Here is a 72,089-nt window from a genome sequence, read left to right as displayed (position 1 = left end):
AGCAAAAGCTGTCCAAATGCACTCTGTACACGGGGAGTCTGTGTCATCTTTAGTGCTATGCTTAAAACATAGTTTAAGGGTGTATACAGTGGAATAAAAGCCTAAGGGTGGCTCAGCTCCCGGGTGGGCTTCCCTCTTCTGAGCCAGGGCCTGAATACAGTCTCAGGCATCATATGAGAACAAATCAGCTGAGAGGGCCCAAGGTGCCATAGATAGAAAAACCGCCCAAGTTGTGGCAACAGTAGCATCTGAAATCTCTAAGCCCTGACTTTTTAACAAATACTTTAGAACCTTAAGGGCTTGCTCACTAGGTTTCTCTTGAAAATTCCCCATGGCCAAAAACTAAAAAGGAGAAGACAGAGAAAGAAATGAAAGTAAAAGGAAAGATACGACCTTGAGGATATTGGTACACACCCCAATAGCAGATTTCTCTTGAATGCGGTCCTTCTTTCTGAATCTTTGCACTGTAGTTCAGGGCCTCTTCATCATCTACCTTTCAGGATTGTGTCGTGTTCTTGGCCATTTCCATGGAAAGGAAAATGTGAAAGTGGTATGAGGCGCCATCCTCACATGGGGCACCAGCTATTGAGCATCTCCGGCAGCCGCATGGGACCCCAACAGGTTTTTCCTTTCCCTAGAGGGTTGAGGCCAAAGGGATTGCCCTTTTCTCCCCCCCCCCAGGACGTGGGGCGAAAAGAGATTCCAAGAGATGGGTGAGCATGCTGCTCTCCCAGATAGGAAACAAACACATACACACACAGCAGGGGTTCTGTCAGGCAGTTCCATTTATTGTAACACAAAAGATCATATTTATATGCTTAGCAGGTGGGGTTTTCCAAGCTTAGGCCAATCCTTGAAAAGGTCAAATGTGAATGTGCCTTGTCTCTCTTTGCTTAGCCCTCCCCCTTAACTTCCCTTGGGTACCACCTTTTATCTGTTTAGGCCATCTGTTCTTTTTGCTTAGAAAAAGGGCGCAGTCCCATAACCAACTGTAGTCATATTTGGGTCTATCTCTTTCCTAGGTCTAATAGTGTTTGCTTTATATATTTTGTGCTCCAATGTTGGGTGCATATATATTTATGATTATTTTGTCTTCTTGATGGATAGACCCCTCTATCCTTATATAGTGGCCTTCCTTGTCTCTTTCATGGTTTTGGTTTAAACCATATTTTATCTGATATAAATATAGCCACTCCTCATTTTTTATTCCATTTGCATGGTAGATCTTTTTTATCCCTTCACTGTTGACCTGTATGTGTTTTTACAGGTGAGGTGAGCCTCTTGTAGACAGCATATAGTTAGATGTAGCTTTTTAATCCAATCAGCCAGTCTGTCTTTTGAGTGGGAAATTTAGTCGATATATATTTAGAGTTGTTCTTTTAAGGTATTGTCTAACTTCTGGCTTTTTTCAATATTCATTTTGGTGTTTTAAATATCTTTTGTTTCTTTCTTTCCCTTTTATTGTTTGTTTTCAGTGTTTGTTGGTTTTTAGAGGTGGTAAGATACAGTTTCTTTCTCTTTCTCATTTGCATTTTTGTTCTACCAGTGGGTTTTGGTCTTTCTTGTGAATTCGTGGTAGTGATTATTAGTTTTGGATTCTAGATGCAGGACTCCCTTGAGGATTTCTTGTAGGGCTTGTTATGTGCCAGGTAACTCTTGTCGTTTTTGTTTGTCTGGGAAATACACTATTTTCCTTCATCACTGAATGATACTTTTACTGGATATAGTATTCTTGGATGGCAGTTTTTTTCTTTTAGTATTTTGAATATATCCTCCCATTCCCTACCCTCTTGTAGAGTTTCTGTTGAGAAGCCTGCTTATACATGCTACAACATGGCTTTAACTTGAGGGCATTATGCAAAGGGAAATGAGTCAGTCACAAAAGAACAAACAGTGTATGATTCCACTTTTATGAGGTACCTAGAAGAGTTAAATTTACAAATTTAATTTATGTGGGTGGTTGTCAGGGACAGAAGGAAGTTAAGAACAGGGAGTTACTGATAAATGATGCAAAATTCAGTTTTACAAAATGAAGATAGTTCTGGAAACAGTGGCAGTGATTGGATAATAATGGGAATGTACTTCATGCCACTGAACAAACAACAGTTAAAACAAAGATTAAAATAATAAATTTGACAAGATGTAAATCTTACCACAATTAAGATACTATTCACATTCCAAAATTTTACTGTTTATAGTATCTGGGCAGTGGAATAGAATAAGGATAACTTCAATGGTGTTTATTTAATAAAGGTATCCTGAAAACTATAATATGGTCAAGATGCAAAAAAGCACAAGTGAAACCACTCATGGGGCATATGTTGGCTGAAAAGCTGTGCACTCAGAGACTTCACTGTGCATAGTTTCTTTTCACAGGTATCCCCTTCAGAATCCACCTGATTGAGTGACTCTGCAGTGACTTCCAGGAATTGTTTTCTTCTGAGTAATTTCTCCACCATAAAACAGTGCTATCCTTAGGAAAGTGAGAGTGATCAAGCTCCTCCCACATGACCAGAAGGATTAGCTTCCCCAGTGCATCATTGAGTTAGATGAAAGGGACCCACTTCTTCTCCAGCCACACAGCTCCTACCACAGAGTGAACCGCTGGTAGCAAGCTGGTTTATCCTAATTGCAAATCCCTGACCTCGGTATGCCTGCAAGTCCTCCAGACAGTGAACAGTGAGGAGCCCAGCAGGACCATACCTGGAAGTGAGGTTCCTCACAAACATCCTGTATTCTCAGGGCCTATCCTTGGGACCCTGGGCGTTCCAGAGATTAGTTCTAAAAAGAACAGGGACTCAGATTTGGGACTTGGGGAAAGGAGGAAGCTCCCTATTTCTGATTTTAAGCCCAGCACTTTTGGACCCAAGGGAAGCTTCAAGTTTGGGAAGAAAGTTGGGGGACAGCCTTGCAGTCAAGGAGAGGTTCTGAGGGGAGGAATGAGGTATCCTCCTGTCTCTGGGGAATCAGTACTCTGTGCCCAGAAATCAGAGAGCAAGTGATCCCTGTGAAATGCTCCACTGGGTTCATCTACTGCCTGAGGATTCATATCTGGAAGCTTGTATTTAATCACCATTGGTCAATTCTTTATCTCATGTCTGTAACTTCCTGTGGCACATGATAGGGTTTGTTCAGCCTCCCAAGCTCTCAACCAGTTATCATGTTTTTGGATCTAAGAACAGAATCTGCCTCTGAGAAGAAATGGCTCTTATCAGCATTTTTTCTAGATATTTAATTCCCATTTTGTAGGTCTCCAACTCTTCATTTTTACAATACATGGGGTCATGTGCTTCAGACCTTCCCATCTTTTGCTTCACGTCATGTTTGCCTTGACAGGAAATAACCTAAGAAAGTCCATTTCTTTCTGTTATTAAAATTCAGTTTCTCATTTCCTCTCTCTTCAAGATGTATATTATACCAACAATACATGTATATTTTAACTTTATTCTCTGAGAAGGTCAGGGTCCTGTGACACCCTTCCAGCAAAGAACGCACTTAATATGCCGATCGTGACTCTAAACCACACTTACAAATAAAAAGAGCCAGGTTCCTTAGAGAGATGGCTGCTTGAAGAACAGGGACAGAGAAAGTTTAAAATGAAGCTGGAATATGTTGTTTTGCCAAAAAATAAGGAACTGCTTAAGGACATAAAATCTAGCCATTAGGAGACAATTTGAGCACCAATATAATTAATAGTAGTAATGAATTATATCCCATTGAAAACAATTGAATCCATGATTCTTTACTGATTTTTTAAATAAATAAGTAACTTGAAGGCTTGATGAGGAATGATAGTTTTAGGACTTCAAATAATCTACCTATAAAACACTTAAATTTCAAATATGAGGAGAATAACTTTACAGTGGCAGCGACTGTCAGACAATCTCTGAATCTAGTAATCAAATGAACATTATCTCTAAAGGAACAGATTGACATTGTCACTCAAAAATGAGAGGAAAAACTGTCATTCTGTGATATTTCTGCTAGAAATGTTTACACTGAATTTACTCATTAGGAAGCATAAGACAAGCTGAAATTGAGAGACATTTTAAGAATATTTGTCCTTTACTCTTAGGGTGTCAATGTCATGAAACTCAAGTAAAGACCATAGAACTGTTCCAGATTAAAGTTGACTAAAGAGCTATGACAACTAGTTGCAACATGTGGTTCTGAAATTGGTACTGAGTTTTGAGTGAGACATAAATCACATCTTTGGAACTTACTGGTGGAATAGTGTAGTGGGTTAGAAATCTTGATTCTCCTTTGATCTTAGAATAGGATTTTTAGGTAATTTTTAGATAATGAATAAATGAGCCAAAAGGTTCTTAAATAGGGGACAAAAGTCCACAGATAAGGTTGGCAAGAGCCATCTCAACAGTTCTAATCACTGTTTAGGGATGGAATTGTGTATTTTGACTGTTTTGGGTTGCTGGTTTGATTCCTGCTTGAATGACTATTGACTAGTTAACCTACTGATTCTTCTTGAGATATGTTAAGGAAACTGCTTGAATGCTGTTTAAATATGCTAAGGAAATTGCTGTAGGAAGTATGTGAAAAAGAAAATGTTTACTAAAGACAAGATTTTGTTGGTGAATTAACCTAGCTTTTTACAAATTGCATTCTGGAATGTCACGTTGTTAATTAACTGCTGTTCCTAATTTTACACTGCCTGTCCTTATGTCCTTCTTTGATGATTGAATCAACTGATTTTTCTTGTGAAACTTTCTTGCCTTGTCAATAAAAAGAAAGGCTGATTTTGGATCAGGGCTGCTCCCCTGATGAGTGGCAGTCCCGCAAGTCCTCACTGATTGTATTTTGAGCAAATTCTTTCTTTCTCATTCTCTGTCTCAGTTACACAGATGAAAGTGTAACAGAATAGCAATGGGAAAGAAGATTAGGAAGTCTGAATGCATCAATATTAATTTCCTGATTTTGATGGTTTTACAATAATCACATAAGAGAATCATCTTGCTTTAAGGAAATATCAACTAAACCATTTCAGATCTCTGGGATCAAGTCAGCATTTACTTTCAAAGGGTTAGAAGAAAAATAATTCTTTGTACATACTAGCAACTATTTCATATACCAGTGATTGTTTTTTAAAACATAAAGCCAACTGTGGGCTTGTATATACAAAATAAACCAGTTTTTCACAAATGAAAAATCAATATTCTCAATGGACATCTGAAAAAGTGCTCAGCAACATTAGGTTTTATGAAAATACAAATTCAATGATATATTATTATACAATCCACCAGAAAGTTTAAAATAAATAAAAACACAGATTACATTATGTATGAACCAGAAAGTGAAGCAACTGGCCCTCTCACAGTAAAATTATAAATTGGTTCAACCATTTGGACATTCTTTGGTAGAATTTACTTAAAGTGAACACATACATATTCAGCAATTTTACTCATAGATATGTACTAAACAAAAATACAGTACAATAGTATATCTAAAAGACAGGTATAAGGAGGTACATAACAGCACAATCAAAATTGCACCACACTGAAAGCGATCCAAAGATTCATAACAATACAATGGGAAAGTAAATTTTGGAATAGTTATAAAGGAAACACTACAAGCAAAGCATAACTTATCTACTGATATTTGCAACAGCATCTATGAATATAACAAACATAATATTAAATAAAGAAAACTATGCAGTAAATAAATACAAAATGGATGATTCCATTTATATAAAGTTTGCAAACAAACAAAACTACTTTGTGGCATGATACCAGATACCTGGGGGAGGATGTGGTGGTTGTGAGAAGGAGGCATAAAGAGGTTCCTGAGGTCCTAGCAAAATTCTTTTTCATAAGAATTTGGGTTTAGGTTGAACAGGTATGTTGCCTCAATGTTAAGGCATTGAGCTGTCCATTTAGAACATGTGATTCTTTTTCTACATATATTATCCTTCAATGAAAAAGTGTATTTTTTTCTTTTAATTCTTTTTTTTATTTCTTATTTTTATTTTTTTATTTTTTATATTGTCGATATACAATGTGGTTGATTATTGTGGCCCATTACCGAAACCTCCCTCCCTCCTCCCTCTCCCCCCTCCTACTCAACAATGTCCTTTGTGTTTGCTTGTCCTATCAACTTCAAGGAATTGTAGTTGTTATGTCTTCCTCCCCCCCACCACCAGTTTGTGTGTGTGTGTGTGTGTGTGTGTGTGTGTGTGTGTGTGTGTGTGTGAATTTATTTATTTATTTTTAGCTCCCACCAATAAGTGAGAACATGTGGTATTTCTCTTTCTGTGCCTGACTTGTTTCACTTAATATAATTCTCTCTAGGTCCTTCCATGTTGTTGCAAATGGCAGTATTTCATTCGTTTTTATAGCTGAGTAGTATTCCAGTGTGTAGATGTACCACATTTTCCGTATCCACTCATCTGATGATGGACATTTGGGCTGGTTCCAACTCTTGGCTATTGTAAGGAGTGCTGCTATGAACATTGGGGAACAGGTATACCTTCAACTTGATGATTTCCATTCCTCTGGGTATATTCCCAACAGTGGGATAGCTGGGTCATATGGCAGATCTATCTGCAATTGTTTGAGGAAAATACATACCATTTTCCATAGAGGCTGCACCATTTTGCAGTCCCACCAACAATGTATGAGAATTCCTTTTTCTCCACAACCTCACCAGCATTAATTGTTCAGAGTCTTTTGGAATTTAGCCATCCTAACTAGGGTGAGATGGTATCTCAGTGAGGTTTTGATTTGCATTTCCCGGATGCTGAGTGATGTTGAGCATTTTTTCATATGTCTATTGGCCATTTGTATATCTTCCTTAGAGAAATGCCTACTTAGCTCTTTTGACCATTTTTTAATTGGGTTGCTTGTTTTTTTCTTGTAAAGTTGTTTGAGACCTTGTATATTCTGGATATTAATCCTTTATCAGATGTATATTTTGCAAGTATTTTCTCCCATTCTGTTGGTTGTCTTTTAACTGTTAATTGTTTCTTTTGCTGTGCAGAAGCGCTTTAGTTTGATATAATCCCATTTGTTTATTTTTCCTTTGGTTGCCCGTGCTTTTGAGGTCGTATTCATGAAGTCTTTGTCCAGTCCTATTACCTGAAGTGTCTCTCCTATGTGTTCTTTAAGAAATTTTGTTGTTTCAGGGTGTATGTTTAATTCTTTAATCCATTTTGAGTTGACTTTAGTATACGGTGAGAGGTACGGATCTAGTTTCATTCTCCTGCATATTGATATCCAGTTCTCGCAGCAACTTTTGCTAAAGAGGCAGTCCCTTCCCCAATGTATAGGCTTGGTGCCTTTGTCAAAGATCAGATGGCTGTAGGTGTGTGGGTTGATTTCTGGATTCTCTGTTCCATTCCATTCATCAGTGTGTCTGTTTTTATGCCAGTATCATACTGTTTTGGTTATTATAGCTTTGTAGTATAGTTTAAAGTCAGGTAGTGTTATGCTTCCAGCTTTATTTTTTTTTGCTCTGCATTACTTTGGCTATGCGTAGTGTTTTGTTATTCCATGTAAATGTCTGGATAGTTCTTTCCATTTCTGAGAAAAATGTCTTTGGAATTTTGATGGGAATTGCATTGAATTTGTATATCAATTTGGGTAGTATGGACATTTTCACAGTGTTGATTCTTCCAATCCAAGAGCATTTGTTATCTTTCCATCTTCTTGTATCCTCTCTAATTTCTCTCAGCAGTGGTCTGTAGTTCTCATTATAGAGATTTTTCACCTCCTTGGTTAACTCAATTCCAAAGTTTTTTTTTTTTTTTTTTTTTTTTGGTGGCTATTGTAAATGGGCAGGCTTTCTTGATTTCTCGTTCTGCATGTTCACTATTGGAGAATAGAAATGCTACTGATTTTTGTGTGTTGACTTTGTATCCTGCTACTGTGCTGAAATCATTTATCACCTCCAAGAGTTATTTTGTAGAGGCTTTAGGCTGTTTGATATATAGAATCATGTCATCTGCAAACAGGGACAGTTTGACTTCATCTTTTCCAATCTGAATGCCCTTTATTTCCTTCTCTTCTCTGATTGCTCTGGCTAGTACTTCCAACACTATGTTGAATAGGAGTGGTGAGAGTGGGCATCCTTGTCTAGTTCCTGTTCTTAAAGGAAAAGCTTTCAGCTTTTCCCTATTCAGGATGATATTGGCAGTGGGTTTATCTTATATGGTTTTCCTTATGTTGAGATACTTTCCATCTATACCGACCTTATAGAGGGTCTTATAACAGTAAAGGGGATTGAAGCAGTTATCAGAAAGCTCCCAACAAAGAAAAGCCCGGGACCAGATGGATTCACAGCAGAATTTTACCAAACATTCAAAGAGGAATTGACATCGATTCTTTACCAACTATTCCAAAAGATTGAAACAGACGCAAATCTCCCAAACTCCTTCTATGAAGAAAACATCACCCTGATACCAAAACCAAGTAAAGATATAACCAAAAAAGAAAACTACAGGCTGATATCCTTGATGAATATAGATGCAAAAATCCTCAATAAAATACTAGCAAACAGAATACAGCAACACATACGTCAAATTATTCACCACGAACAAGTGGGATTCATCCCAGGGATATAAGGTTGGTTCAACATACAGCAATCAATAAATGTGATACACCATATTAATAAACTCAAACACAAGGACCATATGATCATCTCTATAGATGCTGAAAAAGCATTTGATAAAATTCAACACTCATTCATGAAAAAGTTTATTTAAAAACAAACAGCTCCGCAGAACAAACATTTGAAGCCATAATGACTGAGAAATTCCCAAATTAATGTTACATAAAAATTCACAAATTCAGAAGCCTCAGAAAACATTAAGTAAGTTAAATATCAAAAAGTCTACATCTGCATATTTTATATTCAAATGGAGAAAATCAAGACAATGGAAAAACCTTGAAAGAAGTCAAGGGAAGAGAACACCAGACCTATAGAGAAACAAGATATGAAACACATCGGACTTTTCTTCAGAATTCATGCAACAAGAAAAACATGGGGTATAATATTTAGTGTTGAGATAAAACAAACTGCTTTGATTTTCATAACAAGTATAATTATCCCTTGGAAATGAAGGACAAATAAGGACTCATGCACAAACAATATAGAGAAAAATTGTCTTTCGTTCCTCCCTTGCAAGAAATGTTAAACGAAGTTCTTCAGGAAGAAGAAATAATATAGATCAATCACGAACATATATAAGGAAAGGAAGAGAATCAGAGTACGAATAATTGAAGTTAACATAAAAATTTCATCTTATTTGAACTAACATATAATAATTTGTTCAGAATAATAAAAGTGACAATATATTTGTTGATAACTTATGGACAAGTGAAATGAAAGACAGTAATGATATAAGGAATTGGAGGAAGGAATTAAGAATACTTTGTTACAGGTAGATGCACCACCAGTGAAACAGTATAATGCTATCTGAAAGTTGACTTCAATTAATTGTAAATATATTTGCAACAACATGGATGAACCTGGAGAAACTTATGTTTAGTGAAACAAGCAAAGCACAGAAGGATAAATACCACATGTGCTCACTCATATGTGGAGCTAAGACAAAAAGGAAGGCAGGAAAGAAAGACCACAGTAGTGCCATGATCGAACAGAGGGAGGGAACATTCCTAGGGCTACATATTGGAGTTGAGGGGAGAAGGGTAAGGGGAGGGAAGTTGGGGGATAATTGGAAGGGGACGGGGGTGCAAGGGTAATTCCTGGTAATGGGTATGCCCCCAGTATGAATCTGGCACTCACATCATGAGCAGGAGGGGCAACAATCAGCTTTGTATTTCATGAATGTTTGAAATAAATAAATAAATAAATATTTTTTTTTTTAAAAAAGAATTGTAACTAAAACCTAATCTGATTTAAATTTAATTAGGATTCCTTTGACCATTTTAATATTTTTTAGCATTATGATTATGAAAATAGATGAAACATGTTAATTATACTATTAAGTATTTGAATGAAGAATGGTGAAAATGCTTAAATTTTTTTTTTAATATCAAGAAATTTGGAGAACTGGTTTAGTATAATGCATACATAAATACGTTGGGTGTTTTTTTTTAAAGGAGAGAATGGAATCATATAGCATGCTCAATTAAAACTGTAGAAGGCAGAAAAAAGAGTTGAAGACAATAACAAAATAAAGAATAAGAACAGCAAATAGAAAACAGAAACAAATATGTGGTAGATACTAATTCAATGACATCAAAATAACTTTAAACATCACTAAATACACCAAATAAAAGACAGAGACTGTTAGAGTAGATCAACAAACAAGACCCATGTATTTGTATGTTGTCTACATGGTAGCCACCTGAAATATAAAAAAGCATATAGATTTAAATTAAAGAAATGGGGAAAGATATACCATAATAATGTTAACTGAATTAAAGCTGGAGTGGCTATATTAGTTTCAGACAAAGCCATCTTCAGAGCAAAGAAAATTATTAGATATTAAGGGGAGTATTACAGAGTAACAAAGTGATCATTTCTCAGAGAAGACATAACAATCCTTAAAGTGTATACACCTAATAATAGAATATCCAGATGTGTGAGGCAAACTCAGATGGAAATGCAGGAGAAGTAGATAAATCCATTATTATGGCTAAATAATTCAACACCCTTCCATCAGAAATGAACAGATCCAGGAGACAGAAATTTAGGAAGGATATAGGTGAGCTGAACAGCATAATCAAGTGGAATTAATTGACATTTATAAAGTACTTGACCCAATGAAAGCAGAATGCACATTGTTCTCAAGCTCACATGGAACATTAACCAACATAGAGCACATTCTGGGTCATAAAATACACCCTAACAAACTTAAAAGTATATGAGTCATTCAGTGTGCCTACTATCAGACCACAATGGAATTAAACTAGAAATCAATAGCAGATAGAGAGCTGCAATATCCCAAAATACTTAAAGTTTAAACAACACACTTCTGAATAATACATGACATACCCCTAGGACACGGTGTCCTGCAATGCCTTAGCCTGGTAACTCAAGCAACCCTCATGTATAAAACTCAGGGTGGAGTGCCTTTGGGGTCCCTTGGCTGTGGTTTGACACTGGGCAGATGCAAACAAGACTCTGTTCATCCTGGGCAGCTTTCCTGAGCCTTGTGGGAATGGCTCACCATGAATCACAGGCTTCTACTGTCCCTTGATGCCTATCTGTGAGTAACAGAGTTGCTTTGCAAAAAAATAAAAATAAAATAATATATGGGCCAAAGAATAAATCTCAAGAGAAATTTTAAAATATTTTGAACTAAATTAGATGTACATAGAACTTTTCAAAATTTGTGGGATGCAGTAAATGCAGTGCTTAGACGGAAACTCATAGCACTGAATGCATCTGTTAGCAAAGAAGAAAGACATAAAAACAGTATTCTAAACACTATCTTAGGAAACTAGAGAAAGAAGAATAAGTTATATCCAAAGAAAGCAGAAGAAAAGAAACAATAAAAAGTCAGAGCAAAAATCAATGAAATTGAAAACAGGAAAACAAAAGAGAAAAATCGATGAAACCAAAAGCTGGTTATATTTATTTTTATTTTTTTACCTTTTGGGGAGGTCAGCTACATTTTTTTTTTTTTTTTTTGGCTGCTGGCCAGTTTGGGGATCTGAACCCTTGACATTGGTGTTACAAAGCTGCACTCACCAACTGAGCTAACTGGCCAACCCATAAGCTGATTCTTTGAAAATAAAATTAACATGCTTCTAGCCAGTCTAACCAAGATTAAAAGAGACAAGATACATTTTGCTAATGTCAGAATTAAAAGAGAGAGGCCATACAATGGACACTAAAAAGATAATTAAGGAATATTATGAACAACACTACGTTCACTAATTTGATAACTTAGATGACGTGGGTCAATTTCTTTCTTTCTTTAATTTTTATTTTAACCTTTACTTGTGAGTATTTGTGGGGTAAAGTGTGTTGTTTCAATACATGCATGTACTACACAATGATTCACTTAAGGTAGATAACAGTTTTATACCCAACAGTCCACCACCTCCCCACCCCACCCCATGGTGGATCAATTTCTTAAAGACACAATCTTCCAAAACTCACAGAAAGGAGATAATCTGAATAGCCCTTTATTTATTAACATAATTGAATCAATAATTAATAACCTCTAAAATTGAAAGTGCCAGGCCCAGATGGGTCACTGATGAATTCTACCAAACAATTTTCATAAAGGAAATGTAATTATATTAATACTATTTTTTACATTCCAGGATATTGCCAAGGAGCAGTTGGGAGGGCAGGGGAGAAGGGAAAGGGGAAGGAAATAGTATGGAAGAAGGCAGGAGGAGGAGGGGTGGAATTGAGGCTTCTGGCACCCCCCTCTTTCGCACAAGGGAGACGGGGCTTCCAGCAGTGGCTTGGTAATTGCTGGGCTGGGTGTAGATGTCAGGGGGGTATGGCACAAGCCCTTGCCCCCCATCATCGCAGCTCAGGAACCTGGGACCCTTCTTGCTGCAGCTTGGTTGTCATCTCTGGGCTGTATGCATGTGCTGAAGGGGCATGACCGAGGCTTGAGGCTGTCCACTGCCCCAGCTCAGGAGAGCCTGTGGTGCTTCCCGTGGCAGCTTGGTAGTCTCCACTGGGCTGGCTGCAGGTGTCGGGGAACATGGCTGAGGACCAAGGCATTGCACCACCAAAGCTTGGGAGGCCCAAGGCACTTCATGTGGTAGCTCAGTAATCTCCACTGGGCTGGCTGTGGGTGTCAGTTGGTCGTGGCTGAGGCCCAAGTCACCCCACCACCCCAGCTCAGGAGAGCCTGGGGTGCTTCCTGCATCTACTGGGTGGTCTCCTATGTCTACCCAGCATTTTAAGGAAGAGATGATACCAGTTTTCTACAATGTCTTCTAGAAGGAAGCAGCAGAGGAAATTCTTCCTAAATTTATCTATGAACACAGCATTATCCTAACTCTAAAACCAGACAAAGACGTTATAAGAAAGGAAAACTACAAACCAATATATCTAATAAAAATAGTTACAAAGTCCTCAACAAAATATTTGCAAATTTCATCCATCGCTGTATAAAAATTATACATCAGGACAACGTAGGTTTTTTTTCCAGGTTTGCAAGATTGTTTCAACATTTGAAAATCAACAATGTACTCCATCACATAAGCATTCTAAAGAAGAGAAGTCACATGATATCAATAGCTGCAGAAAAAGCATTATAAAAAATCCAACATACATTCATGAAAGAAACTCTCAGGAAACTAAGAAGAAAGGGAGAATTTTCTTGATTTCATGACAAACATCTGCAACAATCCACAGCTAACATCATCAATGCTGAGAAATTTGAAGCTTTCTGGTTAAGATCAAGAACAAGACAATATGACCCCTCTTACTACTCCTGTTCGACATCATACTAGAAATCCGAATAAAATAACAAAAAAGGAAGTTGAAGCTATGCTGATTAGGACGGAAGAAATCAAACTCATCGTTTGCAAATCACATGATTATTTATGTAGAAAATCCCAAAGAATTAAAAAAGATCCCCCAAACCCAAAGAACAACAATAAAAACCTCCTGGAACTAATAAGTAATTACAGTGTGGCTGCAGGATACAAGGTTGATATATAGCAGTTGGTTGCCTTCCCATATATGAACAATGAACAACTGGGATTTGAAATTTTCAGTCCCAGTCAAAATCTAGGCAAGTTCTTTTTTAGATATTGACAATTTGATAGTAAAGCTTACATGGAGAGGCCAAAAACCCAGAATAGCCAATACTGAAAAACAACATTAGAGGACTGACCATACCTGAGACTTATGTAAAGCTCCAGTTACCAAGACAGTATGGCATTAAAAAGAGAATAGATGAATAGATAATGGGACAGAATAGAGAGAGCCCAAAATAGATTCACACAAATATAGTGAACTGATTTTTTTTTCTGACAAAGAATAAAGGCAATTCAATAAAGAAAGGAAAGTCTTTTCAACAAATTTTGCTGGAACAAGTGGATATTTACATGCAAAAAAAAAAAAGAACCTGTATACCTTTCACAAAAGTTAACTTAAAATAGATCATTGGCCTAAGTTCAAAATGCAAAACCATAAAATTCTGAGAAAACAACACAGGAGAAAACATAGATGACCTTGATTTGGCATTGGTTTTTTTAAATACAACAAAGGCACAATCCATGAAAGAAAGAATCAATCAGCTGCACTTCATCAAAATCAAATGCTTCTACTCTGCAAAGACACTGTTAAGAGAATGAGAAGACAAGCCACAGACTGGGAGAAATATTTGCAAAAGACATATCTGATAAAGGACTTTTATCAAAAGTATACAAAAACACTTAAAATTCGACAACAAGAAATCAACAGCCTGCTTCAAAAAATGGGCAAAAGATATGAACAGACACTTCACTCAAGAAGATACATAGTTGGCAAATAAATATGTGAAAAGTGTTCAACATCACACTTCAGTAGGGACTTGCAAACTAAAACGAAAAGGAATTATCAGTACACCCCCTAACAATGGCTAAAATTCCAAACACTGATAAAACCAGATATTGGCAAGGATGTGGAACAATAGAAACTGCTAGTCATTGCTGGTGGGAATGCAAAATGGTACAGCCACTTGGGAAGACAGTGTGGCAGTTTCTTCCAATTCTAAAATATGCCTACCGTATAATCCAGCAAATTGTGCTCCTTGTTGTTTACCCAAATGAGTTTAAAACTTATGTCCAGACAGAAACCTGCACATATCCATTTTTAGCAGTTTTATTCATCACTGCCCCAAATTGGAAGCAACCAAAATGTCCTTCTGTAGCTGAATGGATAAACTAACTGTGGTACATCCATATAATGGAGTATTATTTAGTGTTTAAAAGAAATGAACCATCAAATCATGAAAAGATATGGAGGAACAACATGCATATTAGTGAATGAAAGATACCAATCTGGAAAGGCTACATGCTGTACGATTCCAACTTACTTCATTCTGAAGAAGCCAAAACTGTGGTGACACTAAGAAAATCATTTGTTGCCAAGGGATTGGGGTGGGAAGATGAAGAACTAAATAGGCAGAGCATAGAGGATTTTTAGGGCAGTGAAACTATTCTGTATATTACAATGGTGGATACATGCAAGTATACATTAGTTAAAACCCATAGAATGTGCAGTGGACCCTGCGTATCTTCACATTCCTCATCCGTGGATTCACTCAACTACAGATTGAAAAGAAAAAATAATACCCCCCCTAAAAAAAACAAAGAAAAATACAGTTTAACATCTCCTTACATTCCATTAGGTATTATAAGTTATCTAGAGATGATTAAAAGTATATGGGAGGATGTGTATAGGTTATATGTAAATATTACACCATTTTGTATAAGAGACTTGAACATCTACAGATATTGGTATTTGTCAGGGATTGGGACAGGGGCTGGAAGCAATCCCTTGTGAATACAGAGGGAAGACTGTGCAACACAAAGGATGAACCCTATGTAAACTATGAACTCTGGTTGATGGTGATGCATCAATGTTGATACATCAGTTGTAACTACTGTATCACACTGGTGAGGGTTGTTCATTGTGGGAGAGGGTATGGGTTGGTGTGAGGAGGGATTATGTGGGAACACATACTTTTGCTGTGAACCTAAAACTGAAAAATAAATTCTATTGATTAATAAAAACTCACTGTAATCCATGACTCAAGCCAAGATGAGATTTGCTTCACTCTGTGACTCTGGAGGGCTTAATGCTCATACCCTCCTAATCATTTGGGATGAGATAGACATTCTGTCAGATGTGTTGTGAGATATCACTGAACTGGGAGTAGAAAACTGGGATTTTAAGACAAATTCTTGTATGGATACCTTGGTGACACTCTATCTCACTGAGTCCCCAATTGCTCATTCCTGAAAAACAAAGCAAGTTTTATTCTAGTTGTTCTCAGATATCTCTTCTGTCCTTAAATTATTTATGATTCTTTCATTCTATAAAAAGAAAGGTCCAGGGAGGAGCCTTGGCTCAACAGAATGGACAAGAAGCAGAGCAAGGACACCTCTCTCTCAAGGAATAAAATGACTGCTCTAGAGAATATAACTGAGCTTATTTTATCCAAAATAAAGTGATGTGGTTCCTTCAGAGTTTAGAGCTATGTGAGCCAGTCAGCAATTACTGTTTCTTTTTGCCCTGGATAAAAGTTCACCAAGACCTGGACTCACTCAAACCTTATAAAACCAAACTCTTCTGACCCCCCATTTTAGTCAACTGGTGCTGTAATTATTAACTAATTTAATGTTTACTTTGTAAGTCACTGATTAGGCTCAATCACAAAATACTGAATCATAGCACGCAATCAATGAATCTTGGTGAACCTGGTTGAACTGAATGTCTCGCTTGGAGGGAGTGTGCAAGAGGCAGGGTATTTGGACTCCAGCCTCAGCTTTATCACCTGCAGTCTGTGTGCCCTTGGCCAAGGCACTGAATCTCTGAGGCCCAGCTTTCCCATCCCTAAAATGGGAATAATTTTACCTTAGTCAAAGATAATTAAGATACTCAAAAGTTATATCATGGGTGTGAAAATTCTCTGTAAATTGTGAGAATCCCTGTAACCATGAGCAAGAATACATTGAATAACTAGGTATTAACGTACCTTATTATTATTATTATTTTACTAAAAGTGCTTAGAAGTAATTACACTAATTTAGAATAAATATGATGATGTCTTTACAGAACACGTCTTTGCACAATCAATGGCATTAGTGATCTGGTAATGTATATCATTCCAGTTGTATTTAGATCCTCTTGACCACTAGATGTCATCTGTTCAGGTCTGCACATTTTTGTGGTTCTGTGCTATGGGTTCATTTAATGATTTCCATACCTCTCATCCTCTGTTGTCCACATCTGTTGTTCTGTCTGTAATTTCTCTTTCTTGCTATGCATTATTACATTCTATTACTTCTGACAATAACAGACTAAACACAACAGCAATAGCCTCATCTGGAGGGGATGGGGAGGGCTGCCATAGTTTCTCAAGCCCTCCCCACTAAAATTCTCTGACATTTGCTCTTCCCTCTGTTGCACTGAGCAAGTTTCACCTCTGCCATGATGGAGAAGGGAGAATGATATCTTTTGTTTTTTCTCATAAACACCACTGGTCCTGTAATCCCGGTAGTCAAATAAGGCACTTCTATTTATTGTGTAGCCCATTGCTTTATGAACAGTCGGTGAAGTCTACATTAAGAGTAACTAATATTTGGGGTTTTTTAATGCTAAAGTAATTCTCAAGGCAGCTATGACATAGGCCGTAGTGCTCACAATGGACAGCAGAAGATCTCAGTTTAAATCCCTCTTCTGCCACATGTGACATGGACAGGTACCCTGTTCTCTAAGAGTCTCCCTTCCCCCATTTGAAAAATAAAAAATAATAATTTCTGTCTTCCAGCATTTTCACTTAGGACTTAATGGTGAAAGGTCTAGAAATTCATTAGCTAATAACTTGATATGCCTTTGGTCATTCAAAATGCATCAGTTATATTAGTAATTTTATATTTAGACAGCTGTAATATTAGTAGATATATTAATTATTTGAAAGGATTTTCATTATCAAGGACAAAGTCTCTTAGTTTTTGATTTAGCATTACAACATACATTTTTTAAATATACAAATCACAGAGTACACTGATTTCCCTCAGAGTCATAACTCCCAACTGGTCATTCATCAGAGAATCCAGAATTTTGAGTAATTTTCTTGCCTCAAGTAATTTACCTTAGTTCTTCTCAATCATGTCTGCAATTGGTCCCACCTGTTTTGTTTGTTTGGTTTGGTTTGGTTTGCTTTTTCATTACCAACACTTGGGCTCCATCCGAGTGTAATTAAACCAGAATGTCCAGGGTGGGCACTGGAAAGAAGGAAAGCAAGACTAAAAAACATTTTATTTTTACCTCTGTCAGTGGGACAAAGTCTACTCAGAAGGGCATGTAAGTGGATTTAGCTTATTCATTACTTTGTATATCAAAGAGGCACATTCTGAATTAGCAGGGAGTGTTATAAAAGCTTTGGATTGCAAACCAAACTTGTCTTAGTAAGAAGAGAAGGTTCAATGGATCCATTTGTGGTGCTGGTGCTCTGTCTCTCCTGTTTGCTTCTCCTTTCACTCTGGAGACAGAGCTCTGCGAGAGGGAAGCTCCCACCAGGCCCCACTCCTCTCCCAATTATTGGAAATATCCTACAGGTAGATGTTAAGGACATCAGCAAATCCTTAAGCAATGTAAGTATATTTTATGCTCCTTCAGTGGCTTGCAAAAGGTAAGTAAATTGAAACCTATTTTTAAGTAAAATATGTTCTTGGAGGCACAATATTATAATAGATCATCATAAAGTGAAATACTTTGATGTTTCTTCTTGCCTTTTCTTGTCTGTCATTGTTAGAAACAGTGGAAGGAAGTAATGTGTTTTCTGAGTAGAGAAACATTTAGACTCTTGTAGGTTAGAATTAGAATAATAAAGCAGCAAATGTTGGGAGTGCTGCTTTCCTTATTTGTTTTATAGCCATTTCTAATGATTTTTTTTTCTGAATGTAAATGACAAAGGAAATGTGTGTTTGTGATTAGAGATTTTATTCAAAAGTTATCTACTATATTCGCCTTATGTTTTATTCAGAATTAACATGAAAATTGAATTTCTTTGAAGAATGGATTTATTCCTGATGTCAAGGAAATAGCTCTGGGTTCAGGACCAGTATAAGTGAATGAATTGGTGGTGTCAGAATTCTTTTGGATTCTGCAAAAAGCTGCTGCTTTTGGCTAAGAATGCTGAAGGATGTTACAAATTGTTCTTCTGAGAGAAGTGGCTTTTCCTGGCACTGCCCATGTGGTGCTCACTCTTTCTGTGCTAGTAATACCAGCAGGTCCCAAACTGGGCTGAAAATTAGAATCACCTGGAGTGACTTTATAACTATAGATTTCTAATATTTATCACAGGGCTACTGAGTCAGGATCCACATGGGAAGAATTTTAGAGTGGATCCTGAAGCCATCAGCTGGGTATTGGTCTCAAGGAGGGCATGGGGATCTGATAAATTAGGTTTTCTTTGTAGTAGCTGTGAGGTTCTGAAAATAAATTTGGATTTCTCTGACCTCAGTTTCTTTGTAAAACAGGGCAAATAAACCTGGTGAATGTGTTGGTATGGGGATTAATAGTAATCTGTGCACCAATTGTCTTGGCATTGCATGGCACATAATAGGCCATCCATAAATGACAGCTTTAACAATCACAATCATATTTATAAATAAAATTCAGAAATATTTGAAGCTTCATGTAACAGAATAAAAGCATAGGAAACACAATGATAATGTCAGTCTTCATCAGGCAAAATGTATGAATAAAATAGCAATTCCTTTTGCTATTATTTTTGCTTCTTCCCCAGTTCTCAAAAGTCTATGGCCCTGTGTTCACTGTGTATTTTGGCCAGAAGCCTGTTGTGGTGTTGCATGGATATGAGGCAGTGAAGGAAGCCCTGATTGATATGGGAGAGGAGTTTTCTGGAAGAGGCATTTTAGCAGTGGCTGAAAGAGCTAATAAAGGACATGGTAGGTGTGTATGTTCCTATGTCAGCATTGGTAATGGGGGTGAAAGGATGAAAACAGAGACTTGAAGAGCTGCTCAGGCAGAGCTTGGCCCATCTGTCTAGCTGCCCAGTGTCAGCTCCCTATTCCATGTCTGGAATCACCGTTCTAGTTTTTTGCTCTTCTTGTGGTAGGAATCGTTTCCAGCAATGGAAAGACATGGAAAGATATCCGACGCTTCTCACTCATGACCCTGCGAAATTTTGGGATGGGGAAGAGGAGCATTGAGGACCGTGTTCAAGAGGAAGCCCGCTGCCTTGTGGAGGAGCTGAGAAAAACCAAGTGTGGGTGCTTCTTTACTCTGTAGCACTGACCTTAACAGACCACTCTCTCCTGTGATCATGTCCTTCGAAACAATACAGGGACAGTCAGATATTTCATCATAAGCAGTGGTTGTCAGGCCTCATATGGAGCAGGCATGTTTTGTAGCAGAGAGCCGAGGAAATTTTGTGTGTCCATGTTTTGTGTGTACAGGTATGATTGTGCATGCAGTGTGGGTATGAAAGGTCATTTAATTCTACATTCTTTTAAACTATGCTTTTCTTTGTTTTCAAATCAGGAATCATGAATATAGGATTCGACTTCAATTTATGAAGGGGTTAAAAAGTTACATTTTCCCCATAGCATAAATGTGGAGTGCCTATTTCAGAACATTTAATAGAGAATACCTGGCAAATGGACATGGTGGGAATGAACCCACCTCACCCTTATGGAGCATGAACCAAGTGACATATACTTTCACTTAATTGGGCTGGGTGTGCATGAACAGCCTCATTGACATGTCTAGGGGTTTCTTACAGGCCCTTGCCTACAGTTCTTGCCAGTAGTGATGCTATCTAGGGGTTTAGGTGTATATCTCAATACAATTCTCATCCATTGTGGTTTTTCAGGAAACACAGCACTATTTACAAAATATCAGCATGAATTATTTCTTATTACCCACTACTTACTGTATTGATTTATACATTTGAGTAAATGTATGCTAGACCAAAATTGTGCCAAATACACAAATACCAATTTATAATTTATTTAAATAGGTTTTACTACTATCAATAATGCTTTAAAAAGTTAACTCTTTTTAAATTGACACATACTAATTGTACATATTTATGAGATACAGAGTAATATGTATATACTCTGTACACTTTGTTATGTATACACTGAAACATGGGCACAGTGTGTAATGATCAAATAAGGGTAACTAGCATATTCATCACTGCAAATGTTTATCATTACTTTGTGCTGAGATCATCAATCTCCTCTCTTCTAGTCATTTGAAAATATATAATAAATTATTGTTAGTTATGGTCTCCAAGTACTATTATAAAACACTAGAACTTATCCTTCCTATCTAGCTCTTATCTTGTTTCAAGTTTGTTTTACCCACTAATTACTGTATTGGTATATATATTTTGAGTGAATATATTCCAGATCATAATTCTGCAAAATACACAAATACCAATTTACAAAATGATTTATTTAACTAGACTTAACCTATTATCAATAACTCTTTACTCTACCTTCCCTAAGTGTAATTTGTCTCTGCTTTCAGTTTTGCATATCTCTTTTCTCCATGTTTATTGGATTTGGAGTTAGAATTTTATGGTAATTATCTTCCTCCAATTGCCAGCTCTCCTAACTATGATGTACTTGTCCCACAATAAATCTGATTTTCAGTTTGGATTCCAAATTACCTTATTTTAAAATTCTCTCTTCCAAATGAACTGAAAGGGAAGACTAAAAATCAGATCTTACCTGTTAATGAAGCACGAGTGCACGCATGCACACACACACAGGCACACACAGACACACACACACACACACACAGACACACACACACACACATAAACACAATCTCCAGGAATCCCAAATTACTCTACTTCAACTTAGCAAAAAATAAATAAATAAATAAAAACACTTTTCTGAATGTTTAGAGCCCTGGAATATTTTAAATGCCTGTCATAGAAGCAGTTAGCTCAACAGGTTTCCTATTGTTCAATTCCCTACCATTTACTCAGAACAGTTTTGATTCAAGTCAGCCTTATGTGGGGTCTATAAATGTGAATTTGAGAGTTTCTTATGTGTAGAGTTTATTGATCATTTGATTACAACCTTTTTATTACATAGACTCACCACCCAAAAAGAAAACTTTTCATGTAATTGAATTTCTTTCCTGCAAAATGATAGACTTGGCCTAACTGATGGGCACATTTTAAAACTTATTAAAAACATACATTTCTGTTGATGGTTATACAGGACAATATCTCAGAATTCACAAAAGGGTGGCTTTGCCCTACTAAATTAAATGTGGAGGTTGATTGGACATGATAGACATTTACTTACTATGGAAGGAAATCATTTTTTAAAAACATTTAAGTGAGAAATAAAAAGATGCCTTTGCAAATTTATTCTTTTTTGCCTTACCTGGGATTTATATTTTATATAAAAACTTCCCATGTTATTTTATTTATTTTTAGAAAAACTAGTCCATTGTATACTTACTGTTCATTTATATTAGTTTATCTTCACATATAACATGGATGCATTCTGCTTTTCACATTTGTTTCTTCAAATACATGAATTCACTCAAAATCTCTCTTAAGTTCCTCTCTGTTGGTTCAACACATGGCTCTTCCTGCCGTTCATTATAAAAAGTTACCAGGTCCCCCACTATTCTATCCCTTTGTATCTCAGAACTTTATGGTCTATAGGCTTTGCAGACAGGTGTGATACTTCTTTGAAAACTTAAATTATTCAGTTAAAAAGTCTTCTTCCTTCCAAAATAACAGATACCTAGTATTAAAACTGTGTAAATGATGAATGGATGTGAATTGAGTATTTGAAATACCACTATTTAACTAGCTAGGTTGTAATGGTAAGCTCAGGTTTAAGGTAAAAGTAATGTGTTGATTTTATGCATGCTGAATACTTTTTTTTTTTTTCTGGGAGGGAAATTGGTAGGTAAGATATTGCTTAAAATTTCTAAATTACCATTACCTGTTAAGAAACTGTTTTATGTGTACATTTTAATATTTTTTCCAATTCTTTAGCCTCACCGTGTGATCCCACTTTTATCCTGAGCTGTGCTCCCTGCAATGTGATCTGCTCCATTATTTTCCAGAATCGTTTTGATTATAAAGATCAGAATTTTCTTAATTTATTGGAAAGACTCAATGAGAATGTCAGGATTTTGAGTTCCACATGGTTGCAGGTGAGACCAAGATCTTTTCTTCTTGAGAAATAACTAATGCTCTTTTTTTCCTGACAAGTCCAAAATTCTATACACAACATGCTGTGGAGTGAATGTGTGCAAATCTCAGTCCTGCCTGAGTGTCATGGAGTGCACATCTGGGAAAGATGGCTGAGCTATTTATTCACACACAGGAAAACAAATGCACAAATATACAGATGGCTTTCAAGCCGTTAGCCCTCTAACCAGTGATTTTTCCACTAAACACCAAAGCTATTTCTATAAAGTACTTTGGTGACTGCCCAAAGGAAGCCCATATCACTCAGTGGACATCCAGGCCCTTTTTGAAAGCTTCCATTATCCACAAGGCTTGTCCTCCAGTCAACACTCACAGACCTTTTGTCATATTACTTGATAAAAATATCCTGATTTAGGAAGAGAATATCTCCTTCAAGAAGGGAGAGTACTTGGGACCCTACAAGTTGCCAGGAAACACTGAGTAGGGTAGGAGTGTTTGATGCTTCAGCTGGGATCTTAGCTAACAAGGTGGCTGGGTTAGAAATGACAAAATAATTGGTTATATGTGTATGAATCATAAACAAACATCAAAATTTTATCCTGTGCTGGATTGCTGTGTTCTTCACTCTGCCTCAATAATAATTGTGTGATCTTGAAGAAGTCACTTAACTGCTGTGGTGCATGGTTTGGTTTCAAGGTATCCTTGAGCCCCTCAAAGACACTCAAAGTGGAATCACTTCTACAATACTGATTCCATTTCTGAGGCTGCTTGATATAAATTAAAATGGTTGGGACTAGCTTTGTTCTCTAAATCTGAACTCCCTTAACCTCTGTTGTCATTTAAAAAAACATGAACCATAGTAGATCATGCTTTCTTATATTTCAAGTTTGTAGGGAAGAATTGATGTAAAAAAATTAGAGAATTGATATAAAGATGTTTTTATAGTGTAAAAGTGATGTCTAAACCTAAGAAGTAATTATCATCTTTGATACTCTGGTCAGAATTCTCTCTCTCAAATCTCATGAGTTTAGAGAATTATTATACAGATTGAGTATCCTTTATCTGAAATCTTGGGGCCAGAAGTGTTTCAAATTTTGGAATTTTTCTGATTTGGAATATTTGCATATACATAATGAGATATGTTAGGGATGGGTCCCTGGTTTAAATATTAAATTCATTTATATTTTATACTCACCTTATACACATATAGGCTGAGGGTAACATAGTACAATATTTTTAATAATTTTCTTCATGAAACAAAGTTGTGACTACAACTGGTCACGTGAGGTCAGGTGTGGAATTTTTGACCTGTGGCATCATGTTGGCACTCAAAAATTTTCCCTTTTTGGCTCGGTATACAGTATACGTCTTCATTAATTTTTTTTTTTTTTTTTTTACTTAACAAATTACTGTTTTTCCTTTTAGGTCTGCGATAATTTTCCACCTCTCATTGACTATTTACCAGGGACTCATAACACATTACTTAAAAATATTGCTTATACAAAAAGTTATGTTTTGGAGAAAGTAAAAGAACACCAAGAATCGCTGGACATTAACAATCCTCGAGACTATATTGATTGTTTCCTGATCAAAATGGAGCAGGTAAAATGTTAATAACAACTCAGTTATTTAATTGCTCACGCATTTTGTGGTTCATTGAATAGTTCTGTGTTTACTAGGGATGCTTAAATGGTCAGACCGGTTATGATTGACAAGTATTTTAAGTACATATTGTGTGCATGAATCTTCACTAAGCATCATGCAAAACAGGAAATTAATTTGCTAAATAATTAGAATACATTAACTCCATTCTTTTTTATTTTTGGTGGCTGGCCCATTCAGGGATCTGAACCCATGACCTTGGTGTTATAAGGTTGTGTTCTGACCAACTGAGCTAACTGGCCATCCACATTAACTCTGTTCTTTAAATAAAAATAATCTGCTTGAGGAGATACAGAATACAGATCACAGGTGAAATAGAAACAGCTACAACAAGTTGGAAAATGCAAAATATATTACCATAATATGGAGTTGGACAAGATCAATGCATGCGTAGTGAGGGAGAATGGACAAGAATGACTTAACCTAGGTGGGCTTTCTGCATGTCTGCCAGATTGAAATAAACCTTAAAACATTTGCAGGAGGGATACTAGAGGGATTTTCAGAGGGTTTGAGTGTTATCTGTAGAGAAGTAGAGGTGTGTGTCAGGAAAAAGTAGATAGATGGAAGAGAGAAGCTTTAATTGAGTGTAAACTAAAATGATTTTACACAGGAATGTAGTCCGGAGGATGGTGATCTGTAAGTATGTATCCTGTTATCACTGCATCATTTATTTATTTATTTTATTTTATTTGAACTTCCCAACATACATTGAGGTTGATTTTTGTGTCTCTTTACCTGTTCCTTTTTCCCCTGTTCCTCGCTTCCTACCCCCCGCCCCACTACATCATGTCTGCTCACTTGTTGTAACAAGTTCAAGGAATTGTTGTGATGGTTCTGCCTTCTTCCCCAACTCCACCCTTTATTTGTTTATATTTTGTTTATTTATTTATTTTTAGCTCCCACAAATAAGTGAGAACATGTGGGATTTCTCTTTCTGTGCCTGACTTGTTTCACTTATGTAATTTTCTCTAAGTCCATCCATGTTGTTGCAAATGGCAGTCTCTCATTCTTTTTATAGCAGAGTAGTATTCCATTGTCAAGATATACCACATTTTCCTTATCCACTAATCTGATGATGGACATTTGGGCTGGTTCCAACTCTTGGCTATTGTAAATAGTGTTGCAATAAACGTGGGAGTACAGGTATCCCTTCAGCATGATGATTTCCATTCCTCTGGATATATTCCCAGCAGTGGAATATGGGGATATTCCCAGCTGGGTCATATGGTAGATCTATTGGTGATTGTTTGAGGAACCTCCATATCATTATCCATAAAGGCTGTACTATTTTGCAGTCCCACTAACAGTGTATGAGAGTTCCTTTTTCTCTGCAATCTCACATGCATTTATCATTCTCAGTCGTCAGGATATTAGCAATCATAAATGGAGTGAGGTAGTATCTCAAAGTGGTTTTGATTTGCATTTCCCAAATGCTGAGCAATGTTGAGCATTTTTTCATGTGTCTGTTGGACATTCGTATATCTTCCTTTGAGAAATGCCTATTAGGCTTCTTTGCCCATTTCTCAATTTGGTCATTTGTTTTTTTGCTGTAAAGTTGTTTTGAGTTTCTTGTATGTTCTGGATACTAATCCTTTGTCAGATGTATATTTTGCAAATATTTTCTCCCACTGTGTTCGTTGTCTTTTCACTCTGTTGATTGTTTGTGTTTCTTTTATTGTTTGTTTGCTTTTGCTTTGCAGAAGCTTTTTAGTTTGATAGAATCCCATTTCTTTATTTTTCCTTTGATGCCTGTGTTTTGGGAGTCATATTCATGAAGTCTGCACTAATTCTTACCTCGTGGAGTGTTTCCCCTATGTTTTCTTAAAGGAGTTGTATTGTTTCAGGATGTGTACTTAATTCTCTTAAACCCATTTTGCGTTGATTTGGGTATATGGTGAGAGGTACGGGTCTAGATTTATTCTCCTACATATGAATATCCAGTTTTCCCAGCACCATTTGCTGAAGAGGCAGTCTCTTCCCCAGTGTGTAGACTTGGAGCCTTTGTCAAATTCAGATGGCTGTAGGTGTGTGGGTTGATTTCTGAGTTCTCTATTCTATTCCATTGATTTGTGTGTCTGCTTTTATGCCAGTACCGTGCTGCTTTGGTTCTTATACCTTTGTAGTATACTTTAAAGTCAGGTAGTGTTATGCCTCCAGCTTTATTATTTATTTATTTATTTATTTATTTATTTATTTATTTATTTATTTTTTGCTCAGGATTACTTCGGCTATGCATGGTCTTTTGTTGTTCCATATAAATGTCCGGATAGTTTTTTCCATTTCTGAGAAAAATGTCATTGGAATTTTGATGGGGATTACATTGAATCTGTAGATGACTTTGGGTAATATGGACATTTTCACAATGTTGATTCTTCTGATCCAAGAGCTTGGGATATCTTTCCTTTCTCTTGTGTCCTCTTTAATGTCTCTCAACAGTGGTTTGTAATTGTCTTTGTAGAGATTTTTCACATCCTTGGTTAACATTATTCCTAAGTATTTTATTTTTTTGGTGGCTATTGTAAATGGGCTAGCATTCCTGATTTCCTTTTCAGCATGTTCACTGTTGGAGTATAGAAATGCTACTGATTGGGCCGAGCCCGTGGCACACTCTGGAGAGTGCGGCACTGGGAGTGCAGCGACGCTCTCGCCGCGGGTTCGGATCCTATATAGGACTGGCCGGTACACTCACTGGCTGAGTGCCGGTCACGAAAAAGACAAAAAAAAAAAAAAAAAAAAAAAAAGAAATGCTACTGATTTTTGTGTGTTGATTTTGTAACCTGAAACTTGGCTGAATTAATTTATCAACTCTAAGGTGTATAGGACCATGTCATACACAAACAGGAACAGTTTGGCTTCATCTTTTCCAATCTGGATGTTCTTTATTTCCTTCTCTTCTCTGATAGCTCTCGCTAGGCTTCCAACACTATGTTGAGTAGGAGTGGTGAGAGTGGACATCCTTGTCCAGTCCCATTCAGGATGATACCGTCAGAGGGCTTAACATAAATGGCTTTAATTTTGTTGAGATACTTTCCATCTATACCTAAGTTCTATGATTCTTTACCATAAACGAATGTTGAACTTTGTCAAAGGCCTTTTCAGCGTCTATAGAGATGATCATATGGTTTTTGTCTTTGCTTTTTTGATGTGGTGTATCACATTTATTGATTTGCATATGTTGAAACAACCTTGCATACCTGGGATGAATCCCATTTGATCATGGTGTATAATTTTGTGTGTGTGTTGCTGTATTCTGTTACCTAGTATTTTATTGAGGATTTCCGCATCCAAATTCATCAATGATATTGGCCTGTAGTTTTCTATTTTTGATGTATCTTTGGTTTTGGTATCAGGGTGATGTTTTCCTCAAAGAATGAGTTTGGGAGAAGAGCTTCTGTTTCAATCTTTTTAAATAGTTTGTAGAGAATTGGTATCAATTCCTCTTTGAAGTTTCACTAGAACCCTGTGGTGAACCCATCTGGTCCTAAGCTTTTCTTTGTTGGAAGCCTTCTGATAACAGCTTCAATCTCTTTTATTGTTATTGGTCTGTTTAGATTTTCTATATCTTCTTGGCTCAGTTTTCATAGTTTGTGTGTGTCCAGAATTTTATCCATTTCCTCCAGATTTTCAAATTTGTTGGCTAATAGCTGCTTATAGTAGTCTCTAATGATTCCTTGCATTTCTGAGGTATTAGTTGTAATGTCACCTTTTTCATTTCCAAATTTTCTTATTTGCGTCTTCTCTCTTCTTAGCCTTACTAGTAGTTTGTCAATTTTATTTATCTTTTCAAAAACCCAATTTTTTTGTTCCATTGATCTTTTGTATCATTTTTCAGGTTTTTATTTCATTTAGTTCTGCTCTGACCATAATTATTTCTATCTATCTACTAATTTTGGGTTTGGATTGTTCTTGTTTTTCTAGTTCTTTAAGGTGAAGTGTTAGGTTGTTTATTTGCCGTCTTTCCACTCTTCTGAAGTAAGCATTTAATGTGATAAATCTCTCCCTTAGTCCTGCTTTTGCAGTATCCCACTGGTTTTGGCATGATGTGTGATTATTTTCATTAGTCTCAAGAAACTTTTTGATTTCCTGTTTAATTTCTTCGTGGACCCATATGTCATTAAGTAGAATATTGTTTAATTTCCTTGTGTTTGTATAGTTTCCAGAGTTTCTTTTCTTGTTGATCTCTAATTTTAATAAATTGTGATCTGAAAAAAACACATGGAATAATTCCAATTATTTTGAATTTGTTGGGATCACTGCATCATTTATTGAAAAGGTTATTTTTCCCATTCAGTTGTCTTGACACCCTTGTAAAAATCAATTAAATAGAAATGTGAGGGTTCGTTTGTGGGCTGTCATTTCTACTCCGTTCATCAATGAATGTCCTTATGTCAATAGTATATTGTCTAGAATTCTTAATTACTGCAGCTTTGCATCACATATCAAATCGAGGAGTATGAGTTCTTCAACTTTTTTTTTTTCATTGAAACACAGTTGATTATACTGGGTTCTTTTTATTAAAACACAGTTGATTGTATTGCATACTCTGTGGGGTACAGAGCTGAATATGAATACCCATGCCTCAAGACCCCAGCAGGGCACCAGGGTGGTGGCAGCAGCTCACCTACTTGCGGCTGGGTTCGGCTTCCCCTGGCTCCAAGCCTCAGGGCTCTGCTGGGGCCCCAAGGCGCTGGTGGCAGTTCACCTAGTCACGGCTGGATTGGCTTCCACCAGCTCCATACCTCAGGGCCCCAGTGGGTCCAAGGGTAGTGGTAGCAGCTCACCAGTTGTGGTTGTGTTTACCTTCACCTGGTTCCATGCCTGATTCTAAGACGTTCTTGGGGAGCAGCTTAGGGAGAAGGGGAGAGGCAAAGGGGAAGGAAAATAGGATGGGAAGTGGAGGAAGGAGGGGGGAGCATTTCTGAGGTCCATAGCAACCCCTCATTCTAACACAGGAGAGCAAAGAGCTTCCAGCAGTGTGGCTCAGACATTGCTGAGCTGGTTGAGGATGCTGGGTGGTCATGACTGAAGCCCTTTGACCCCTGCTGCGCTGGCTCAGGGGCCTGAGGTGGTTACTGCAGCAGCTCAGTTGTCAAAGTGTGCTGAATGCAGATGTCGGGGTGGTGTGGCTGAGGCCCTAGGCCCTCTCCACTCCCTGGCTTGTGAGCGTGGGGGGCTTCCAGTCCTTCTAGGTTTTAAAGGTGTTCTTTGGTGGTGTTAGACCTTTACTAGTTAATATCAGAACTTTGTCTCTGGTCTGTGGGTATTTTGTTTTGTCTTTCAGTTCTGTGTTGGATTATTCACTCTTCCTACCACTTTAATTCTGCACTGGTACGAATTTGTTGTCCTTTGCTTACTTCTAAAATGGGGGAACTTCCTGTGGGGACCAGCACTTGAGCCATGTAGTTGAGCCAAGCTATGCTGCTTCATTGCTGCTAATTCCATGCGGAAGGCTTTTTGTGCAGCTCAAGTTTTAATTGTTGACCTTGTGTGTACTTCCAGATCTTATGAGGTCTGGTACACCTGGGTTGTGTGGTAACTCTGGTCTGGGCCTGAGTCTTTTCAGCAAACTGCACCCCCTGTTGGTCAGTATTTTTGACCGGTCTCCACTGAGTGCACCTTCCCTGATTGGAGGACAGATCCGCTTTCCATGCTGTTCCCCAGTATCCCACGGGGGGCCCATCTCCTTCACCACCTGCACTCAAACACTTCCCATGTACAGACCATGTGCCGGTCTCTTGTGATGAGTCACTGGTCTCTGAATGGCTCCTTTTTTCTTTTGTCTTTGGAACCTCACTTCTATGTTTGTGCAGAGGAAGCCTTTTAGTGTTCTTGCTAGCCTGGGGACCACCAAAGCCCTCTTCCCCCTGCCGCTTCCAAGCAACTTCATAGGAAGGGCAAATCTGCGGATTTTGCCAGCTCCTGCTTCATGAGCTCACCAGCTCCAGACTTGAAGTGGCTGGGGATTGTAATGGTGGGAGGAATCCTTTCTTTCTTTCATTGTGGCTTCTCCTGTCTTCATGAATTCCATAGGACTCTCCTCCTCTTTCCCTCCCTCCCTTCTTCCTTGGCTGTCATTGCTTCTTTAATATTTGTAAATTGGTTGATTTAAAGGAGAGAGTAATGATGGTGACCTTCTATTCCACAATCTTGATGAGAATCTCAGTGTCTTTTTAATCATAGCCAGTCTACCGGGGCTGAGGGAGCACCTCCATGTGATTTTGATTTGCTTTTCCCCCTACTGAGTGCTGTTGAACATTTTTCATGTGTCTGTTGGCCATTTGTATATCTTCCTTTGAGAAATGCCTATTCAGCTCCTTTGCCTATTTTTCACTTGGGTTATTTGGTTTTTTGCTGTTAAGTTGTAGGGTTCCTCGTATATTCTGGATATTAATCCTTTGTCAGATGCATAGTTTGCAAATATTTTCTCCCACTCTGTAGGTTTTCTTTTCACTTTGTTCATTGTTTCTTTTGCTGTGCAGAACATTTTTAGTTTGGTTTAACCCCATTTGTTTATTTTTCCCTTTGCTGCCTGTACTTTTGGGGTCATATTCATAATGTCTTTGCCAATCCTACTTCCTGAAGTGTTTCCCTGTTTTTTTCTTTTAGGAGTATTATAGTTTCAAGTCTTATATTTGTCTTTAACCCATTTTGAGTTGTTTTTGATATTTGGAGAGAAGTACAGGTCTAGTTTCATTCTTCTACTTATGGATGTCCAGTTTCCCCAACATCATTTATTGAAGAGGCAATCTTTTCCCCCAATGTATGTTCTTCTTTCCTTTGTCAAAGATCATTTGGCTGTAAGTGTATGGGTTGATTTCTGGATTCTCTATTATTTTTCATTGATCCAAGTGTTTGTATGCCAGTACTGTGCTATTTTAGTTACTATAACATTGTAGTACAATTTGAACTCAGGCAGTGTTATGCCTCTGACTTTATTTTCTTTGCATAGGATCGCATTGTCTACTCGGGGTCTTTCGTTATTCCCTATGAATGTTCAGATTATTTTTTGCATTTCTATTAAGAATGTCAATGGTATTTTAATGGAGAATGTGTTGAATGTGTTGATCTCTTTGGGTAGTATGGATATTTTCACAATGTTAATTCTTCCAATCCAAGAGAGTGGAATGTCTTTCCATCTTTTTGTGTCCTCTTTATTTTCTTTCAACAGTTATTTGCTCTTGTTGTACAGATCTTTCACCCACTAGGTTAATGTTATATCTAGGTATTTTATTTGTGGGATGACTATTGTAAATGGCCTAGTTTCCTGATTTCTTTTTCTAGTAATTTGTTGTTGGAGTACAAAAACACTACTGATTTTGTGTGTTGGTTTCTTGTCCTGCAACTTTACTGAAATCACTTATCAAATCTAACACTTTTTGTTGTTGTTGTTGTTGTTTTTAGTAGAGTCTTTAACCTTTTCAATATATAGGATCATGTCACCTGCAAACAGAGACAATTTGACTTCCTCTTTTCCAGTCCAGATGCCCTTTTATTTCTTTCTCTTCCCTGATTGAATGGGCTAGTACTTCTAATATTATGTTAAAGAGGATATGTGAGAGTGGGCATCATTTTCTTCTTCTTGTTAAGAGGAAAAGCGTTAGCTATTCAGGATGATACTGGTGCTGGCTTTGTCACATATAGCTTCTATTGTGTTGAGATAATTATGTTCTACACCTAATTTGCCGAGAGAGTCTTTCTCATGAAAGGATGTTGAATTTTATCAAGCATTTTTTCTGTGTCTATTGAGAGAATTGTATGATTTTTGTCCCTGATTGTGTTGACATGCTGTATCACATTTATTTACCTGCATATGTTGAACCATCCTTGCATCCCTGGGATGAATCCCACTTGATCACGATGTATAATCTTTTAAAGTGTTGCTGTATTCTGTTTGCTAAAATTTCATTGAGGATTTTTGTGTCTATGTTCATCAAAGATATTGACGTGTATTTTTCCTTTTCTTGTTATATCTTTGGTTTTGGTATCAGGGTAATGCTGGCCTCAAAGAATGAGTTTGGGAAAGAGACATTTGCTTCTATCTTTTGGAATAGTTAGAAGAGAATTGGTATTAATTCTTCTTTAAATGGTTTGTAGAATTCAGCAGTAAAGACATTTGGTCCTGGGCTTTCTTTGTCGGGAGACTGCTGATTACTGCTTCATTCTTGTTGCTTGTTTTTATTCGTCTGTTCAGGTTCTCTATTTCTTCTTGGTTCAGTCTTGGTAATTTGTGTGTGTCCCGAAATTTACCCATTTCTTTCAGACTTTCAAATTTGTTGGCATATAGTTGTTTATAATAGTCTCTAATGATTCTTTACATTTCTGTGGTTTCAGTTGTAATGTCTCCTTTTTCATTTCAATATTCATTATTTGCATGTTTTCTCTTCTTTTTTCAGTTAGCCTAGGTAATTTTGTCTATTTTGTTTATCTTCTCAAAAAACAAAATTTTATTTTTTCATCTTTTATATCATTTTTAGATCTCTGTTTCATTTAGTTCTGCTCTGATCTTAATTATTTCTTTCCATCTACTAATTACAGGATTGGATTGTTCTTGTTATTTTAGTTCTTTTAGGGGTAGCATGAGGCTGCTTATTTAAAATCTTTCTATTCTTTTTCTAAATTTATTTTTTGAATTGAATCATAATCGATTATACACATTTATAGGGTACAGAGATGACTATCAGGGTTTGTGTACAGTATATGGTGATCAAATCAATATTCTTAGCATGTTCATGATTACAATTCACAATTATTCTTTGTGTTCCTTACACAATTACTCCTTAACCCAGATCACTGTCCCCCTTTCCCACCTCTAGTAACCATACTTCTCTTCTCTCCTTCTTAATGTACACCACTTTATTGTGGTCTTCCTTTCCTTTCCCTCCCTCCCTTCTTCCTTCCTTTCTTTCTTTCTTCCTTTCTTTACTCCCAATTATGTATGAGGAAATGTGGTATTTCTCTTTCTGCACATGGTCTATTTCACTTCACATAATTTTCTCCAGGCTTATCCATATTGTTACAAATGGCAGGCTTTCATTCTTTTTTATGGCTGAGTAGTATTCCATTTTGTATATATACCACATTTTCCTTATCCATTCATCCATTGATGGACATTAAGTTTGCTTCCATATCTTGACTACTGTAAATAGAGCTGTGATGAGCATTCTTTTAATGTAAACATATATTGCAATAAACTTCCCTCTTAATACTGCTTTTGCAGTACTAAGGTTTTGGTAAGATGTCTTTGTTTTCATAAATATCAAGAAATGTATTGATATCCTGTTTTATTTCTTCTTGGACCTATATGCCATTCAGAAGCATGTTGTTTAATATCCTTGTGTATGTATAGTTTCCAGAATTTCACTTGTTATTGATTTCTAGTTTTAATCCATTGTGGTCTGAGTAGACACTTGATATGATTTCAATTTCTAAAAACATTTTTGAGACATGATTTGTGACCTAAAATTTGGTCGACACTAGAAAATATTCCATGTAGTGATGAGAAGAATGTATTTTCTGTACGTGTTGGATGAGATGTTCTGTGGATATCTGCCAAGTTCAATTGATCTAAAGTGTAGTTTAAATCCTGTGTTTCTCTGTGCTTTGTTGCCTAGATGATCTGTCCTTTGTTGAGAGAGGGGTGTTAAGTTCCCCAACTATTAATGTATTGGGGTATATCTCTTTCCTTAGTTCTAATAGGGTTCACCTTATATATCTGGGTGTTCCAATGTTTAGTGCACATATATTTAAGAATGTTATGTCTTCTTGCTTGATAGATCCCTTTACATAGTGGTCTTCTTGGTCTCTCATTATAGGTTTTTTTAAAAAATTCTATTTTGTCTGATATAAAAATAACTACTCCTGCTTGTTTTTGATTTCGATTTGCATGTTATATCTTTTTACATCTCTTTATAGTCTGTGTTTTTACAGGTTAGATGAGTCTCTTCAAGACAACATGTAGTTGGGACTAGCTTTTTAATCCAATCAGCCATTCTGTGTCTTCTGTGTGGAGAATTTAATCCATTTACATTTAGGGTTGTTACTGAGAGATTTTGTGTTTCTCCTGGCATTTTATCAATTTTCACTTATGTGTTTCAAATATCTCCTGTTTCTTTCTTTCCCCATTATTGTTTGTCTTATGGTGTGTGTTGGGTTATGGAATTGGAAAGATGTATTTTCTTTCTCTTTCTCATTTGCATTTTTGCTCTACCAGTGGGTTTTGTTCCTTCTTGTATATTCATGGTAGTGATTCCTGTTTTTGTATTTGCAGAGCTAGGGCTGGAGCTCACAGTCCCCTCAGGCCTGTTTTCTGGACTGAGTCACAAACCCTTCACATGCAGGTCTATGATCTAGGTATCAGGAAAAGGTCCTTGGAGCCATGGGTGAAGAAATAATAGGCTTTATTTTAGATGCGAGCTCTGCTTACCAACAGTTCTGAGCTGCTGCCTCACACACTGAAGAGCACACAAAAATAACAACAAGCAAAAGTATACATGGGCACACATGTGCACTAACTCTACTCCCACATAACTTGTTTACAAAGGATATGCTGCAGCACACACAGCCAGACCTGAGGTGAGAGGGCCTGACTAAACTACTCTATTTTCCTCACAATCCACCCCTTCTGGGTCCCTTACCATACAATCTATGCCATCAGAATCTTCCACAATGTTCCCTTTGCAAGGATAAATGACCCTTACATCCATATAAGCTATTGTCTGTTCAATATGCCTTAAGGCTTGAACTTAAGTAGTTTTGTCCTTTCAACTCTTAGCTGCACATGTCCAGTTAGTAGTCATCATTGATGTGATTTTCCGTGGGAATCCTGTAGTCATACTGATTTGAAGTTCAATGCATATTCAGTAGACCAACACATTGATCACATGACTCTGGTGCAGTGCCTGCAGCCAGAACTCTATGGGCAAAAAGACAGAAGGGTTATTGGTACCAATAGGGGAATTTCTCACCCCTCTGGTAAGATACATGCCAGCTTACCATCCTGAGAAAGGATGGTTGCAGGAGCAGGTAACTTACTTGGTTTATGATAACATACATTATCCACTAACACTGTTTGTGGATAATGTATGTTATCTGTAGGTTGTACATGTAACAGTATAGGGGAATTCATAATTGGCCATAATGAAAATACAAATGTGCCTTTTGGAATTGAGCACTTATATGCTCCAGGACATGTTAACTTTACTTGAGGAGGTCAGGTATCTGTCACCCAAGGTGAAACTTGAATTTTTTCTTCTAATTCTTTCCCTTGAGGCCATATTAGGCTTACCCAGCATATATGGGGGGGGGCTTCTATTTTTCAAGGCCATTTTCATTATACTGTCTGTTCCTGTTGCAAACAGGTTGGGGCTGGTAGGAGAATATTTCCATTCTTGCCATAACCTGGCTTCAAAAGCATATGTTTAATAGTGACTTACAGTTGTATAGGTGTTGCAGCCCTATTCAATAGAGCTTCCACAGGAAAGGACCTGCCCTTGTGGGGTCTCTCATTTAGAATCCTGACTGTTGGCCATAACCATCATGTCCACCCATTCAGGGATAGGGGTTGGGAAGATACCTTAGTCTTTTTTTTAAAAGTCCATTGTACCGTTCAATCATTCCCACTGCCGAGGGATGATATGGCAAATGTAATCCACTGAATGGACAACTGGGAGGCCCACCTCTGAACCCCATGTCCAGTAAAGTGGGTTCCATTATCACTCTCTATGACTACAGGCTGGCCATACATGGCAGTAAGGCTATTCAATGTGTTCACAGTGTTTACGTAGTCTAGGGTTTTATAAGAACATACAAAGAGAAGACCAGTAGCCATATGAACAGCTTTGAAGATGTATCTGAAATTCTCTGACCTGGCAGTGGTCCAACAAATCCACTCACCATCGAGTCACAGACACCCTTCCTCAAGTTATTTGCCTATTTGTATGGTGCACCCACCAGGGGTGTGGACTCTTGAGCACATACTGGACAAACACAACAGGCATTCACATCTTCCCATTTTATAGGCAAGGCCCATCTTTGAGGAACCATGCACATGGTCTTGCTGCCAGCATGCTGCATTCATCGATGTAACCACTGGGCATATCAGTAGCTGGGGCTATCTCCAGCCATCTTACCTTAGCCAAGGCATCAGCTTCATCATTTCCTGGACTGGCTAAGGGGAAGTGTCCTGAGACATGGAAAAGAGTTGCTTCTTTTTCATGTCCCAGTTCCATTAACCCTTGCCACATGGCTTGTCCCCACAGGGGTTGGTGGCCTACCATCCACCACTGGTATTTGAAAGTCGAGACCCAAAGGGCTATACTTTTATGCACAGCCCAGCTCTCAGTACAGATGGTTAATGGCCCAGGCTCATTTTTTATCACCATCCATACTACTCTCAATTCAGCCCATTGACTGATTTGCCCTGTGCCATTTTCCTACTACATGGTATCTGTTTAGGGATGTTTTAGGTATCTGTTTTAGCAACACCTGTCCACAATGCTGAGGGTGCCATGCTAGAGCCATCTGTATACCAAACTTGCTCTGTGTGATAGGGCCCTGTCCCTCATGGAAAGGTGTAGCCTCCATCTCCATGGGTAAGGGTTTTGCCAAAGTATCCTCCATAACCTCTACTGGTCCTAGCACAATTTGCAACTCTTTGGACAGAGGACTCATTGACACAGTGCTTCTTTGTTCTATATATGCTCCCCATTCAGACAGAGTGGGAGTCTGAGCTATGCCCACTTTAGAGTTGGTTGCCCATGTGCACAGCCATCCTAGTATGGGGTAAGTCATCCTTACTAGGACTTTGGCAGTTCCTGTGATAGCTTCAGTGGCCATCAAGGCAGGATATAAAGCTGCTGTTTTTTTATTAGAGAATAATGCACTTCAGCACCCTTCCAGAGCTGAGACCAGAACCCTATAGGTGTTTGGAATCAGTCTTGTCTCTGCCACAAATCTCATCCTAACCCTTCTTGGACTATATGTATGTCTAATTCAAAAGGCTTAGTGGGATCAGCCACTTGTAAAGCCTGTACTTGCTGTATTGCCCTTTTTATAGCCTGGTAAGCCTGTCCTACTTCCTCAGTCTGATCCCAGAGGACTCCTTTCTTTGTTAATGCATACAGTGAGCATGCCATTTGGGCCATATGGGGTACAAAAGCTCTCTAATACCCCAAAAGTCCCAAATATGTCTGTAGCTGTGCTATAGTTGTGCATCGAGGGTATGCCTGCATCTTGTCTATAATAGCTTCTGAGATGACTCTCATCTTACCCAACCAGACCACTCCTAGGAATTTGATTGAAAGCTCAGGTCCTTGCACTTTGGCTGTGTTCATGGCCCACCCACATTGGTCCAAAAGACTTAGCAGCGTTGGAGCTGCCTGGGATAAATCTGCAAGAGAATCAGAGGTTAGTAACATGTCATCAATGTAGTGAAACATTGTAACCATGCTGGATTTAGTCCACTTGGCTAGGTCCCCAGTCACTAAACCATGACCGATGGTTGGGCTAAGCAGATAACCTTGGGGCAATACTTGAATGATCCACTGCGTTCCTTCCCAGTTGGAGGCAAACTGATCTTGGCTATAAGCTGAGATTGGAATAGAGAGAAAAAACCATTTGCAAGGTCCAATAATAGTGATAAGTTCCCAGCTGAGTCATCAGCTGATCCATCAAGTCATGAACTGAAGGCACAGCTGCATGCAAAGGAGGCACTACTTTGTTTAGTTCTCGGTGGTCTACAATCATTCTCCAGGTACAATCAAGTTTTTGTCACTGGCCATACCAGAACATTAAAAGGCCATGAGCCGGACAAATAATGCCAACTTTCTCTAACTCCAGTATAGTGGCACCTATCTCTGCATGTCCTCCCACTAGGCGATACTGCTTTACATTAACTACACCCTTTGGCTTGGGTAACACCTGTGGGTCATGTTTAGCATGTCTCCGTAACACAGGCTTCACTGTCTGTATACACAGGCTTCACTGTCTGTATCCACAGTCAAAACTCTACAAATATTGTTTGCAGGTGCAAACCATAAAGAACCTCCAAGATGTATTCAGATAGTGGGGATATGTATATACAGTGTATATATGAAGGGGCAATCATCCTATGCCCAATGGCAGTGACAGAGCTGTAACTTCAGTAGCATGTCCTCCATAACTATCTATGTGAACTGTGTCCCCTGGAAACTTTGTTTATCATTCATCTGTTGATGGACAATTTGTATTATTTCTGTGTTTTGGCTCTTATAAATAATGCTGCTATGAACATTTGTGTACAAGCTTCTTCATGGAATTGTTTCCATTTTTCTTGGGTACATTTTGGGGTCATATGGTAATTTTATGTTTCTCTGTTTGAGAAACTGCTAAACTTTTCTACAGTGAATGCACCATTTTATATTCACACAAACAATGTAAAAGTGTTCTTATTATTTCACATAATTGACAACACTTTTGATTTTGTAAGTTTTTGTGTATATTAAAGCCATCCTAGTCAGCGTAAAGTGTTATCTCATTGCAATTTTGACTTGCATATTCTTAGTTGTTAGTGATATTGAACATCTTTTCCTGTGCAGTTTCCCATTTGTGTACCTTTGGAGAAAAGTTGGGAAGTTGAGTCTTTTCTCTCCATTTAGTTTCCTCCTTTTAGTGGATCAGCTTTCACAATTGAGTATGACTTAACTTCACAAGTTTCATAAATGTGCTTTATCATGAATTTGAGGACTGGCTTTTCCATTTCTGCAAAACTGGCTACTGGAATTTTGATAGTGAGTGCACTTAATCTTTAAGTTGCTTTAGGGTGTATTGCCATACTAACAATATTACATGTTCTGATCCTTGATCATGGGATGGTTTTCCATTTATTATGATATTCCTAATGTTTTTTAGCATCATTTAATAATTGTCAGTTTCTGAGTCTTTTACTTCCTTCATTATAGATTCTTAGGTGTTTTAAACTTTTGGATGATATTGTAAATATAGTTAATTTTAATTCATTTTCACATTGTTCACAGTTGTTGTATAGACACACAAGTGATTTTTGTGTTGATCTTGTATGCTGAAATTATGCTGAAATAATTTATTAGCTCTCGTTATTTTTATTGTGGATTGTGGGGTGTTGTCTATATAGAATCCTGTTAGCCTAAATAGACATAGTTTTACTTCTTCCTTTCCTACTTAAATGTTTTCTATTTCTTTATTGCTCTGGCTAGGACTTGCAGTACTATGTTGAATAGAAGTGGTGACATTGACAGCCTTGGTTGTTTCCCCCTGATTTTAGTGGATTAGCTTTCAGAAATGAGAATAATTTAGCTTTGGAAGTTTTATAAATGTGTTTTATCATGATAGGGAAGTTCCACTGTATTTATCGTGTTCCGAGTGTTTTTATCATAAAGCGTTTTGAATTTTGTCAAATGCTTTTTCTGCATCGATTAAGATACTAATGTAGTTTTTTTCCTTCACTCTAATAATATGGCTATTGTACTGATTGATTTTCTTTCTTTCTTTCTTTTTTTTTTTTTTTTTTTTTTTTTAGTGGCCGGTTGGTACAGGTATCTGAACCCTTGACCTTGGAGTTACAACTCCACATTCTAACCAATTGAGCTAACTGGCTAGCCCTGAGTAATTTTCTTGTTGAACCATCCTAGCATTTCCAGGAATAACACCACTTGGTTTTCATATATAATCTTTTTTTTAAATTTTAAAATTTTGGCAAAATATGCATAACATAAAAGTTGCTATATTCACCATTTTATGTGTACAGTTTAATGGTATTAAGCACATTCACATTTTTGGGCTACCACAACCACTATTTATCTCCAGAACTCTTATTACCTTGAAGAGTGGAAACTCTGTACCCGTTAAACAATTACTTCACATTTCTCCCTCCTTTAACCCCTGGCAAGCACCATTCTACTTTCTATTTTTATAAATTTGAATAGTCTAGGTATCTCATAAAAATGGACTCTTACAGTATTCGTCCTTTTGGGACTGGATTTTTTAACTTAGCATAATGTCCTCATGGTTCATTTATGTTGTAGCATGTGTCAGAAATTCTTCCCATTTTAAGGGTGAATAATATTCCGTTGTATGTATATACTACGCATCTATTGATAGACACTGGGGTTACTTCTACCTTGTGGCTATTGTAAATAATGCCACTATGAACATGGCTGTACATATACCTCTTTGAAACTCTGCTTTTAGTTCTTTGGGGTATATACTCAGATGTAGAATTTGCTGAATTATATGGTAATTCTATTTTTAACTTTTTGAAGAACTGCCACTCTGTTTTGCACGCACAGTGGCTACACGATTTTACATGTGCACCAACAGAACACAAGGGTTTTGATTTCCTCACCAACACTTGTTATTTTCTGTCTTTTCTTTTTTAATAGAAGCTCTGCTAATGGGTCAGGTGGTATCTCACTATGGTTTTGATTTGTATTTCCCTAATGGTTAGTGACATTCAGCATTTTTTTCAGGTGCTCATTCACCATTTGTATACTTCTATTCAAGTCCTGTGCCCATTTAAGAACCAGATTGTATAGGTTTCTGTGCGTGTATGTGTGTGTAATACTTTGAATGTGCTGTTGGACTTGGTTTACTAATATTTTGTTGAGAATTTTGCATCTATATTCATAACAGATGCTGGTCTTATTTTGTAGCATCTTTATCTGGCTTTTGTGTCAGGGTAGCATCGTAGAGTGTGTTAGAATGTATTCTCTCCTCTTCTATTTTTTTAAAGAATTGAGTAAGATTAATTTTAATTCTTTCTTAATTTTTTGGTAGAATCCACCAGTGAAGTCATTTTGTTCTTTACCTTTTTGGGGAATTTCTGATTTCTAATTCAACGTCTTTGCTTGTTGTGTGTTCTCATTTTCTATTGCACCTTGAGTCAGTTTTGATAATTTGTGTGTTTCTGGGATGTCTTCCATTTATCTAGATTATCTAATTTGTTGGTGCACAACTGTTTATCGTATTCTCTTATAATCTTTTTTATTTCTGTAAAATCAGTAGTAATATCTCTGCTTTCATTTCCAATTTTTGTTCTTGGTGTCTTCTCTCTTTCTTTTACTTAGCCAGTATAGCTAATGGTTTGTCAATTTTGTCAGTCTTTTTGAAGAACCAATATTTGGTTTTACAAATTCTTTTTGTGTTTGTTTTTGTGTTCCCTTTTTCATTTATCTCTGCTTCCTTCTGTGGGGTTGGAGTTTAATTCATTGTTCTTTTTCTAGTTCCTATGTTCTAAAGTTTGTTCTTTATTGGAGCTGTTTCTTTTTTAATAGAGATGTTTATAGCTATAAATTTTGCTCCTAGAGCCTCTTTTGTCACGTAACATTATTTTGGTATATTAAGTTTTTATTTCCATTATCTCTCAGTATTTTATAATTTTCCCAGTGATTTCTTCCGTAACCATTGGTTGTTCAAATGATTGTTTTTCAGTGTCCAATTTTCTTCTCTTATTGATTTCTAGGTTCATTTCATTGTGGTTAGAGAAAATAGTTTGTATGATTTTGATCTTTTCAAATTTGGTGAGAATTGTTTATGACCTAACATGTGGTCTATCTTGGAGAAAGTTCTATGTGCACTTGAGAAGAATGTTTATTCTACTGTTGTTGAGTAAAGTGTTCTGTATATGTCTGTTAGCATAGTTAATATTTAGTGTTGTTCAAGACTTCTATTTCTTTATCAATCTTCTGTCTAGATGGTCTATCCATTATTGAAAGTTGGGTATTGGAGTCTCTCATTATTATTGTAGAACTGTCTATTTGCTCCTTTAATTCTGTCAATGTCTGTTTTATATAATTTGGGGTTCTTTGAGTGAGGTAAATACATTATAAATTTATATATTCTTGATGAATTCACTTTTTTCTCATATAGAACAGTCTTATTTGCTTCTTTTAACAACTTTTGCTTAAATTCCATTTTGTCTGATATTAGTATAGCCATCCCAGCTCTCTTTGGTTACAATCTGTATGGGAAGTTGTTTTCTAGTCTTTCACTTTCAGTATATATGTGTCTTTGGGTATAAAGTGAGTCTCCTGTAGATAGCATAAAGTGTTTTTTAAAATCCATTTTTTCAGTATCTGCATTACAAATGGCAAGTTCATTTTATTTACAGTTAAAGTGATTAGCCATATTAAAAAATTACTTCTCCTGTAATGCTATCTTTCCATATGCCTAACATCTTTTTTGTTCAATTCCTCCAGTATTGCCTTATTCTTTGCTTAATCATTTTTTCTAATGAAATGTTTTGATTCACTTTTGATTTCTACCTCTGTATATTTTTAAGTTTTATTCTTAATAGTAACCATGTGGATTACCGTTAACATCTTATATATCTTATACTGATTTGATGTAAATCACCACGTTGAAGGGATACCTGCACTCCTATGTTTATTGCAACTCTATTTCCAATAGCGAAGAATTGGAACCGACCTAAATGTCCATTTATTGATGAGCGAGTAAGGGAAAGGTGGCAGATATACACAATGGAATACTACTCAGCCATAAAAAGAATGAAATTCTATCATTTGAACCAACAGAGATGAACTTAGCAATGATTATGTTAAATGAAATAATTCAGGCACAGAAAGAGAAATACCACATGTCCTCACTCACAAGTAGGAGTTAAAAAATGAACACATCAACAAAAAAAGAAAGATACAACAATCACAATAATTCATTGAACTTTCAAAATGAGAGAACTGAACCAAGGCCACCAGATGTGGGAAATGGGAAGGGAGAGGGAGGTTGGTGAGAAATTGGCAAAGGCCACAGAAAATGACTACATTGTATAATGTTGAATGTACTAATTATCCTGATTACATATAATTATCACACATTGCACACTGGTACTCATATTCAGTGCTCTACCCCAGATATATGTACAATCAATTCTGTTTCAATAATAATAAAGAATAATTTACTGGTTTGAATTTATATAAAATTGATACCAAATTCATTTCAAATTGTATACATTAGCTATGATCTCATCATACGCCATTCCCCCTTTGTGTTGTTGTTTCAAATTACATACTTATACATTGTGTGTCATACATTTTAATCATAGATTTATAATTATTGTTGTAAATCATATAGAAACAAAAAAGAGGGTTAATACAAATATATAGTAATATTAGCTTTTACATACACTTATATAATTACTCAACAGAGATATTTATATTACTATTGCTTTGATTTATTGTTTACTGGCTTTTTTTAATCAGCCTGAAAGCTAAGTCTTTTTTAGCATTTTTGAAGGTGAGCTCTACTAGTGAAGAACTGTGTTAGCTTTTTGAAAAATCCTGAAATGTCTTAATTTTTCCTTTATTGTGTAAAGATAGTTTTGAAAGAAATACAATCTTTAGTTTTCTGGTTTTTTCTGTCAGCGCTTTAAATATATTCTTCCCCTGATTTCTGGCCTTCATAGTTTCTGATTAAAACTCAGCTATTAATTTTATTGAGGATCCTTGTACAGGTTGAGTAACTTCTCTCGCTGCACTCCACATCCTCCCTTTATCTCTGGTTTTCAACACTTTAGTTAAAATATGCCTTTGTATGAGTCTCTTTGGTTTTATCCTCTTTGGATTGTATTGAGCTTGAAGATATATACCTTCAGATCTTTTATCAAATTTAGAAAGTTTTTAGCCATTATTTCTTCTAATATTTTTCTCCTCTTTTTCTGACTCCACTCTCTAGTGCTTCTGCAACGTGTATGTTGATACACATGATGGACTTCCATAGGTCCTTTAGGCTTTGTTCATTTTTTTGTTTGTTTTTCTTAATGCTACTGAAACTGGGTAATTTCTGTTGTCCTATTCTCATGTTTGCTATTTGTTACTTCTGTTTGCTCTAGTCTGCTGTTGAACCCCTTTAGTAAATTTTTTTCTTTCAGCTATTGTATATTTAGCTCCAGAATTTCCATTTGGTTTCGTTTCATAATTTCTTTCTCATTGTTGAAATTCCTGGCTTTGTAATTCGGTATTCTCCCAATAACTTTAGTTCCTTGTACATGGTTTCTTCCAATATTCTGAGGATATTTAAGACATTTATTAAAGGTTTTATCTTGTAAGTCAAATTTCTGGGCTTCTTTAGAGATGATTTCTACCAAATTCTTCTTTTTTATCTTTTAATAGGCCATAGTACTTGTTTGTTTTGTTTCTACGTTTGCTTCTTGGTAGCTCTGTACTTTTTAAAGAACTCAAAATTTAGTATATAGTAATATGTCATGTCAACTCTGAATATAAGATTTTTTTTTTTTTTTTACTTCCAGCAATTACTGTTGTTCCTTGATGAAGGCTCCAGTCATCACTTTATTTAGTGACTTTTTCAAACTATTTTTGTATCTTTTGTTATGTATAATCACTTGAATCTCTTTTCTGCTACCTCTGCAGTCAATCAGTGACCTGACACAAATTTCCTTAAGTTCCTGGATCCAATAGCAAAATAACAGAACAGAAGTCATTCTGTTTCTTTAAATTCCCAAATCCAATGACACTGGGGAAATTGCTTTAGCCCATGGGGATTGTGTCAGCCCATCAGCAATCAAAAGACACGATGCTGATGTTTGAAGGAAAAAAATGTTTCTCTTTTTTTGGATTGTGATTTTTTAAAAATTTTATTGTAACAAAGTTGATTGTACATATCTGTGGTGTACAGAATTGAGCATCAATACTCGTGTGCAATATGTGATGCTCACATCAAAATAATTATTATATTCAGTAATATACACTATCATTGCTATTTGTGGCCCTTTACCCATTTGAAGGAAAAGGTTTCTAATGCCCAGTCTAGCATCAGCAATCTGCTCAGCAACATAGTACACTATACCACCAAACTTCCCACCACAGAGGAATGTTAGCCTCTATACAAGATGTCTAATTTACTGAAATTTACCTCTTTCTTCATCAAACATTCCTTAGATGCTGCAAGTGTTTGACTAGACTCCAGACTCGCCAAATAATTTCTTCATACAGATTGTGCAAGGTCACTGGTTGTTTTTGTGGAGGAACTCATTGCTGAACTTCCTGATTTACCATTTTTGTGACATTACTCTCATAATGCCATCATAACATTAGGATTTCCGTCTGTGACATCAAATGTATTTCCATTTATTTAGGTTTTATTTATTTCTTTCAACATTATTGTATATAGTCTTGTTTAATTATGATAGGTTATGTGCATGTAACCCCTAAATCTCCAAATGCCCTTCAACAGATGGAAATATTATTATTGGTTTGTGAGTGCACTACTTCTCTTCTGATTTAAGAGTAATTTGAACTTGATGAGCTTAGAATACTGTGTGAAGCCGACATTACTGTGGAAAATGACCTTCTTTGTCTTGCAAGGGTATGTGTTGAGAGGGGTTAGTTAATCTTCATGGTGCTGATTAAATAACATTAGACGTGTCATAGTCACCTGTAGATTATAAAAGCATTATTAATTTAATGCTGGCCTACAGACTCGTTAGAAAATAATATTTTTTGAATATAAATGATCCTCTGTAGTTTATGTTTAAAATTGCCCCCTTGTTGTCACTTCTGTGTCATATCATCTTTTCAATTCTAAACCAAACTTTCTTATCCTTGTCATGGCTTTCTCTCACCCAAATTTCTATTCATGGGAACTCCATTCATTAGTCACTCAGCCTAAATATCTGCATTACTCCTACAATTTCCTTTATCCCTTATGGGCAGTTAGCACCTCAAACTCTCTGTCTTCATGGCAGTAATGACTCTTTAATTTGTATATCCTATTTATTCCTGCATTTGTTCCCTGTACCAAGTTGCCCAATTTCTCCCATCTGGACTACTGGTAGTAATGCTGGCCCCATCTTGTCTTTGTGACCCCAATCTCTTTTCCTATAATTCATTCTAGATTATGCTTCCATTTTAGCTTTAGCACAATTTCAATTTCATGATGAGTCTGCAGGCAATATTGAATTTATGTCAATTTTTGACAGAAGAAGAGAGTTCACCTTCTAATTTCAGGTTTATAACATCTGTATGCTGTGACCTTAATTTACCCATTTTGATTAATTAAGATTGTGTTTGCTTCCAAATAAGAGAAAATCTGGTTAATAATGGTTTAAATAAATGGTGGGTTTATTTATTTCAAAGAGAAGGATTTTCATGGTGGGCCAATGTACGGATAACATGTTAGCCCTGAAGTATCAGAGAGTCAGGTGCCTTCCATTTTTATTCACCATATTTGGTATGTAGGCTTCATTTCTTTGGTTAAATCCTCACATCCCAAGATGATGTCCACTTTACCTCCTCCTTCGCACCTGTGTTTTACGTGAGAGGGAGAAAATAGAGAAGGAGCACCAAAAGGATTCTACTTAGAGCTTTGCGGGAATGTACTTTGCTGCCTGGCTCATCTAGCTGCAAAGAGTCCCATGAATGGAAGTTTTTGGCAAGCAAAGAATAATGGAGTAAGAAATGAAGTTCAGGCCAATTGATCCATAGTCTTTGCTATACCATGCAGTAGTTTTTGTAACTCCACACTTTCCAGTTTCTGTGTTGCCTACCTTTACAGCAATGTGAGTTATTTGGGATTCTGTGTAGTTAAATGTGCTTGTAAATAAGTAGTCAGGTAATTGTATCAAATCATTCCTAGGAAAAACACAATCAGCATTCTGGATTTACTATTGAAAATTTAGTATGCAGTGTATCTGATTTGTTTGGAGCTGGGACAGAGACAACAAGCACCACCGTGAGATATGGACTCTTGCTCCTACTGAAGTACCCGGAGGTCACAGGTAAGAACATAGCTGAGGAGCACAGTGAATTTCAGCAAAGATGTTGTGAAGACCCTGCTCGTGTCCTCCACATTGTTTCTCTTAAAGAGGCTTCATTATTAAACTTCTGTACTACCAGCGGTAATATGTCCAATTTAAGGATGTGATAAAATGGGGCATCTTTGCAGAATACAGGAGGGTGACTGAGAGGAGTGAAGGCAGCATGGCAGTAGGAAAAGCAATAAAGCTCGGGTACCATGTCTGGATGTTATGGGAGGTGATGCATGGCAGGTAGAGCCAGCATCAATTTGCCTGGATTGCATGTTGGTTTTATTACAAAAAGGCCACCTTTAACATAGGTACCTTCTTGCAAATACCTTTCCTCATTGTACAAATTCGGTGTTCTAGTACCAGGGTAGGAAAAACGGAAACTCTGCTTATTGAAACATAAGTGGAAACTCTAGAAATTTAGTGATGCTGCCTGAGATAATTTCCAGCCTGTGAAGAAATCTAAAATTTAGAGTCATAAGAAAGGTGTTTCTGCTTAGGCAGAAGATATACAAATAATTTTACTTTCAAAATTTATCTTTAAATAGTTCCCATTATTTGGCAGATAAAAAACATGTTCTTTGCCCCCGACCATGTCAGGATCCCACTGAAATGGCAATAACCGAATTACAAATGAGGATTAGTCCTTTTAATGTCGGTGGAGAGAAGTGCAGGAAGCAGCCAAGAAGTCTTCAGAATTTTTTTGAAGCACAGAGAGCAGATTGAAGGGTGATCACTAACTCAGCAAACTGGATGAAGTTGTAACCTAATTGTCAGAAGAGGAAGCTATATCACGGAAGAAAAGCCAATCAATGTCCCTAAAATCCCACAAGGTTCTATATTTAGAAGCTGCAAGTGTCAGAGAAGGTAGAGAATAAAGCTGAAGAAAGAGTCTCTCGCTGCCCATGTTCCCTCCACGAATCCTTTTATCCAGTAACTGATTTTCCCTCAAGGAAAACATAGGCTCACTCTTCAGAGAAACTGAGTCTGAGAACCCCTATACTGGGGACACTGGGCAGTGACAGGGAAAGAGTGAGATGTGGGGCTGGAAAAGAAAGTTTCATAAGAATCCTCTTCTTGAATTCAGAGACTCTTAGCACTACTCTCCATCTTGCTTCTGGAAATTCAGTAGCCAGACATACCCTTCAGAGAGTGCACAGCTCTAGAGAAGAGATCTTTGTATTTTTCCATCTAAATTGAAAATTCTCTCCATTTGTCCAGCACAGTGAATGAAATGAAAATATCCTTCCCAGGGTACAGGGTTATGAATTTTCAGAGCACCAGTATTAAAAAGAAAATTAAACAAAAATTCAGAGAGCTACCAGATCATATATAAAGGATTAGGATTTATAACAGTTTCAGAATTCTCAAGAGTAACTGTTAGCTCATTAATTCATGAACAGAGGGTATCTTCCAACCTGCACATTTGCCCAAAACATTACCCCCTCGTTTTCCTTTTTCAGAAGAATACTGGAGAATGTTCTCCATCCAAATGTCTGAAACCAAGTCAGAGTAAGTTATGGGCTCCAGGGATCAGGAGGCCTCACTTAGGAGAATGAGACTGTCAGGGAGGCTTCTGGGCACCAGGCTTAGAAACCACCCACCTCAGAAAGGACCAGGTGGACAATGCAGGTGTGAGGGCAGACCCCAAGAACAGAAGAGAAGTGATGGATTTTATGAGGTTTTTCAGTAATTAGGAAATTGTAACTAGGAGTTTCAAACATCTGCTTGAGTATTTGGAAATAATTCTAACTCAGGAAACAAAATTATGAATAGAAAAAAAGAGACATGATTAAGTCCATGAAAATGCCAAAAAAAAAATTGTTATCTCAGTGGTCTTACCATGGAACCATATTTCTATAGAGGGGATCATGTGTGCTATAAATATTGATATATCCTGAATTGTGGCCTAAATATATTCTAGAAAATAGAGTGGGGAGACTTGTTTTTATGTATCTGTGTGTGGATATGAGGTGGAGATGGAGATTAGAATTCTCCTCTCTCATACCAGAAAATGATTAATATTGTTGAAAATGGATAAGAGAGAAATAGAGTTGTTATTTATTTAGAGTTGTTCTTTAGAAATACGAATCTAATGTTTAGAAGAAACTACTAGAATGCTCGAAATGGCCACATCTGGGAAGTGGGGATTTGAAGACAGTACCATAGTTAACTGCACACACACACAGACACACACGGACACATAAACATGCGCAGATACATACATTACAAATAAGTACTTTAGCATGATTTAATTCTTTTTAACTTTTTTCTCTTTGGCAGCTGGTTGGTACAGAGATCGAAACTTGGACCTTGGCATTAACACCCCACTCTATCCAACTGAGCTAACCAGCCATCCTGAATTTAATTTTTTAAGCACCATATAATTGTTTTGAAATAAAATTAATATCTGATTCCTGCTTTTCTTTCTGCAAGACAGTATTTTCTTGACTTAAATATATGCTAACAATATTTTCAAACATTTTATCGTTTCTATTTGCATTACTAATGTATATGCTTATATATGTATGTTCAGATTTAATTAATGGCACAATTATATTATTGTATTATAGCAATCTGCCCCTATAATTTATGTTTATAATGCTGGTGGAACACTTTCATAATACTTCATGTAATCCTGAATTGCTACCATAAATGTACCACTTTTCTCCTTTTCCATCAGTTCTTCCTTGTGTCTTATCAGCTAAAGTCCAGGAAGAGATTGGCCGTGTGGTTGGCAGACACCGGAGTCCCTGCATGCAGGACAGGAGCCGCATGCCTTACACAGATGCTGTGGTGCATGAGATCCAGAGATACATTAACCTCCTTCCCACCAACCTACCCCATGCCGTGACATGTGACATTAAATTCAGAAACTACTACATCCCTAAGGTAACATTGTTTCTCACACACTGTACCTCAGTGTTCTTCAAGTTCCCAAAGTCACAGTTTGGTTCCAATCCTCTACCAACACAAGATGAGAGAAGAGCAAAACTCATACATGTGGTAGCTTGATGGACTTTATGCTGTTTACAGTTTGGGGCTCAAAAGCTTCGTAACAGATCTTGGTATCTGGTACTGTATCTTTCAAATTTGTTCTGCTTCTTTCGGATTGTTTTAGCTACTCTTAGGTATTTGCATTTTCCAATAAGTATTAATTAAAAGTATCAGCTTGTCAAATTCCCAAAACACTGGATGTGATGTTGTGTTTTCAGTGAAGTGCCTTGCAAATCTTTTGTTAGGTTTGTGGTTCTTCCATTTTCTGTACCTGGAATATATAAATATAATAGATTTTATTATACTGATGAACATATACCCACAAACCTCACTAAATTTACTAATCATTATTAATATTTTTCCTGTAGATTCCTTTTGAATTTCTATGTACATTATCCTGCTATCTGAGTTAATACTTGTTTTATTTCATTTTCCAATTCTTGTGTCTTTATTTTCTCTTTTTTGCATTATCTCACTGGCCAGGATTTCCAGGATAGCATTGAGGAGACTGGTGATAGTGGGTGGGGGTTTAATAGCTCAATACTGAGAACGTTATTTTTAAGTACATTTTGGCAGTTATTCTTTATCAGATTATGAAAGTATATCATTTTCTGTTATTTTTATAATTTTTATATTGAAAATGTGTCTAATTTTTTCTATTGATTCTCTTCATATATTGGTAGGATTGAATATGATAGCTTCCCATTCCTCACTAAGTGTACATAGTATAAGTACATGCACAGCTGGATATGATTTGCTCCATATTTTGGGGGCTTCTTTATTTATACTTATAAGAGTTTTCAGTCTTTGATTTTTCTTTTTAAAAAAAATTATGTATTTACTAATATTTTTATTTTCTTACATTCTAAAATGTTGTTGCAGAGCAGTTGTGAAGAGGGGAGAGAAGAAGGGGGAAGGAAATAGGATGGGAGGAATAGGAAGGAGGGGAGGCTTGGTGGAGGCCCATGGCACCCTCCTTATTCTGTCAAGGGTGACCAAGGGGTTTTGGGTGGTCGCTTGCTGGTAGTTGCTGGGCTGGTTGCAGATGTTAGGGCAGTGTGGCTAGGGTTATGTGCTGCCTGCTGACTCTAGAGCCAGTTGTGCTTCCTGTGGTGGTTCAGTGGTTGTCACTGGGCTGGTTGTGGACATTGGGGGGCCATGGCTGAGGCCCTCAACCCAACACTGCCCCAGCTTGGGAGCCCAGGGTGCTTCTGGTGACAACCTGGTGATCATTACTGGGCTGGGTATGGTGGTTGGGGGGTTGTGTCTGAGGCCAATGGCCCTCCCCTCCTCCTGGCTTGGGAGCCCAGGGGCCTTCCCATCCTTCTAGGTTTTACAGGTGTTCTTCCGGTTCTTTGGTGGTGTTAGACCATTACTAGCTAATATCAGACTTTGTCTCTGATCTCTGGATATTTTGTTTTTTCTTTCACTTCTGTGTTGGATTATTCACTGCTCCCACCACTTAAACTCTGCACTGGAACTAATCTGTTGTTCTTTGCTTACTTCTAGAAAGGGTGAGCTTCCTGTGGGGACCTGCACTTGAGCCCTGTAGTTGACCTAAGTTACTTTGCTGCTAACTCCCTGGGGAAGGCTTTTTGTGCAGCTCAGGTTTTAACTGTTGACCTTACAACTACTTCCTGGTCTTCTGAGTTCCAGTAGACCTGAACTGTATAGAAACTCTTGTCTGGGCTTGAGTCTTTTCATAAAACTGCACTCCCTGCAATTCTGTATTCCTGACCAGTCTACACTTAGTGGACCTGTGCTGATTGGAGGACAGCTGTCCATGATTTGCCCCAATGTTCCTCATTGGGCCCATCTCCCCCACCACCTGCACTCCAAACTCTTCCCTTGGGGTGGTCCATTTGCTTGGCCCTTGCAAATGTGACCATTTGCTGGTCCCTGGCAAGTGGCTCCTTTTTTCTCTTGTCTGTGGACCTTTGCTCCTATGTTGTTCCACAGGAACACTGTTAGTGGTCTTAGTGGCCTGGGGGCCCCCAAGGCCCTTTCCTCTCTTGCCATCTGCAAGCAACTTCATACATGCACAGCTGCGGGTTTGCCAACTCTTGTTCTGTGCACTCAGCAGCTCTAGCCTTGAAGCAGCCAGGGCTCAAAATAGTCGGAGTGGTCCTTTCCTTCTCTCATTGCAGCTTCTCCTGCCTTCTTGAGCTCCATAGGTCTTTCCTCCTCATCCCTTGAGCTCTAGTGGCCCTAGCTTGGCTGTTGTCGGCTTATAATAGTTGTAAATAGGTTGATTTGAGGGAAAAGGGTGATGTTGGGGACCATCTATTCCAACATCTTGATTGGAAGCCCCCTCAGTCTATGATTATTCTTCCTCAAAATTTTCTTGACAGATTTCTGCTCAGGTAATGCTGGCCTCACAAAATTGGGTGAGAAATGATCCTTAACGTGTGCCTGCTTCCATTACCCTCTTCTCCGTTCACTCTTCTGCTTGTGGACACTTAGTTGTATCTTAAATGAGTAAAACTTTTGGATGAATACCTAAATGCCAGGGATTATGTATAAAAAATGCAGTTTCAGATGATGTTTATGTTCTTCCAGAATTTTATTTCCCTCTCATAGGCAGTATTAATGATATAACACTTTCTGTACTGATTCATCATTGAACGTGATATGAACAGTTGAAAATTGACTATAGGTGTTAGCTTACCTCTCTTTGGTTCTCTCCTCTCTGAAATCTTGAGACCAGCTTTTTTCTTAACAGCTTTACGGTGCCTTCTAACACATGGATTCTGTATTTATCTACAAGTTCTTGTTGCTATGCTTCAAGCTTCTCTACTCCAATTGAAGCTACAGCATGTTATTTTTAAAATTAGAAATAATGTAAGTAAACATTGTATTTTCATGGGGAAAAAAAAGTAGTGAAATTGGTAAGGTTGCATTTACTAATGTCATGCCATGGAGAAGAAGGAATTGATGCCTCTACCAAGAGGTAATGAGACTTGTCTTGATGATTACAGATTAGGTATAAGAGTAAGACTTCATTCCACTGTGTTTTCACCAAAGAACTATATTTCTTAATATTGGGGTTTGAGGGTAATACCAATGAAACTTCTCTCTCCTCTTAGAACCTAAATGGTAAACAGACTGAAGAATCAGGCAGGGATTGACACGATCCCCCATCCACTGCATCAGCTTTGGGGGCTGCTTGAAGGGAGGGTCACACCTGCTGAGCTCACCCGTTCACTCTTTTGCATGGTGGCACCTGCAGACTCTGGTGGCTTTTGAACCTAAAGAGCACAGATCCCCAAGGCCATCCATTCCCTTCTGCCTTGGACAGCCCATTATAGAAATATGCAACACTGCATGACTGACTCCTTCCTTCGAAATCAGGTAAATGACTTTTTTTATGCCAGAGGCTAAGGCACTGATCTAGGTGGAGATAATGGCCCCATACACAAGTTAGTAAGCTTTTTCTTTAATGGACCAGAAAGGAAATTTTTAGACTTTGCAGGCCATGCGGTTTCTGTTGCACTACTGAACTCTGCCATTGTAGTATGGAAGCAGTCACAGACACTGTGTAAACAAATGAGAATGACTATGTTCCCAATTTTATGAAAATGAAAAAAAAATTTAATTTATTAGTATACAATGTAGTTGATATTTGTGTCCCTTTACCAATTCCTCATTTTCCTCCTCCTTCTAAAATTCACCCCACCCATCAAATCATATCTGTTCACTTGCCTTAACAAGTTCAAGGAATTGTTGTGAATGTTGTGTCATCTTCCTCTTCCCACCATTTATTTGTTTGTATATTTATTTATTTATTTTGATTACCTCTCACAAATAAGGGAGAAAATGTGGTACTTCTCTTTCTGTGCCTGGCTTATTTTAGTTAATAAAATTTTCTCTAAGTCCATCCGAGTTACTGCAACTGGTAGTATTTCATTTTATTTATATATGTATATATATCAGAGTAGTATTCCATTGTGTAGATATACCACATTTTCCTTATCCTCTAATCCAACGTTGGGCATTTAGGCTGGTTCCAACTCTTGGCTATTGTAAATACTGCTGCAGTAAACAGAGAGTACAGGTATCACTTTAACATGATGATTTCCATTCCTCTGTGTATATACCCAACAGTGAATTTCTGAGTCATAACATCGATGTATCTGTAATTGCTTGAGGAACCTCCATACAATTTTCCATGAATGCTGCCCCATTCTGCATCCCCACCAACCATGTAGGAGTTTCCCTCTTCCCCCACATCCTTGCCAGCATGTGTAACTTATACTCTTTTGGATATTATCCATCCAAACTGGAGTGAGATGGTACCTGAAAGTGGTTTTGATTAGCATTTCCTGAATGCTGAGTGATGTTGAGGATTTTTTCATGTGTCCATTGGCCATTCACATATCTTCCTTTGAGAAATGCCTATGCTGCTCCTTTGCCCATTTTTCAATTGGGTTACTTGGTTTTTAGCTGTTAAGTTGTTTGAGTTCCCTGTATATTCTGCATATTAGTCTTTTGTAAGATTCATATTTTGCAAATATTTTCTCCCACTCTGTTTGTCTTTTTCCTCTGTTAATCATTTCTTTTACTGTGCAGAAGGATTTTGTTTGATATAATCCTATTTATTTTTCCTTTTTGGTTGCCTGTGCTTTTGGGGTTGTTTTCATAAAGTCTGTACCCAATCCTACTTCCTGAAATATTTCCCCTATGTTTTTTTTAAGGAGTTTTATTGTTCTGGACATGTATTTAAATCTTTAATCCATTTTTATTTTATTTTATTTTATTTTATTTTATTTTATCAATATACAATGTGGTTGATTACAGTGGCCCATTACCTAAACCTCTGTCCCGCTGCCTTCTCCACCCTCACTCCCAACAAACTCATATCTGTTCACTTGTCATATCAACTTCAAGGAATTGTGATTGTTGTGTCTTCTTCCCCCCCCCCAGTTTATTTGTGTATTTATTTATTTATTTATTTTTAACTCCCACAAACAAGTGAGAATATGTGATATTACCCTTTAATCCATTTTGAGTAGATTTTTTTATTTGCTGAGATTTACAGGACTAGTTTCATTCTCCTAAATATAAATATCTAATATTCCCACCACCATTTATGGAAGAGGCAGTCTATTCCCCAGTGTGTAGTCTAGGTACCTTTGTCAAAGATCAGTTGGCTGTACTTGTATGGATTGATTTCTGGATTCTCTACTCTGTTCCAGTCATTCATTTGTTCGTTTTAACATGCTGTTTTGTTTACTATAGCTTTGTAGTATACTTTAAAGCCAGGTAGTGTTATGTCTCTGGCTTTATTCTTATTTTATTTTATTTTATTTTATTTGCTCTGTGTTGCTTTTGCTATTTCTGGTCTCTTTTTATTCCATATGAAAGTTAGAATTGTTTTTTCCCATTTCAGAGAAATATGTCATCATAATTTTGGTGAGGATTGCATTGAATCTGTAGATCACTTTGGGTAGTATGGATATTTTCACAATTTTAATTCTTCCAGTCCAAGAGCATGGGATGTCTTTTCATCTTTTTCTGTCCTCTTAAATTTTTCTCAGCAGTGATTTGTAGTTCTCTTCATAGAGATTTTTCATTTCCTTGGTTAACTTTATTCCTAAGGATTTTATTTATTTATTTATTTATTTTGGTAACCATTGTTAATGGGCTACCTTTCTTGATTTTTTTTCTACTAGTTCATTGTTAGAGTATAGAAATGCTTCTGATTTTTGTGTGTTGATTTTTTATCCTACAATTTGATGAAATCATTTATCCTCTCTAATATTTTTTTTAATTTTTTAGGCTGTTATATATATAGGATCATATCATCTGCAAACAGGGAGAGTTTGACTTCATCTGTTCCACTCTGGATCCGGTTTATTTCCTTATCTTCCCTGATTGCTCTGGATAGTACTTCCAACACTATATTGAATAGGAGTGGCTAGAGTATGCATCCTCGTATTGTACCTGCTCTTAAGGGAAAAGCTTTCAACTTTTCTGCATTCAGTATGATATTGGCAGTGAATTTGTCATATATGGCTTTTATTGGGTTGAGATAATTTCCTTCTATACCCAATTTATAGAGAGTATCACAAATGAAAGCTGAATTTTGTCAAACGCTTTTTCAGTGACTGTAGAGATGTTTGTATTGCTTTTGTCTTTCATTTTGTTGATGAGGTGTATCACATTTACTGATATGCATATGTTGAACCAACCTTGCCTTCGTGTGATGAATTCCACTTGGTCATGGTGTATAATTTTATGGATGTGTTGCTGTATTATATTAGCTAGTATTTTATTGAGAATTTTTGCATCTATATTCAACAAAGATATTGGCCAGTTGTTTCCTTTTTCTGTTGTATCTTTGCTTGGTTTTGGTATCAGAGTGATGGTTGCTCAGCTACCTGTTGCAGCCTTAGGGTCTGAGAGTCAGCAGGGTGGGCCTCTTGGGAGTGAGGTCTCACCTGGCCTGTATCCTAAATCTGTCTTTTGAACTGTAAAATTTCCTAAAATAAAAAATACTTGGTCAGGAGGAACCACATTTCTTCAGGGAGCAGTCATCAGGAATTGGGTGGCTCTTCCTAAGCAAAAGCCTTGCAGCTGACTGAGCATCACAGCATCACTTGGCAGTGCAAAAATTTTAGAGTGTGGGAAATCCAAAGTCCAGGGATCATATCTTGTGAGGGTCTTCTTATATGGCTGCTTTACAGGAACACAGGGTTCTCATATCTAAAATTTAAATTTCAAAAGGTTTTTATGTGTCAAGAAATATTCTTTTTCTTTTTGTTTTTAAATCTAAACATTCTTACTTCATGTGTTATACAATATCAGGTGGAATGCTGGATTTTGCATGGGCCATTTTTTGTTATTGCCAAATATAAGACATTACTGTCCAGTAGAACTTCTGCAGTGATGTGAGGTTGATTTGTGCATTTGGGTCCTATCTAAAGAATATTGCTAACACAAGATCCCTAAGATTTATCCTTACTTTAAAAAAATTTTTATCATTTTAGCTCTTACATTTAGATGAGTGATCCATTTCCAGTTAATATTTATGAATGGAGTTGAGTAATGGTCATGCTTCATTTCTTTTCCTTTATGAATTTCCAGTTGGTTGAATAACTTTTGTATTGAATACATCTCCTTTTGTATCTTAAAGGAAAGATTTATGTATTTATGTACATATTTAAAAATATACAAGTGAATAATGGCAAAACAAAATTATAAGCCACATTTACACGAAAATAATAAAATTAGGGAACAAAATTTTTCCTCACCTTTCTATTTAAAAATAATTAAATCTACAAGAGCTCTACTGCTGCCACAGTGAGGTCCAAGGCAGGGAAGTCTTTCAAGCAGGCTTCAACCATCCCCCTCCGTGCAAAGAAGAGATACGAGGAGTACTGCAGCATTGATAGGGAGGCCAAAGTCAAGGAAGTGCCCCAGGCTACCCTAACCCCCAACTGCACAGAAGGCAGATGTATCACCACCACTGGGGCAGGGAGACCCCAAACTGCTGCAATGGAGGTGGTCCGTAATAACTGCCACTAATGCTTCTTCCACCACAAGCATGGCTTGCCACCACAGCAGCAGAGAGAAGAAATGATATCTTAGCACTTCAAAAAAAAATCAAACATAGAGGATGAATTATAAAAGTGGTAGAAAGGAACAAATGATATTTAAAACATCTCAACAAAAATACCAAGAGTAAAACAATACTGCTCAATAACAACCCCAAATGTAAGTGGATTAAACTCCCTACTCAAAAGGCACAGACTCAGGGATTGGGTTTAAAATGTTGGCAGAACTATATGCTGTCTTCAAGAGACTCACCTCATCTGTAAAGACACACAGAATAATAGTGAAGGGTTGGAAAAAGATATACCACACAAGTGGAAACCAAAAGAAAAGCAGTAGCTATTCTTATGTTGGATAAATATACTTTAAACAAAAATCCACAAAAAGAGACAAAGAAGGTCACTGTATATTGATAAAGGGATCTATCCAGCAAGAAAACATAACAATCATAAATATATATGCATCCAACACTGGAGCACCCAGATATGTAAAGCATAGACTGTTAGAACTAAAGAAAGACATATATCCCAATGTGGTAATAGTGGAGGATCTGAACACCACTCTCAGTACTGCAGATCATCCTGGCAACAAATCAGTAGAGAAGCACAAACTTTTTGTTTTTTGTCAATATACAATGTGGTTGGTTATTGTGGCCCATTACTGAAATCTCCCTCCGTCCTCCATCTCCTCCCTCCCTCTCAACAACCTCATATCTGTTCACTTGCCATATCAACTTAACTTGTAGTGTCTTCTTTCTGTCCCTGCCAAAATTCTTTTGTGTATTTATTAATTTATTTTTAGCTCCCACAAATAAGTGAGAACATGTGATATTTCTCTTTATCTCCCTGACTCATTTTACTTAATATAATTCTGTCTAGGTCGATCCATGTTATTTCAAATGGCAGTATCTCATTCTTTTTTTTATAGCAGTGTAGTATTTCATTGTGCAGATATACCACAGTTTCCTTATCCACTCATCTGATGATGGACATTTGGGTTGGATCCAACTCTTAGGTATTGTACATAGTGCTGCAATGAATATTGGCGAACAAGTATACCTTCAACTTGAAGATTAACATTTGTCTCGGTATAGTCCCAACAGTTTGATAGCTGGGTCATGTGGTACATCTATCTGCAGTTGTTTGAGGAAACTTCTTACCGTTTTCCATAGAGGCTGAACCATTCTGCAGTCCCACCAACAATATATGAGATTTCCTTTTTCTCCACAACCTTGCCAGCACATATCGTTCACAGTCTTTTGCATGTTAGCCATCCTAACTGAGGTGAGATGGAATCTCAGTGTGGTTTTGATTTGCATCTCCCAAATGCTGAGTGGTTTTGAGCATTTTTTCTTGTATCTGTTAGCCATTTGTATATCTTCCTATGAGAAATGCCTATTTAGATCTTTTGTCCATTTTTGAATTGGGTTACTTTTTTTGTTGTAAAGTGGTTTCAGTTCCTTGTATAATCTGGATATTAATCCTTTGTCAGATGTATAATTTGCAAATATACATTCTTCTCATAAGCACATGGGGCATTCTCCGGGATAGACCATATGTTAGGTCACAAATTAACTCTCAACAAATTTTTAAAAATCTAAGTCATGTGTCAAGTATCTTTTCAAAACACAACAGATTAAAACCAGAAATCAAAACAAGTGAATCTTTGAACACTATACAAATACATAATATTAAACACAGGCTCCTTAAAAATCTATGGGTTCAAGAAGAAATTAAAAAGGAAATAAAAATGTCTTGAAACTAATGAAAATAAAGACACATCAAAACAAAGCTTGTAGGACACTGTAAAAGCAGTAGTAAGAGGGAAATTTATTGCAACAAACATTTACATCAAAAGAATAGAAAGGTCAAATGAATGACCTAACACTAAATCTCAAAGAACTAGAAAAACAAGAACAATCCAATCCAAAAGTTAATAGATGGCAAGAAATAATTAACATCAGAGCAGAACTAAATGATATACAGAAAAAAAAAGATATGAAAGATCAATGAAACAAAAGTTGGCTTTCTGAGAAGATAAAATAGACAAACGATTCACTCAGTTAACAAAAAGAAGAAGAAAAAACACCCAAACAGTAAAAATCAGAACTGAAAAAGGAGACATTACAACAGATACCACAGAAATACAAAGAATCATTACAAACTGTTACAAACAAATATATGCCAAGAAATTTGAAAGTGTGTAGGAAATGGATACATTTCTGGAAACATACAAACTACCAAGACCAAACCAAGGAGACATAAAAAACCTGAATAGACAAATAATGAGCAAAGAGATTGATGCAGTAATCAGCAGTCTCCCAACAAAGAAAAGCTGAGGACCAGATGGCTTTACTGCTGTAATCTACCAAACAATTAAAGAGGAATTAACACAAATTCTCTTCAAACCATGCCAAAAAATAGAAACAGAAGCCATTCTCCCAAACTCATTCTAGGAGTCCAGCATCACCTTGATAACAAAACCTGGCAAACATACATCAACAACAACAAAAGAAAACTACAATATCTCTGAAGAACAGAAATGCAGAAATCCTCAACAAAATACTGACAATCAGAATACGGCAACACATCAAAAAATTATACATCATGATCAACGGGGATTCATCCCAGGGAGACAAGGATGGTTCAACATATCCAGGTCAATAAATACGACACATCACAGCAACAAAATGCAGGAAGAAAACCATATACTTTTGTCAAAAGATGCAGAAAAAGTATTAGACAAAATTCAATATACCCTCGTGATAAACGCTCTCAGCAAATTAGGTATGGAAGGAAAAATATCTCAAACAATAAGAGCCACATACGATAAACCCAGTGTCAATATCATCCCAAATGAACAGGAAAAAGGCAAGGATGCCCTCTATCAACGCTCCTATTTAATGTAGTATTGGAAGTACTAGCCAGAACAATCACTCAAGAGAAAGAAATAAATGGTATCCATTTTGGAAAAGACAAAGACAAACTGTTTCTGTTTGCAGATGATGTATCCAATATTCAGAAAAACCTAAAAACAGCAAAAAAAATTCTCAGGTCTGATTAACAATTTCAATAATGCTGCAAGATACAAAATCAACACCCTGAAATAAGTAGCATTCTAACAGAAAAAGAAATCAAGAAAGCAAGGAAAGCAAGTCCATTTTTTTAAAGATTTCTATTACCTTCTTTAAAACAAACTTTTTACTTAAGATAGTTTTAGATTTACAAAAAAATTGTGATGATGGTGCAGAGAGTTTCCATATAACCCACACCCAGTTTTCCCTATTATTAAAATCTTACATTAGGATGATATATTTTATTACAACTAATGAACTGGTCTATTTGGGTTTGTGTGTCTCTCTGGATCAAGGCATTCATGTGAGCTACACATGTACCTCCCATCCCCAGGTGTACTACTGTCTTGGGCACTGTAAATCACCTTGTGGGTTGGGCCACCAGGTTGTGGGTTCGCACTCACTCACCTTTTCTCCTGGTCTCTGCTGATGATATCTCAGTGCATTGGACTGGTTGGCAGGCTGGCAGCACAGTATCTGTGGATGTGGTGGCAGTGGTGACTGTTGTGTTGGCAGTGGCAGTATCTGTTATGGCAAGACACTTTTGTGGTGCTAGTGTTGGAAGGCTGCCCTTGCAAACATTGGTGGCTGTGGCAGCAGCAGTGGTAGACTACCCATGTGGCAGCAGGATCTGCAGCAGCTGAGGGCCACAAATGCAATGGTGCCCCACACACTTGCCAGCTGTATGTGGGGACTGCTCTCACCTCCTGAGGTCCCTCACTTTGGACTTTAGAAATGTCAACACAGACTTCCATTTAAAACCATAATCTACATATGAGATGAGAAAAAATGTAGTAATGAAACAGAGCAATAAGTTGGGACATACACAAGTGTCCAAACGTGATAAGAAGAACAGATTCAGAAAGCTTGGCACCCAAGTATCAATGTGTCCACTACATCAATTTGGAGGCCACAGTTGAACATTTTCTGACACTAGCCCTAAACTCATCCCTGTTTATTAATTGGTCTGTCTGGTTGAAAATGCCATTTTTTGGACCTGAGTTTCCTCATCTATAGATTAAAAAACACTCAAGTAAGTGATAATCATTGTTTCTTCCAGCTCCATGAATTATCTATCACTCAGTTTATCATTGTGTGTTTATTCCAGGGCACAACCATATTTACATCTCTTTCATCTGTGCTGCATGATGAGAAGGAATTCCCCAACCCAAAGGTGTTTGACCCTGGCCACTTTCTGGATGAGAGTGGAAACTTTAAGAAAAGTGACTACTTCATGCCTTTCTCAGCAGGTAATAGAAATTCACTACCATTTCTATGTCAGGGTACGAGATAGATTTGGGGATCAGTTGGAACTCACATGGTGCCTCCTCTGGTGCTGGAAGAGTTGCTTTTTGTACATGATCAGGAGCACCAGTCATAATACTCACACATTATTCCTGCTCATAATACATCCTCATTGTTGGGCCACATGAGTGAATCTCATGGAAGTTGACCCAGTTCTTCCAGATTCAGAAAGCTAGAGTATGGGACAATTGAATTCTGCCTCTTGATATAAAACTGAGGCACCCTAGAGCTCCTCTTATAAGGTGAAACTCTTGTAGACAGTCCTAACCAGCTATGAGAAAGGTTTCTATCTCCACAACTTTGAGTGTCTTCTCCATAGTGTTCCTCAGTTCCCTCAAGCTCAGAATGGCTTATAAGAGGCTCACTTCTGAGTTAGTTAGGCAGATGAGTAAAGAGATCATTGAATTCCAATAGAACTAGTGCTGTGAGAGAGGGAAGCAAGGACTGCAGAGGGAGGGAGGCTTCAGGGTTGCGGAGAAGCTGCCTACTTCATGCTCTCTCATAAACCACAAAGAGGCATAAAATGGAGTAAGCAACATCCTAATAGCAGAAATGACATTAGAGCTGCCTCAAAGGGGTCAGAGAGAATGGAAAGAAGAGGAGGCAGGACCTTTTTAAGGAGGTAATAAACCACAGGAGCAGGACATTTGCTCTACATCTAGGGTATCAGAACTTTTCCAAATAAGGACAGGGTCAGAGAAATATTGGGAATATGGCAGGATCCTTTGCCATAATTCCAGAGCAGCCTACCCTTCCTTCAGTCATGATCATATATCTTGGAAACTGTGATCTCAAATCCTGAAATGTGTATGCTGAGTCTCTGTCCATGGGCTCTGGATGACTTTTGATGCCTGCTTTAAAACTGGCACTGTGGATAACAAGATGACAAGGACAGAGATCTCCCTTCAATAATTCACATTATATCACAATAGAAAAATAAATAAGTAGGGAATTATGATGTCAGGTGAGCCATGCTTCAATTGAAGCATAAATATAATGTTGAGGAATCCCAGAGATGGCAATTTTTTATTGCTTGAGGGAATCACAAAGGGTGTAAATAGGACCTAGGCCCTGAATGTAGTACAAGCAAAGTGCATCTTAGTCTAAAAGACTAGCATGATATAGAACTTGAAACTACATAGTGTGTTCAAGATTGATGAAGATTGTGTACAGCCAGAGCTGAGCATACAGGGTATGAAGAATGGAGGAAAGATCCTGGAACATAATAGTCGAAACAGGAAACAAAAGAATGTGGGCATGTTTCTTGAAAAATATAGATGGAAACTTGAAATGTCAAAAGAGCAGTTATAATCTGAGAATACTTAATGAAGGGCATCGAGATGATACTCAATAAATATTTGTTGAATGAAGAGTGCCTGATCAGATCAGATATTAGGCAGATAGATGTTAGGTGTCCATTCTTCCATCCATCATTCTATTCCACTGTCCTTCCAGCTATCCTTCCTTCTTCCTTTCCACCCACCCATTGAATCTGTCATCAGTTACTGCGTATTCCATGTGTACCTACCACAAATGCAGTGTTTCTCCCAATCCCAGTTCCTCATATGGAGTTACCACCCTCTGTGTTTGTTATTTTCAGGAAAACGGATTTGTCTGGGAGAGAGCCTTGCCCGCATGGAGCTGTTTTTGTTCCTGACCACCATTTTACAGAACTTTAACCTGAAATCTCTGGTTGATCCAAAGGACCTTGATACCACCCCAGTTGCCAATGGATTTGCATCTGTGCCACCATCATACCAGATCTGCTTCAATCCTGTCTGAAGAAGGGCAGATTGTCCACTGCTGCTGTGCTGTTGTCTGCAACTTTCCCTCCTCTGGGGCATTGGCCACCTCCTTCTACTATTGGGTTTTCCTTCTCTGACCTCTTTTCTCACATTTCCCATTACCTGAAGATCAAATGAACACCCGTCCTTCATTAAGGAGAGTTTCTGAAGTTTCCCTGCACAAATGCACCTATTTCCTATACTCTCTATCATCTGTGTTCACCACCACATATGTTACCACTTATCTAATATGAAAATATTAAAATATTGTCATATAAAACACAGAAATATGGTTATCATACCCTAATTCAGAGCCATTTCTTCTGTGCGTGTTCTAAATATAAAGCATTATTAATTGTAAGGTTAATGGGCAGCCTTTCATTCTTCTATGCATAATGTAGGTAAGAAACAAGAACTGTCCCAAGAAGCCATGCTGGTCCTCATCATGATAAGCACAAAGAGGGACAAAGGGGAAATACAAAATGTTATTAAACATGAAAAAAATAAAAAGGGCAAATTAAAATCTATCGTATACATTTTAAGCCTTCTTGATTGGAAAATGAAAATGTATTAATGTAAGGGTTGGCAATGGTGTGGTCAGACAGGAAGTCTTGTACAGGAATATACAGTCAGATTCTCAATGGGGGCTACACTATCCTGAGTGTCTTATCAAAACTTGTAATCTCCCGTCTGTGAACACCTACCCGCATCAATTGATGGCTGATTCCGTTTGCACTGTTTTTGGTCTTTTGCATGTTTTATGTTACTTAGTCTTTCTTATAAACCTAGGATGTAGATAGTATTTATATTAGTTTCTATTACTACTCTAACAAAGTCACCACAATCTTAGTGTCTTAAAATAATACAAATGATTATATTACAATTCTGGAGTTCAGAGGTCCAATATCAGCTGGACTGGGCTGAGTTCAAGGTGTCAGTAGATATGGTTCCTCCTAGGAGCTCTAGGAGATAATCCATTTCTCTGACTTTTTCTGCTTCTAGAGTCCACCAATGTTTCTTGGCTATGACTCCTTCTGTGAGAAAGAAGGAAGGCAAGAAAGAAAGACCACAGTAGTGCGATGGTCTTACAGAAGGAGGGAACATTCCTAGGGCTACGAAGTGGAGTGGGAAGGGAAAGGGGAGGGGGAGGGAGGTTGGGGGTTACTTGGGTTGGAGACACAGGGTACAAAAGTAATTTCTGGTAATAGGTATGCTGCCAGTGTGAATCTGGTCCTCACATCATGGGTACGAGTGGTGACAATTAGCTTTGTACCTCATGAACATTCATAATAAAAAATAAGTATATAAAAATGACTCCTTCTTTGCATCTGTTCTTAGAGGAACAGATCTCTTGCTTGGTGTATCACATCTTCTACTACTGACACTTACCTTCTTATTTTCTTCTTATAGGGATCATTGAGATTACACTGGGCCCACCTGGATAATCCACTATACTCTGCCCATGTCATGATCCTTAGCACAATCACATTTGCAATGTCTCTTTTACCTCATAAAGTAACATTTAGAGGTTCACAGTTTCCAAGGATTTGGACATGGACATCTTTGGTGGGGGATGAGGTCATTATTCAGCCTACCACACTATTATTATGTCCATTTTAGCACTAAACACCTGAGGTGAAATTTTGTTATGTATCTTATTCAAGGTCACACAGCTGGTAAGTGGCAGAGGCAAGACTTGAATCAGGGCAATCTGGTGGAAAACAGAGGTTGCTAACCACTTTGCTATTAATTCTTTTTTCCCCAGTATTTTAAATTGTGGTATAATACACATAACAAAATTTACAATCTTAAATATTTTATTTATTTTAAAATTTTTGTTTGTGTTCCCATATATGTCTTTCTTTCTTTTTTATTTTTGGCAGCTCGACAGCACAGGGATCTGATCCTGTAAACCTTGTGTTACAAGGCTGTACTTACCTGTTTTAATTGTTCAGTACAGTGGTAGTAAATACATTCATAATGTGCAAACATCACCAATATCCATTTCTATACAATTTTCATCTTATAAAACTGAAACTCTGTACCCGTTAAACAACTCCCCATTTCCCTGTCCCCCACCTCCACCCCCTGGAAATCATTTTTTACTTTCTGTCCCTATGGCCTTGACTACTCTAGGTACTTAATATTGATGGATTTATGCAGTATTTGTCTTTTTGTAACTGGCTTATTTCACTTAGCATAATGTCCTCCAATTTAATTCATATTATGCTATTAACTCTTACTGTGTTTATTATTTCCTGTTTACTTTCCTCTACTACAATAATTGTATTATGGTCAGCTCTGGTTTCCTGGCACAAGATTGGTTCCCAGTGGAACCCAGCTCAGTGATCTCTGCAGTGTAATGTGTTCAAAAAGGCTATAGTGTCTGCAGGGGCCTCTGCGTGAGATTGGGGAGATTGGGCTAATATGGAGGGACTTCATCCTGCATGAGATCTGCATTTGTAAAGAAACCACGTGATGCTGAAGAGTTTCATGGCAGAATCCACTGATAATGAAACACCAAGTCTTGCTGTCCCTGCATACTAATGGGAAATGGTGAAAAGTGCTGGGATAGTTCAGGTGTGCTCTCCTATCTTGCTTTTAGGCTGGGAAATGGTGAAAAGTGCTGGGATAGTTCAGGTGTGCTCTCCTATCTTGCTTTTAGGCAGAATTTTCTAAGCAGTCAAAGAAAGCCTTTCTCCACAGTGAGACAAGGATCAGGCCACTTGCAGTTCAGCATTGATGTACAAAAAGGTAATGCTCTCAGCAAATTTCATCCTGGATTGGAGGAAGATGCCAGCACAGAAGTGCCTGGTGACCTGGACATGTTTACACCTGTACTGAGGAACATTATGTGAATTGCAGCATAACATTGTACTAAAAAGATTCAGAGCAAGAACAGTTGATGTCTACTCCTGCAAGAAAGATAAAGGCTCGGAAAGATGAAAACAATTTCATAGACGCACAGGCAGAAAGAGCTAAAACCCAGTTAAAACTACTGTGAGCAACTGACAAAAGACTCCGGGTCTCCACAGTTACCTGTAAGGCCTGTGTGAGAGTTAGGCAACTTCTCTGCAGGACATTAGCTCAAGGTCAAAATTCTGGCAGCTCCCCTTGGGGGGAAAACATGGCTGATAAGGTGGAATCAGGGATGGAATGTTGACGACCCAGCAAAGGATTTAGGAGGACACAGAGGGAGGCTTCAGAGTCAAGTGTGCATTTAAATCTTCAAAGTAGCAAGACAAATCTGTCGTATACCAATGTAGCTGAAGAAGGAAAGAAAATAGTCCACCTGACAGACAGGCCACCATAAAGGCGTCCAGACTGAGGAAGCCCCAATCAAATGGGCAGATCGACGTCTTGAGGGGGGAGGAAATGACATGACTGAGCTTTATCAACAGAGAAAGGGAAGCATCTCGGATTTTACCTCATATTGTGGATTGTGGATGAGCTGTGAATATGAAGAGCTGGAGACCAGAAAGAGATTCAAAGGTCTCAAAGGATAGATGGAAAAAAACACTTAATCTTCTCAGAGGTGAACTCATTGCTGGAACTGAAAGTTCATGATCATATGTGGAGGGCTCGAGTGGTTGAAGAAAATCTTGTGATTTCTAGACAGAAGGTTACAGGGCTGAGCTAAAGAATGGCCCAAGCGGCAATTTATCTTGAGCCTCGAGAAATGAATCCCCAGGCTTTTGTTGACTTTGGTGGAGCCCTTGTCAGTGAGCATTTTCTCCCTGATCTCTGTGCACCAAGTGCTGCTTCCCCTGGGATAGGAAGGTCTCTGGCCTCTCTCCTCAGACCCTCCCCTTGGCTGCCAAGACCCTCCACCTCCTTGTCTTCCTCCATTCCCCAACCATGATCCTGGTGGATCTAAAAAAGAAGTTCCTGACAAGGGATGCCCTGTACTCCCTCATCCCCAGAAGCCTCACTGCAGCCACTGAGCCTGTTTCCACCAAGGCAAGTTTGTCCTCATTGTCCATCATGGCCTGGGTTTTCCCTGGTCACCCCCATCCTTATCTACAAAATGGCAGTGGGTCACCTCCTAGGTTCACTCAGCCTGTGATGACCCTCATCATCCAAATCCCAAAGTGAGCACCGTAGACCACTAGGTGTCTCCTTCTTTGTTCAAAAATATTATTGAAATGTATTTTTACTTTAAGAAACTTTTTAGTGTGAGTTGTTATATTTTTGCTTACTATGGACATTGTCAGAATCAAAGTGGAGACAACGGTGTCACATCCTAATAAGAAATAAATAAGTAAAGCTGGAAGGCTGGGAACAGAGGGCCCTCACACCAGATGCCAATAACAAGAACTATTATAAAGACGCTCTGAAAGGCTCACACGTGTAACTTTTCAAGCTATACCTTGCTATGTGAGTCACAAGGACAGCAAGCTGGGTGTCCAAGCACACTTGCCTGACACACCCTCTCCACTAAGGAACTGGCATCAACTACTTGGATAAGCTCCTGTAAACAATGTTCCCTTTCTTTCAAATCAAATTACATGTAGCTTTCCCTTCTGCCTTTAAAAGTCTCCCCTTACCTCAGTGTCCTTTGATATGTCTATAGTCCCCATAGCCTGCACATTCTAGATGTGCACATATTTCTGTTTATTCACAACTAAACATTAAACTTACTATTCTTTAGAGAGCCACTCTTGGTTTCTTATTTAGGCTGACATCATTTTGCATCTTGATTGTATTATAATTTGAGGCTAATTTTTAAAAATTAACATTATTCTCATTCTATTTTATTGTTTGGTTAATATAAGTAAGAAATTTAATTCTGCAAGTCTGTTCACTCTCCCCTAAAGGAGAACAGTTCAGCTACCAGAATCACTTGAAATATCAAAATATGCTTCACTGTTATGGTGGTTCTGCACCACTGTGGTAAGAGAAAGCAGAAGGTACTTCTGGGCCTTCATAAAGGGCAGTTGATTTAAAGAATGGCTTGTCATGGGACTGTCTGTGGGGGAGGTGACTGTAGAGCAGGAGGCTGGACAGAGCAAGGCTGGTGCTTCAGCTGTCCATAGTGGCAGCCTGAGTGGCTCCCTTCCCTTCCCTGTTTCATCTCCCCACCATTGGTGATTATTTACTGGGCCCACCTCCCCTTCCTGGTCCCAGTGTCTGCTTCTGGGAAACCTGCAATCACCAAGGCCAGTGGATGGGGACTGATCCCTGGAGCCAGTGTGGAGGAGGCCTCTGAGGCAGCTCAGCTGGAAGAGGCCCCAGCGTGAGAGGTGACACATGACACACAATCAGGGGAGATGGTGATGCACGTGCCCTGCATTTGCCTGTCTAGTGTGAGCCTCCAGCCTTTTCTGCTCCAAACAGACACTAATGCAGTTTGTACCTGAGGAGGCTGAGCCTCTGTATTAATCTGTTTCTGTTGCTTATAACAAAATACACAGAACTGGGTGATTGATAGGAAAACATAATTTATTGCTTACCACTTCTGAAGCTAGGAAGCCCAAAGTCCAGGGAACACATTTGATGAAGGCTTTGGTGGTGGCGACAGTGATGACAGGGTATCACATTGTGAAATGGCAGAACAGAGACCAGAGAGACAAAAAAAGATTCTCCTCTCTCTTCTTTTAAATCCCTCCAAGCCACACCCCTGACCACCATTATTGATCCATTCACTAGAGCACAGTCCTACAATCCAATCACCTGTTCATGGATTCACCTTTCGATTACCGTAATAGGATTTCCAACCTTCTTAACAATCACAGTGGAGGCTAAGTTTCTAACACATAAAACTTAGGGGACACAATTCAAGCTCCAGTGAGTTTTGGGGTGACATAATTCAATCCACTATAGCCTCCCAGGGTCCTGGTAGCTCTTCAGAGCCTGGATTTTCCACAGGCTTTGGCCCCCACTCACAAGTCTCATGACCCTGTACTGGCAATCCTCTCATCCACCTACACTGACCGTCCTTGGCCTGGGTCCCTGTGGCCTGAGACCAAGGGCAGCAGAGCCCCTAATATCACCTTGCCTGCATTCCTGCTTCTACCAGAGATCCTTTCACTGTCTCTGGCTTTTTGCTTTTGCTATTTGTCTGTTCTTCTCTGTTTCTCCATCACCCTTCTTTGGAGCTCACTTGTGTTTTTATATCTTATCTGTTTCCTTCCTTTCTCCAGTCATTCACCCACTCATCCTTCCTTTCACTCCACTCACATTCACGGAGAGTCTGCCCACAGGAGGGTACAAAGGCCCTTATGGTGAGCTGAGAACCAGAACCTTACATCTGGAATTGGAGAATATCCCACAGGCTGGGGTTCCCACAGATCCTTCCCACCCCAACTCCAGCATCAGACCTCTTACACAGGCACAGATGGAGGCACATCCCACAGGGAGCCTTCTCCTTTTTGGCACTCAGAGCCACAGCTCTGGATGGTGGCACATCTACAGTCCCAGACCCAGAAGCACAAGCAACAAAAGAAAAAAATAAACAAACAGGATTATATCAAACTAAAAAGTTTCTGCACAGTGAAGGAAACAATTAACAGAGCAGAGAGACAGCCTATGGAATGAGAAAAAAATATTTACAAACTATATGCCTCCAAAGGGATTAATATCCAGAATATATAAGGAACTCAAACAACATCACTGTAAAAGAAAAAAAAACTCAACAGTTCAATTAAGAAATGGGAAAATAAGCTAAAAAGACATGTTTCAAATGAAGACATACAAATGGTCAGCAGGTATATGAAAAAATGCTCAACATCACTAATCATCAAGGAAATGCAAATTAAAACCACATTGAAATATCATCTCACCCTAGTTATATTGGCCAGTTTTAAAAGGACTGAGAATAACAAATGCTGGCGAGAATGTGGAGAAAGGGAAATCCTCCTACACTGTTAATAGAATTGTGAAATAGTACAGCCATTCTGGAAAACAGTTTGGAGGTTTCTGAAACAACTGCAAATAGTACTACCATGTGATCCAGCAATCCCACTTCTGAGTATATACCCAAAGAAATGGAAACCGTCATGTTGAAGGGATGCCTGCACTCTCATGTTCATTGTAGCTCTATTTACAATAGCCAATATATGGAACTAAATGTCCATCAGTGGACAACTGGATAAGGAAAATGTGGCATATATATGCAATTGAATACTATTCAACCATTAAAAAAGAATAAAATTCTGCCATTTGCAGCAACTTCGATGAGCTTGGAGAAAATTACGTTAAAGAAGGAGAAATACCACATATCTTCACTCATAAGTGGGTGCTAAGAAAGAAAGAAAGAAAGACCCGCAATAATACATTGATCTTTCAGAAGGAGAGAATAAATCTGTGGTTACTAGAGGTGTGGGGCAGGAGGGAGAGGCAGCTGGGGAGAGATTGGGTAAGGGGTATAAACAATATTCATGATATATAATAATGAATATGCTAATACTGATTTGATCACCACATGTACACAAGTGATGGTAGTCAACAATGTACCCCCAAAATATATGCATTAATTATGCTTTAATAAAAATTAAAAATTGGTATCAGTTCTTTAATAGTTAGATAGAATTCAGCAATAAATCCATTTGTTCCTGGGCTTTTATTTGTTGGGATTTTTTTTTTTTTTTTTTACTGATTTAATTTTATTACTGTTATTGGTCTGTTCAGGTTTCTTGTTTCTTTTTGTTTAATCTTGGTAGGTGATATTTATCAATTTCCTCCAGGTTTTCCAATTTGTTAGCATGCAGTTATTCCTAATAATCTCTAATGACCTTTGTATTTCTGTGGTGTCAGTTATAATGTCTCCTTTTTTGTTTCTGATTTTATTTATTTGGGTGTTTTTTTTTTTTTCCTTGGTTGGTTAGTCTAGCTAATGGTTTATCAATTTTGTTTATTTTTTCACAGAAAAAAACTTCGTTTTACTGATATTCTGTATTGTTTTATAGTTTCAATTTTGTCTATATCTGCTTTGATTTTTATTATTTATTTTCATCTACCTAGTTTGAGTTTGGTTTGTTCTTGTTTTTCTAGTTCTTTGAGTTGCAGTGTTAGGTTGTTAGTATAGTTTTGTAATGTGTTTTGAAATCAGGTAGTGTGGTGCCTCCAGCTTCATTCTTTTTCCTCAAGATTGCTTGGCAA

The 72,089-nt window shown here is 37.6% G+C and overlaps 1 protein-coding gene across 3 annotated transcripts; it reads left to right on the top strand.

Annotated features, from left to right (window-relative positions):
- Positions 1-18,092: 18,092 nt before the first annotated feature.
- LOC134382649 (cytochrome P450 2C9-like) lies at positions 18,093-63,987 on the top strand. 3 transcript variants are annotated; one of them, XM_063103368.1, is made up of 9 exons: positions 18,093-18,260; positions 19,418-19,580; positions 19,751-19,900; positions 22,667-22,827; positions 24,251-24,427; positions 47,108-47,249; positions 49,981-50,168; positions 62,009-62,150; positions 63,806-63,987. In XM_063103368.1, the coding sequence occupies exons 1-9, from the start codon at positions 18,093-18,095 to the stop codon at positions 63,985-63,987; spliced, it is 1,473 nt and encodes a 490-aa protein (XP_062959438.1). The 3 variants fall into 3 exon arrangements, with proteins under 3 accessions (XP_062959438.1, XP_062959439.1, XP_062959440.1); XM_063103369.1 differs by lacking the exon at positions 24,251-24,427; XM_063103370.1 differs by lacking the exons at positions 18,093-18,260; positions 19,418-19,580 and adding an exon at positions 18,274-18,298.
- The last annotated feature ends 8,102 nt before the right edge of the window (positions 63,988-72,089 follow it).

Source organism: Cynocephalus volans, chromosome 7 (assembly GCF_027409185.1).
Source record: "Cynocephalus volans isolate mCynVol1 chromosome 7, mCynVol1.pri, whole genome shotgun sequence".
Lineage (NCBI taxonomy): Eukaryota > Metazoa > Chordata > Mammalia > Dermoptera > Cynocephalidae > Cynocephalus > Cynocephalus volans.
Note: the sequence above shows the minus strand (reverse complement) of the source record. Positions and strands in the feature narration are given on the sequence as shown.

Coding starts and splice junctions, on each gene's coding strand:
- LOC134382649 (XM_063103368.1), top strand. CDS start 18,093: ATGGATCCATTTGTGGTGCTGGTGCTCTGTCTCTCCTGTTTGCTTCTC. Junction 19,581..19,750: donor AAGAGCTAATAAAGGACATG/GTAGGTGTGTAT, acceptor TTCTTGTGGTAG/GAATCGTTTCCAGCAATGGA. Junction 47,250..49,980: donor GAAGTACCCGGAGGTCACAG/GTAAGAACATAG, acceptor GTGTCTTATCAG/CTAAAGTCCAGGAAGAGATT.